We start from the raw sequence: 64,360 nt of genomic DNA on the forward strand, positions 1-64,360 counted from the left end.
TCTACATGACGTTTTTTCTAAGTCTAGAAATGCATGTTTGCTTAATTACTTGCAACTTGAAAGGTCTTGGTTTTAGTCATAGTCTTACGGTCTAGTAGTGTACAAGGAAATCATTTTTAGATGTTACTTTATGATAGAATCAAATGTAAAGTTCCCTGATTTTTTGGGTAACAAAGAATTTTAACATCTTGGATTTACCGGAGTAGTTGGGATCTCTACATTAAGCTAAAGATGTTTCCATCATGTTAGTTAAAGATACTTCCATCATGTTAGTTCGTAGTCTCTGTCACGATCGATGAATAATTCCAAGGTCAATCGAGCCAAAGTCTTGCCTAGAAGCCTGGAGTTTAATGCTGTTTAGAATGTTCAATCAAATGGCGTCTATTCTTATCTTCTAAGCAAAAAGCTTTCAGACTATACATCCATGGACATGGATATCCTTTCTTTCAGTGCTTGTTTCCTCATCATCTTCTCAAAAGCTTCCAACGCACTCGACAAGATTTCTCCTACTGAACCACTCATTGATGGCAAGACCTTGGTCTCTAGTGATGGAAGCTTTATATTGGGTTTCTTCACTCCGGGGAGTTCTAAGAATCGTTACTTGGGAATTTGGTACAATAACATCCCCATGCAAACTGTGGTTTGGGTTGCAAACAGGATAAACCCGATAAATGACACCACTGGCTTGCTGAGGATAGAAACCACTGGCAGAGTCGTGCTTCTAGGTCAGAACCAAACAACTGTTTGGTCAACTAATTCCACAAAAGCAGCTCAGAATCCGATTCTGCAGCTCCTGGATTCAGGCAATCTTGTTGTTAGAAATGGAAACGATGGTAATTTAGAGAACTACTTTTGGCAAAGCTTTGATCATCCAACTGATACAATGTTACCCGGGATGAAGATTGGTTGGGACCTGAGAACTGGTTTAAATCGAAGACTAGTAGCATGGAAGAACTCAGATGATCCATCTCTTGGGGACCTTACTTATGGGGTGGAGCTCCAAGGCAATCCAGAAATGGTGCTGCGGAAAGGCTCAGAAAAGTACCATCGCAGTGGCCTATGGAATGGCGATGGATTTAGTGGCGCGACAAATCACAGATCAAATCCGGTCTATGATTACAACTTTGTCTGGAATGAGGAGGAGGTGTACTACACATATTACCTCAAAAATAAATTGGTGAAGTCAAGGTTAGTTTTGAACCAAACTGAAAAGTTAAGACAGCGGTACACATGGAACCTAGAAACTCAAACTTGGGATTGGTATTCCAACTTGCCAAGCGATTATTGTGACAGATATGGACTTTGTGGTGCAAATGGGAACTGCGATAATTCCACGCTTCCAGCTTGCCGATGTTTGAAAGCGTTCAGGCCCAAATCGCTTGAAAGATGGAACTCCTTAGACTGGTCTGAAGGGTGTATACACAATAAGCCATTAAACTGCCAAAGCGGAGATGGATTTATTAGAATTGAGAGGGTGAAAACGCCAGATGCCTCACATTCTTGGGTGAGCAAAAGTATGAATCTCGAGGAATGCAAGGCGAGGTGCTTGCAGAACTGTTCTTGTATGGCATACACTAATGCAGATATTAGAGGAGGAGGTAGCGGCTGCGCCATGTGGTTTGGTGATCTAATTGATATTAAACAATTTCCATCAGCTGGCCAGGATCTTTACATCAGAGTCTCTGCTTCAGAAGCAGGTATCAGTTTAAAATCGCAACATATTCTTGTTACAGCTTGTGATCAGGGGCGGAGCCTCAAACAGTTTGACCTCCCAGAATTTTAAAATTTTTTTATATTGTAAAATTTTTTAAAATTTTTTAATATATTCTCTTCATGGTCTTTAAATAATTTTTTATTTAATAATTAATACAAATAAAAAATAATAAAAAATATCCCACATGCTTTATTTAATTTTAAACTTTTTTATTTTTTAAATTTATATTATTATTTTTATTTATATTTTTTATATTATTTGCTTATATGTTCTAAATTTTTATAGATTTGTTTTTTCAAATTTCTACAAACCATCAACCATATTCTTTTCCTTTTTTTTTTTTGTTATGTCATATGTAAGTTTTATCTTCTACTTATTATATTTGACTTTTTTTTTACTATGTGAATTTTATTTTTCATTATTTTAATTTTTAAAAGATTAATAATTTATATATAATATTTTAAATATAAGTTGTAGTGATGCACTGTTGCTTAAAATTTTATTAATATATCATTTTTTGATTAATCTTAATTATGTAAGAGGAAATTATCTTGAGTATATATGTTTTATTTGCTTTACGTTTTATATTTAGTTAAAAAAAATTTTCTTGAATATATAGTTTTTGAATAATCTAATTATATAAGAGGAAATTATTAATCTTATATATCGCATTTAATTATTTATATTTTATGCATTATAGTTTTATATTTAATATTATAAGTTTAAATAGAAATAAAAAAAGAATATTGGATGTTGATGGTATTAATTATTTTTTCAAGTTTGATTAAAGTATAAGTAAGTTGAAAACAATTGACAAATTCTTTAAAAGAAAATATATAAATCGTCCAAATGATCCTTCTACACTTGAGCCATCAAGCCTTAATACTTCAACTCATGAATAAAAGCCATATGAATCAAAATGTCCAATACTCAATCTTAAAAAAATAGATTTTTTTAGTATATAAAATTTAATTGATGAATTTGAATTTAGAAAATATAATCGAGCACAACTTTTTAAAAACTATTATAAGTCTTTCTTTTCTTGATTTACATGTTATATAAAATTATTTTTTTTATTATCAATTTTTTGATTATTGATTAAATTCAAAATATTAGTTTTAAAAATTTTTAACTTTTATTTGTCCTGTTTCTAAACCCTTAACAAAAATTGATTAACTCCGCCCCTACTTGTGATAATTTCTTTTGAAAATTGTATAATTTTATTTGTGCTCCTTCATCAATATTGATCATCAGAACTGAACAACAAGCCTAAGGCGAAGCTGGCTGTGATAATTGCAACACCAATTTCTTTGTTCTTGGGGATTCTTGTAGTCATTTATTACATCCGGAGAAGAAGGAGAAAATTAGAAGGTAACATCGACTATGGTCCTCATGAAGCGGGGGAAAGTTGGTATTTGATACCAATACCGAAATCATTTTTGCTCACAGCAGCGCTATCAAATCCCTGCCCTGTTTTCAAGAAAACAGTAATTCTGACATTTGCCATTTCACTTATATTCCTTATCAAATTTGATAATAGATGGTTTTCAATTTTGTTTTATGATCTGACAAAAGAGGGAGTCCATCAACAATCGGTTGGATATTTTTTGTTTTAGTGTTCAGAAGAAGCATACAGCCTTTTTTCTTCTATCTAAATCTATCAATATGCATAAGAAAGCATATTTCTATGTTGAATGCTAGCCTATTTTCACTACTGTTTCAGATGAAGCTGAAGAAAGGGATGAAATGGATCAAATGAACCAAGGCCAGAGTGAAGATATGGACCTTGCTGTATTCCAGCTAGGTACGATAGCCAGAGCTACTGATAATTTTTGTCTTGATAACAAGCTAGGTGAAGGAGGTTTTGGACCTGTTTAGAAGGTAAAGTTGACAGCATATTACTGAAGTGATCTCAAGTACAGAGAATTCATTTTTATTGAAAGCTCATCAAAATGTTCTTATTCTCCAGGGCACACTTGCAAATGGACAAGAAATTGCTGTGAAAAGACTTTCAAAGAGTTCCGGACAAGGATTGAACGAGTTTAAAACTGAAGTAAAGTTGATTGCCAAACTTCAGCATCGGAATCTTGTAAGGCTTCTTGGGTGCTGCATTCATGGAGAGGAGAAAATGCTGGTTTATGAATACATGCCTAACGGAAGTCTTGACTCATTTATTTTTGGTCAGCAACCTTTCAATTCTATATTTTCTGCTCTCGGCTTGTGAAATAGTTTTCTTTTGCTGTTTCAAAAAGTCAAATAGATACAGAATTAACATGAATGCAGTATTTGACAGATCAAAGAAGATGCAAAGTATTAGATTGGCCCAAGCGTTTCCAAATTATCTGTGGGATTGCTAGGGGACTACTCTACCTTCATCAAGATTCCAGATTAAGGATTATTCATAGAGATCTGAAAGCTAGTAATGTTCTGCTTGATAGTGAGATGAACCCAAAAATTTCAGATTTTGGCACGGCCAGAACTTTTGGAGGAGACCAGACTGAAGCCAATACAAACAGAGTGGTTGGAACTTAGTAAGTCTACTTTTTCTGCAAATTTGATCTATAGATCCCCATGAAAATACATACTTTTATCTGACAATGTCCTGCAGCGGTTATATGGCACCAGAATATGCTATCGATGGCCTGTTTTCAGTAAAATCAGATGTGTTTAGCTTTGGCATACTGTTGTTGGAGATGATAAGTGGAAGAAAGAATAGAGGATTCTATCATCAAAAGCAAAGTGGCAACCTTATTGAACGTGTAAGCCTTTTTGTCATTATCTTTTGTTACTTATCTTCAACTGACAAATTGTAGAAATTTCTCTAATAAAAGAGAAAAATAAACTACGAAGAAAGTGAATCTCAGAAAAGGTAAAAAACAGGCTAGCAAAAATAATGAGGAAAACCAGAAGTTAGGAAGAGAAGCACCCACCCATTTTTCATATTTCATATATAAAGAAAGTAGCAAACAAAACCGACCACACAATTCGGTATTGGAGAATGAAATGCTGAGGAATAACAGCTAAGCACAGGATGCCAGACTTGGAATTCTGTGTCTTGCAACGGACACTCCAATGGTTCTGAAAAATAGTCAAAATACCAGACAAAAAAAAATTGTGGCCTTTTAGCCTTACACGGACCAAATAAAACGACACAGTAAAATGGCATTTAGCCAAAGTACAAGAAACAATCAAACGACAAGCCTATATTGGTTTCATAAGTCATTAAACCAATAGCTGAAATGTCACCGTATATTTCTCCTTCCTTTTTTCAACAAGTTGTTGCTTTGGCACCCAATTTCTTCTTCTTCTTCTTCTTTACCAGATGGAATTACAGAACTTTTAACACAAATGATAAATGAATTTCATGTTGCTGCAGGCATGGAGATTATGGAAAGAAGGAAGACCTTTGGATCTTGCTGATGATTTCTTAGCAGAGACTGGCAATCTATCACAGGTGTTACGATGCATCCACATTAGCCTTTTATGTGTACAACAGCATCCTGAGGAAAGGCCAAGCATGTCATCCGTGCTTCTGATGTTGGGAAGTGAAAACGAATTGCCGCTGCCTGAACAACCTGGTTTTTGGCATCACAAGAGTCCTTTTGAAGCAGATTCTGCATCCGGTAACTATGGATCATCTTCGATAAACGAAATAAGTCTATCACTATTCCAGGCTCGATAGAGGCTGATATGCTTCATTAAATCTATTATGCTCCAAACTATCAGTAATGATCCCAATCCCATATTTGGGTCATGTGCTTTTAACGCAAATGTTGGCGAGAAATGTTTCAAAAATAAAGAATGCAATCAAGTACAAATAGTTGTGTTCTGTTTATTCCATGGATAGATAGATTGAAGGACCAAACTGCAGCTCCATACAGTTGACATATACAAATTCAATGCAATCTCATCATTTACAAGTTGTTGACTTATCTTGTTTGCTGCTGCATTTATGTAAAATCAAGAGCCACCTAATCTTGTCAGCTTGAAAAATAATAATTGTAATGCATGATGAGCCCATCTTTCCCCTCAACATGAGTGTTAATTAGTGTGATAAATGAATCAACAAACTAATTTCATTGTCTTTATATCATTCTGTGCATAATCAAGCCTTTGTTATCAACAACAAGAAAAGATCATTCATAACTGTGATTCCGCAGTTCCTTTACTTAAATCCAGAAGTGAATTTAGTACCATGAGATTGTAAGCTCTTTTTGGGGCACAAACGAATGAACTTCACATACAAGATTAGTCAAGCTAACTAGCAATTAGATCATTAACAGAGGCTACAGATTCCGTGTTGAAAGAAGCCGACGGGGTCTTCAACAAAGATATGTTGCAGTTTAAGCCTGTAGAGTTTCCATCTTCATCTTTGGTTATGGCTTTACGGGGGCTTCAAAAGGCCCTGGAAGACGTGTTGTTGAGGCTGTCAGGGCGCCGCAAAACAAAAAGAAAAGGGTAGAGCGCGCTGATTGTACGCGACTAACAGCTGATACGAGGTTGGCTTTGTCTTGTTCCAGACAAAGATTGGTGGGCCCAACACGTTTGCAATAATATGATTAAGAAGTGGCACTAGCAAATTTAGGAAGGGGCCTAAATCATCTTTTGTAAATGGTAAAGACATGCTTAATGGGTTTGTAGTGGACTAGCAATTTTCTAGTGGACTTTTAGTGGATCAAGAAATGTCCTGATGGGCTTTCATTGGACAACAAATATTGCTGTAGTGAGTTTGTCAACGATTTCTCTTTTTTTTTTTGTTTTTGGAACGGATTTATTTATATTTTAAAGTCTGTTTGGTAATTACAAAATAATTTATTACAACACCCGATCATTTAAGTTGTTAGTTAGTATATGATCTCCATCTCAAAATGAGTAAGACTCAAATCTCTTTTTTTAAATACAAAAAAAAAACTTATTACGGAAAATTTTTTTCTTGTATAAAATATTTTATAATATTTTTTATTTTTTTGATACACTATTGAAAATATTTTTTATTGTTTAGATCATCTTGTGGAAAAAAATTTCCACCCTCACTCAAATTATAAAAAATTTATAAAAATCCCAATCTCTAACATCTTTATAAGTCTAAAAATATTAATATTTATTAATTGTGTGAAAAATTTAAAACTTAATTTTTAATAATTAAAAAAACCTATTCGCGAACCGCTTATTAAGTCACTAATTTTTCATGACTCATGAGTATATACAAACTTATAACGACATGATAATTACCATAAAATATTTATTTATTCATCTATTTTCTATCCAACATAATGAAAACTCATGAAAATATTATTATTATCATCATCATAGTCATAATTGAAAATGATGGTCAACACTATTTTCAAAAAAGTAATTATCTTTTTAGTAATTAAAGTAACAGTGGGAGTAGTATAGTAGTCATTGGCATGTGAGTGGACCCCTTTGGAGAAAATAGCATAATTAAATAACCGATGGTTGCTGCTTGATGCCCGTATGGAAAGTCATAGTGAAGCTCTCGCTTTCAGCTTGATTTTGTCATCACAATAACGTTTACTTACTGATAACAAGTTAAACAGTATTAAGACATGAAGATGGGCAAATCACGTTCCGATGTTCATTCACTCTGTATTTTTGTCCGTTTTTTTAAATTTCTTTTTAGATTTGCCGGCATGACGTCATAAATATAAATAAAACGAAATTATATAATATATGTAGGGTATTATTTTAATTATTTTTGGTAGAAGGATTTCATAAATTTTGGCCTACAAAAGTCGATGTAAAGCATTGTGAATATTATTATATTAGATTCATTAAGTTATTATTAGGAGTAGATCCATAGGTTCCTTCTAGCACCTAATCTGTGGCAAAATAGGAATAGAAGTCTGGCAGCTAATAATAATTTAATTAATTTAAAAAAAAATTAAAAGAGAGAAAAAGAACCGCTCATGGATTCATTCAAGCTTCAAAACGACGCCGTACAAGCTATTCACATTTTCTTTGGAGAAAGATTAGCACTAGGAACTTCATAGAATCTCTCTCTGTCTCTTTGCATGCAAAAATCCAAAAAAGTTTGCTTTTTTTTTTTTTTTTCCTTAATTTAAAGAAATGGAAGTAATAAAAAAGGAAAAGTGAACAGCGGGATCTCTCCTGGTGTAGGTCCATTTGCATCAGCAGTTCAGCATTGACACCCACTTCACCTTTTTTATTTCACAAAATAATTAAAGAACCAATCTTTCTTTTGTTCTCATTTCCGTTTTCCACTTTGGGATTTTCAAACGCATTGAAAATCGGTTATTTTTTTTGCTGGAAAAAGAGATCTGATGTAACTGTGAACGTGGGTTCTTCAAGATTCGGTTCCTCTGTCTTTTGCTTCCATTTTCTCTTCCTTTCTTTCTTTGCTTTTTGTTTTGGTCCAAGGAAAAGAGCAAATATTGAACATTTATTGCAGAAAGACAGTTCAGAGTTCAGACAGAGAAGACGCATTGAATGTTTTGACACGCAAAAAGCAGTTGAATATCAGCCCTCTCTGTACTGTCTCTTAAAGGTTTTGGTTTTCTTGGTTTGTAAGGGTAGTTTTAATAATTCAGCGTGTAGTACCTGGATCAGGCTTTATTTTTTCATAAAAGAAAAGCTGAGGAAACGCCACCTAACACCGCGTGTTTGGCGTTTCCTCAGACTCAATACTCATACACAACAGAAAAGCTCTTACCTTGATTTATGCTAAAACTTGGGTTTTGTCTGAAAACTTGAAACAGGAATTTTTTTCCTGTTTAGTGTGTTTTTGTTGGTTTAAGTTCAAATGACAAGTACCTTTTCTTTTTTTGGCTTTTATCCTAGTTCTTGATTGAAGTGTTCATATGCTGTAGTTTAAGAGCGAGCTGAAAGGGTTGAAGATTTGGTGGGATAAGTTTGAAGACTTGGAAAATTGTGTCTTGTTCTTGAAGTTAAAAGATCATAGTTTGTTGGTTTCATGTTAATGTTATTTGAGATTAGTTTAGTGTTAGATGAGTGTTGCAGTAGATGTTTTTAAAGATTTGGGGAAGTAAGTTTTTAAGACAGGAAAATTTTGTGTCTTGTTCTTGAAGTCGAAGATCATAGTTTGTTGGTCTTTCCTGTTTATTGTTATGTAGGATTAGTGTAGTTTAAGGTGGAGTTGCAGTAGTGTTTGAGAGATTTTTGTGTGGGGGATTAAACTTTGAAAGAAAGATTTCAGAGGGTTGTGAATAGAGTTTTTAAAAATGGAGGAAAGTGTGGACAATGAAAAAGAAATGAGATCACTGGCATTAACGCCAACATGGTCTGTTGCTACTGTTTTGACAATCTTTGTTGCTGTTTCTTTGATTGTGGAGCGCTCAATTCATCGCCTAAGCCATGTGAGTAGCTGGTTTTTAGCTTCCAATTTTTGTTTTGTTTTTAAATCATGTTTGTTGCTTTTGTTAAAAGAGATGTATTATGCGATTATGACTATTAGAGAAAGATATTCAAAAGACTTTGGTAATGATATGTTTATATCTACTAATAGTTATTTTCGACAATGAAATTCTGTTTGGTTCAACATTGTTAATTTATTTATTCTATGACTAATTGTGTTGCTGGTAGCTGATAATCGGCCTTTAAGTGGTGAATTTGTTATTAATGGACAAAGCTCTGTAGTAGTTTCTTTGATTTGCTACCCAGTTCACTGCAAAAGCCATGTGTTTGTGGTGTCTATCTTGTACCTTTGGATATTTCTGTTCTTGTTACATTTGTTGACAGATGTGTACATTTGATTTGTTATTTTTGTTTTTAAATCATGTTTACTACCTTTGATAACACCTTATGAATTTTCTATTGCTTTGTTTCAGTGGTTAAGGAAAACCAATCGAAAACCTCTGCTTGCAGCTGTGGAGAAGATGAAAGAAGGTATTTCCATATATTTCTACCTGCAGCCTAGTGAAACGCCTGTATTTTCTGATTTGGTGTGGACTAAGAATTTTTCTTAAACAAACTTCTATTACCTTTCTTTTTGTATGTCATATTTATCATTGCTTTATTTTGTACTTTTGGACTTCCTTTTACAGAGTTAATGCTGCTTGGATTTATATCGCTCCTTCTAACAGCAACCTCTAGCACAATAGCCAATATTTGCATTCCATCAAAGTTCTATGATAGCACCTTTGCTCCATGCACCAGGTCTGAGATTGATGAAGAGCTTGAGGATGGTTCTTCGAAGGAGCGTAAGCTTACAATGGTTTCTGGTTTTCACTTATTCAGGAGAATGTTGAATGGCATGAATCAGAATACCTGCAAAGAGGCATGTGACTAATCCATATCTTGACTGCAGATTCTGCTATTGTCAGTTTAATTTGTTCATTTTTCCTTTGGCTATAATCATATTCTCTAAATATTTAATTATACATATAAGTACTTAATACTTACACGATGTTCCAGCTTGAAATTATTCTGTTCTGCAGGGTCATGAACCATTTGTCTCTTATGAAGGTCTTGAGCAGTTGCATCGCTTCATCTTTGTCATGGCAATCACACATGTATCTTACAGTTGCTTAACAATGTTGCTGGCAATTGTGAAGGTTGGGCCTTTTATTGTAATAAAGTAACTCCAACTTAAAAGTTTACAAATATTGTTCTTGTTGTCTGGCTGTTGTAGTAATCATAGGTTCTTTGGGTACTTGACATCTTTCTTCCTAGCAAAAATATTTTGCATTTCACAATGCAAAATTTTTTATTCCAAGTTGCTGATCAAATGCAATATTTGACAAGGATTGTACATACTAGGATTGTTATGTAAAGTATGTTTAGGCAATTGATTGGAGAAAAGCTGTCTCTTCATTTTTTTGTCTTTGGGGGACTATCATGCAAATATGGCCAATGATACTCCCCGGGGTTGAGTTTGTAATATTATTATTGGTCTGTTGATAACAGTAGAAGGTGATTACCTAAAGCCATGGTTAATGATTCCAACATATGAGAACACTGAAGGAAAAGGAAATTATGCAATATTGATATAGCTGGTAAACAATCTTAAGCAGTCTATTGCACAGATGAGAATGATTTATTGCTGTAAAAAAACTGTAAACTCTGAACTAGTTATATTTCAGAAATGTTTTACTTCTGATGAAGGCATGAAGCTGGAACTATGTTGCTGTTATTTGCTTACATTTTGAATTGTAAATATTTGGTAGATTCATAGTTGGAGAGCATGGGAGGATGAAGCTCAAATGGATCGACATGATTTACTAAATGGTAAGTTCAAACAGTCTACTATTGGTAGTTTCAGATAACAGTTGTCTCTGTTCATTTATGTTGATTAATGTTTTCTGACGGAGAACTTATGCAGTAACTATACAGTTGCACGTTTATTAAATTCCTGATGATGTGCTTTACTGATTAGTTTGATTTCTTGATGTGTGTGATCAATTGTGCTTTAAGTCATGTAACAGTTTTTACAAATCCCTTTTAGATATTACATGATGATTTCAGTTTACTTTTGACAGAAAGAGCACGAGAGTCGATACTGCGAAGGCAAACAACATTTGTCAAAAACCACACATCAAACCCCTTGACCAAAAATAGTCTTCTTATCTGGGTGGTAGGTAGAGAACATTTTCTTCTTGCTTTCTTTACAATGAGAGTTGTTGCTCTATTAGATTGTGATGCATTTTTATTTCTTATAATTTGCATGATAATCCTGCAATTCTTTTGTGCTACACATGCACTAGGGTTTGCCACTTTTTTTTTTTGGCGGTATTCTTCTCTAATGAAACTATTACTTATCATGGAAAAAGAAAGAACATATAGTGTACATGGAGGGAGTATGAGAGAGATTTTCCCTAGTGCAGAATTCATTCTCACTGCAACTGGAAGTCGATCACATTAGTAAATTGCCTTAAGCACGATAGAATAGTTTTAAGTTTTCTTCCCCATTTCTTCTTCTTCTTTCAAAGTTCCCCCGTGTCCTTTGAATAAGCAGTTCCTCCCCTTTTTCTCCTTCAGTTTGATTATTAAGAACTTTTTAATTAAGGTTTTGGAAAGGCATTATTTCTTTAAAACTTCAGCTGCACTTAAAGAAGAGAAGCTTTTCTGTTATAAGTTCTTATTTTCAATTTGCAGATATGTTTCTTCCGGCAATTTGGGCGTTCAGTGGTTCGTGCAGACTATCTGACACTCCGCAAGGGCTTCATAATGGTATGTGTTATTGGTAATCTTATTTATGAAGTATTCTGTATTCCTATTGGATTCAAGGGATTGCTTTTCTGACAGAAAATTCCTTGAGTTTTTGATGTAATCGCAATTCATTCTTTGTCCATGATAAGATTTCTATTTAACTGTGGTGTTAATTTTGAAGATAAACTAAAATTAATTCATATGTGCCATGAATAATTGCATAGCATTTGTGCTAGTCTGCAAATCTTATTGGCCTGAAAATTCAAATATTTTACTATATAAGAAATTTAAATGTACAGCCAAAAGTTGGTCATCTCTTATGGATGTTCTTGTCTTTGTTGCAATAAATCTGGACGGGGGATGCTTGTGGATTGGGGTGTAAATGAGTTAAGCAACTTGTGATCTAGTCGGGCTTGACTTGATGAAGACTCAAGTTCGACTCATTCAATGTTGAGCAGAGCTCAAGCTTGAACTTGAGCTACTTGAGTAATGAGTCGAGCTGAGTTCAAGTTTTGTAATACTTGACTTGAGTGGCTTGCAAGCCTTAAGCTTTTGATTTTTTAATATTTATACGTATTTATATAAAATATAATATTTATTTACATATTTTTAAGTATTATTTGAGTTTTTATTTGGAAGCCAAGTTCGAGCTTGAGCTCAGGCAACTCTATTATTTTTTGAGCTGAGCTCGAGCACAAAAATATAAAGCTCAGCTGAGCTCGAGCCAGGCACTGTATCAGCTTAGCTTGAGCTCGAGCACAAAAATTCCCCTACTTTTGGACCATGAAAAAATACTACCATTACTTTTTAAAACATGTTTACTGCTATTACTATTGTATTTGTTTGCTTTTCTCTTTGACTGGCATGATGAAGGGTAATGGGTACCTATTGGTTTTGTGCTTCTATCTCATTATTAACATTTACCATACTGAAAAACTTGGTTCCTTTTGTTCTTCCATTTCTTTTTCTTCTTGTATGCTGAGGAAAATTTAGATGTGAATACCTCTTGATGCTAAACTTCTGGTTGGTTTTGAAACAATTGCAGCATATGAATATTTATGCCTTTTGTTTTCCTACTCATGGCAGAATCACAACCTGATATCAAGCTATGATTTTCACAGCTATATGATTCGCTCTATGGAGGAAGAATTTCAAAAGATAGTTGGTGTTAGGCAAGTAATGTTTTCATATGATATTTTCTGATTATGTTCTCTGTCAAATTGCCACAAAAGTTTGTTATTGCTAGCACATAATTTATATAATGTTATCTTTTCTTCTCTATTGATGGATTCATGGGGTCATATATCAACCACAATGGCATATCTTTTAGTGTGATTGAATTATGAACATTTATTGGTTTATCTAAGGTGTTCAGCAACTGAAATTTACTAATTACATCATTTGCGTTATTGCTTACTCTTGTCAAATATTTATTCCATATAGAACTAATTTAAGATAAAAAGGACTGAAATATTTCTCATACAGGTTGTCTCTCTGAAATATACATATCTCACATTCATGCGGGTATCTATTTCTGCCAGTGTGTGTGTTCATTATGCATGAAAAAAAAAGCAAGAAAGTTGGTAGTTAAACCTCTTTATAGCAATATTAAGTATAAACTCAATAGCACATGTCTATAAATTTCTTCTCAGGCCCAGGCTAGCTGCTAATAACTGATATAGTTGGATTATGACCTAAAACTGGATGTATCCTGTAGAGTAAAATCTTGAAGGCAATCTTGACTGAATGGTTAAGATGTGTATCAAGACCTAAAACTGGATTTTGCAAAATCTGAAAGGTTTTTTTTTTAAAAAAAAAAAAAATTGGGGAAGGGGGATTCTATCTGAAAGGTTAATGTAATAACTCATTTCATTTTAACCATGAAATGGATCAATAACATTAAATGAGCAGCACTGCAGTACGAATTCTACCTGCTTCCTCACCCTTATCATTTGTTTTTTTGCTCTTTCTGTGGTGTGGTAATCATAATTCACTGGAATTGTACTGTCAATTGGTTTATACTTTATTTGGGTGATTACTTCTTGGGTGTCATTGTGGATATCATGGTTGAGTTGATTTTGGGATTGCTAAAGTTCAGTTTGTTTAATCTCCTGCAGTGGTCCGCTTTGGGGATTTGTTGTTGCCTTCATGCTGTTCAATGTGAAAGGTGTGTGCAGTTAATATGAATTGAATTATAAATATTATGTTTTTGCTACCTAGCTGTACTTTTACCATGAGTATGCATTTCATGGTTGTTACCCTCAAGTGAGGATTTTGGCTGGTTGTTTAGAGCACAACAGACTATGTAGGAATGACAGTGCTCAGCTTGTTGCCTATTTGAACAGTGTGTTATCATATTGTGGCAGTTTTGCCAACTCACTGGATTAATGATTCATAGGCCTTTTTCCTTCTTACAGGGTCTAATCTGTATTTCTGGATAGCAATCATTCCGATTACTGTAAGTCTGTTGCCCTTGCCTTGCTTTGTATTACCTTGGTGTTCACCACCATGATGGATACCCTTGACTAGAATTTCTAAGGGTGCTTGCATACACTGACAAATGAACACTTGAAGAGCCAACTAGTGTTGTACTGATAGAAAATGTAGCTATTGTGATTTTTAGGAATATTCCTTTGTATACATTTTGTTAGATGGACTCCTAATATTTCATATTATTCTGATAATGTTCATAACTTCATATGTAGCTTGTTCTTCTTGTGGGTGCAAAGCTACAGCATGTCATCGCAACCTTGGCACTGGAGAATGCTAGCATAACAGGCTGTTATACTGGAGCAAAGCTGAGGCCTCGAGATGAACTTTTCTGGTTTAACAAGCCAGAATGGTTGTTGTCCCTTATCCATTTTATTCTGTTCCAGGTTGTTATTTAGGGCAATGCAGTCAAGTTGAAGATTTTTGTACATTCAGACTCTTAACTGCCTGCCACAAGAAGAAAAGCTATTTACAACTTCCTTTTTCATAGAACTAATGTTCTTGTCTCATTTCTCTGCAGAATGCATTTGAACTGGCTTCATTTTTTTGGTTCTGGGTACTTCCTCTTTCCTGACTGGATTATTATCTAATAACACTGCTGAGGATGATATTAAGTTGAACATTAAGCAATCTAAAATTGCCTTCAAACTTCATTTCTGTCATTCTCCTGGGCTTCTGTGCTCTATTTTTTTGACATCGGTTGTGTACTCATTGTGATTTCACAGTCTTTGAACATGTATAAAAAGCCCTCAATAAAACAGGAAATTGAAGAGGAAATATAAATATAAAAAACAAACTTTGAGTTTATGGGCGGGGATGTACGAGTTTGGCATGTTAATAACTGTCTGTTACTATCTTTGCAGTGGCAGTTTGGCTATAATTCATGCTTCATCCGGAACCATACTCTTGTTTATATAAGACTTATTTTGGGGTATGAATACATTTTAGTTAGTCTTGATTTTATTATGCAAATTTCATCAATTATGGATCCTTAAGTATTTGTCCTTATCTTATAGGTTTGCTGGGCAGTTTCTCTGTAGCTACATCACTCTGCCACTCTATGCTCTGGTTACTCAGGTAATATAATTATTTATTAACATCTCTTTCTCTTGGGGAAAAGTAATAGAACCAAATTGCAGCATGACCAAGGAATTACCGGTATGTAGAGGATTAGTTGCTAAAAAAGTTGTGCTGTCTACTGTAATTCATGATTAGTAGCATATGCAGGTCTGATGAGTCTTCAAACTTCAGCCATGAATTTAACATTCTGACCTTAACCATAAATAATTGCTGTTGAACATATGCTTATGTTCAGGGGTGGAGCTACATATGCTATTGGAGTGTTGAATATAACTCCTCACCCCCCCTCCCCCCCCATCCCCCCTTCTTTTCTTTGTCTTTTTTTTTTGTATGTATCTCTTTTCAAGCAATTGGCTTTAATCCTATGTCATGCTTTCTTATACTTTTGCCCAACTGGATGCTGTTATTATTGCAACCATTGCAACTGAGGTACTGCCAGTTTCAAATGATTCCATAACCTCAGAGTTTATCACTTGAAGGAATAAATTTATGTCGTCCAAATTCTTGAGCATTCTGAATTAAATTTTTTTCCCCTTTCTTAGGAAGTTCTTAGAAAAGCTTGCATAGGGCAAAGTTATGTTTTTCCCTTAGAACTTCGATCAGTTACCTCCTACCAAGGAAGCAGCTGTCAAGTAACTGCTTAAAGTAGACTCTTATACTAAATTTTATGGTAATATTATTTACCTTGATGTGCAAAGTGAATTGTTTCAGTGGACAAAACTATTAGCAAGAGGTGCTTGTGTCTGAATTCATTAGAAATGGTTTCTGGCAGCACTTACTAAAGTTTCGCTCCTCCCTTCAGATGGGAACAAACTACAAGGCAGCACTAATTCCACAAAGGATAAGGGAGACAATCCACGGATGGGGTAAGGCAGCAAGGAGAAGGAGGAGGCATGGGCTTTTCCCTGATGATTCAACCATACACACAGACACAAGCACTGTAATGTCGCTTGAGGAAGAAGAGCACCAATTCATTGATATTAATGAAGCTGGCAATGGTACACACACTGAGATAGAGTTGCAACCACCGGCCAATGTCACAGCCAGTCCTTCCCCAGTTGCTAATGAAACTTCGAGTAGGGTTGGTACACCTCTACTTAGACCATCTGCTACTATTTCGTCATCAACTATGTCTAGTCTTCAGAAGGAAGATTTCCTAAGATCATCTTCTATGCCTGTTAGAAGAGAATGACACCAGTACAGCAATTGTGTAGTGTTACTTGTAGGCATACGGAAAAAAGACAAACAAAGTGTATACTATTACTGAATTAGGCTTTGCATGGTTTTTAAAATGTATGAGGAAATTATATGGAAAGTGCTTGAATTATATTCCTTACAGGCACGCAATTTCTTCACATTCCCCTCTGTTTAAAATACTCGTAGGTTCGCAGATTGTACCATGTTGTAAGTTGTAGCTACAAATTTATAAAACAAGGAAACCGATACGTGGGGTATATAGTACTTGATTCTCTCACTTTCTGATTGTCAATTTGCATAGATAATATATTGGAATGAGCTTGCACTGTATTTCCTTACATCCCAAATACATGAACATATGTTACTATGTTTGGCAGGAGAGAGAAGGAAAGAAAGTGCGAGGAAAATAGTCTAAAAGTTCCCAGTTACCACTATGTTTTATCCTTTCTTCCTCCAATGACATGGTGTAAAATTTAGATGCCTACATAGATCAAAATAAGAATAAAAGGCTTTAATATGTTGCAAAAAAGTTACCAAAAATTATTTGAGTTTTAATTGTTCTTATTCTATTGAGTCAGCTCGGTTATATTGTAGACCTTTCAAACATCAAGAGCAATATAGAGAAAGAAAATGAAATATTTATTCTGAACTTCACCTGAAGCTCGTGATTCTTATTAGACAAGACACAGATCAGTTCTACTCATTCATGGCTTACTGCTATTGGCTACATCTGGTGGATAGGGCTCACTAACTATGTTGATAGCCTCTTGTGTCTCTTTGGCAGCTCCATTTTTGGATCCTTTTGGTATTTTATGGCCACAGCCAGGATATATTACATGTGGACACTTTACAGTCCCATTATTACATCTTGGATCACAGCATGGATCACAGGGGATCCCAATGTCACTTCCTGTACCAACCCCATCACCAGACCCGTATCCAGTTCCCTCACTTCCAACACCTGTCCCGGATCCGGATCCAATTCCACTTGATCCACCTCCTGATCCACTTGTAGCTCCAACTCCATACGAACCATACACACTTCCACTTCCACTTCCTGCACCAGAGCCTCCCTTTGACCCACTTCCACTGCCATAGCCAACACCAAGTCCTTCCACATTAGGATTTTTCACTGCTCCGTAGTGAAGAGTGTCCACAGTTTTGTAGTCATCAGTGGCTTGATCCAAGAGGAACCTATGAGCCAAACTGAAGCTTAAGGACAGAAAGACAGACAGAACTATGCATGCAGATTTTAGTGTTGAGGCCATTTTGCAAATTTTTGGTCTTTCCCGTGCTCCAAAATGAAGGCTAATGATTACCTTTTATAGAGTAAAAATGCCCAATGGAAGAGAGAAGAAGCAGAATTGCGTGCAAAAAATGCTAACTGCCTACGGGGGTTGTTCTTCGAACCCGTGATCATGGACCTTGCATGAGCAGCGATTTACGTGCTTATCCTGCAAAACCGATCCCTCACCATTCAACAAGCAGGATAGAAGGGAGCAAAAACTAAATGGAGAGCGAAAGTAAAGAAAACAACCCTTTCCTGAATTCAACGTATCACCTGTTGTTTCATTTCAGGATCACGAGATATGCTCAACTGTAGCCTTAACTAATGCTTTGAGATTTTCATTGATGGTTTGGTGAGTGGGTGATTTGAATCTGCAACTTCCTCTTGATGTTTATTAGTATTAATTTAAATCTTGGACACAGTGATTATGGGAGACTTAAGATAAACATAATGTAGTAATTCAGAGTTATGATGAGTAAAGGCTAGAGTAACACTACTCGTTACTGGGCTGCGTAAAACCATGTTTTCAAAGAAGAAAATGTCTGTAGAGTGTAGACTGACTCTGCGTATGAACAGGACAAGCTCTATGTTATATTCTGGTGGTTGGGAACAGGGAAGCGAATGAAAACCTTATCCATTTTTGCAGCTTTGATTCAATAGTTAGACTTAGATCACAGGGTTAAACCTCCACCATTTTTAAAACCCGATTCCTTTCATTTTGTTTAAACGCTTAAGTATGAACCAAGGTGGCTGTGCATTCTATCCTCAAGAGTTAGTCTTCAAGAGTTTCTCACAATTCTATGTAATATCAAGACGAACAAGATTGAGAGCACATGACTAAGGGGCAGGTGACCTTTTCTCGTTCATATTCCAAGCAGACATTTATCATCGGTTTCAGAACATTTTCATCTGTTTAAAATTGAGAACAATCTTCACTGAATGGTTAAGATGTGTATCAAGCCTTTTGATTTTGCATTATCTGAAAGGTTTATGGAATAACTCATTTCATTTTAACCATGGAATGGATCAATAACTTTAAATGAGCAGCAGTGCAGTACAAATTCTATCTGCTTCCTCACCCTTGTCATTTTCTTTTTTCTCTTTCTGTGGTGTGGTAATCATAATTCATTAAGATTGTACCGTCGATTGGTTTATACTTTATTTGTCTTTACTACTTGGTGTCATTGTGGATTTCATGGTTGAGTTGATCTTTGGATTGCAAGAGTTCTCTTTGTTGTTGCCTTCATGCTGTTCAACGTGAAAGGTATGTGTGTTTAATGTGAACTGAAATTGATTTATTATGTTTGTGCTACTCGGCTGTACTTTTATCATTGAGTATGCATTTCATGGTTGTTACCCTCAAGTGAGGTTTTTTGTTGGTTGTTTAGAGCACAACAGACTATATAGGAATGGCAGTGCTCATCTTGTTGCCTATCTGAACAGTGTGTGATCATATCATGGCAGTTTTGCCACTCACTGGATTTATGATTCATAGGCTTTTTCCCCTTCTTACAGGTTCTAATCTGTATTTCTGGATAGCAATCATTCCCATTACTCTTAACTTTTTGCCCTCGCCTTGCTTTGTAATGCTTTGGTGTTCACCACTATGATGAATACCCTTGACTAGAATTTCCAATGGTGCTTGCATATACACTGACAAAAGAACACTTGACGAGCCAACTAGAGTCGTATTGACAGAAAATGTAGCTATTGTGATTTCTAGGAATGTTCCTTTGTATAAATTTTGTTAGATGACCTCCTAATATTTCATGTTATTCTGATACTGTTCATAACTTCATCTGCAGCTTGTCCTTGTCGGTGCAAAGCTGCAGCATGTCGTTGCAACCTTGGCACTGGAGAATGCTAGCATAACTGGCTATTTCCTTACGTCCCAAATACATGACCATATGTTACTATGTTTGGCAGGAGAGAAAGAAGGAAAGAAAGTGGAAGGAAATTACTCTAAAAGTTACCACTTACCACAATGTTTTATCCTTTCTTCCTCCAATAACATAGTCTAAAAGTTAGATGCCTACATAGATCAAAATAAGAATAAAAAGCTTTAATATGTTGCAAAAAGGTTACCAAAGATTATTTGAGTTTTAATTGTTCTTATTCTATCAAGCCAGCACGGTTAGATTGTAAACCTTTCAAACATCCTGAGCAATATAGAGAAAGAAAATGAAATATTTATTCTGAACTTCATCTGAAGCTCATGATTCTTATTAGACAAGACACAGATCAGTTTTACTCATTCATGGCTTACTACCATGGGCTACATCTAGTGGATAGGGCTCACTAACTATGTTGATAGCCTCTTGTGTCTCTTTGACAGTTCCATTTTTGGATCGTTTTAGTATTCCATGGCCACAGCGAGAATCTATTACTTGTGGACAATTTATAGTCCCATTATTACATCTTGGATCACAGCATGGATCACAGGTGACCCCAATGTCACCTCCTGAACCACCCCCAGTTCCCTCAATTCCAACTCCTGTCCCGGATCCGGATCCAATTCCACTTGATCCACCCCCTGACCAACTTGCAGCTCCAACTCCATGCGAGCCATACCCACTCCCACTCCCACTTCCACTTCCTGCACCAGAGCCTCCCTTTGACCCACTTCCACTGCCATAGCCAACACCAAGTCCTTGCACGTTAGGATTTGTCACTGCTCCGTGGTGAAGAGTGTCCAAATTTTTGTAGTCATCAGTGGCTTGATCCAAGAGGAACCTATGAGCCAAACTGAAGCTAAAGGACAACAAGACAGACAGAACTATGCATGCAGATTTTAGTGTTGAGGCCATTTTGCAAGCTTTTGGTCTTTCCCGTTCTCCAAAATGAAGGCTAATCATTACCTTTTATAGAGTAAAAATGCCCAATGGGAAGTGCATGCAAAAAATGCTAACTGCCTTCGGGCGGCCGGGGGGGGGGGGGGCGGCGGTGGGGGGGTGTGTGGCGGGTGGGGAGAGTGGTTTGTTCTTCGAATCCGGGATCATGGACCTTGCATGAGCAGCGATTTACGTGCCTTTCCTGCAAAACTTATCCCTCACCATTCAACAAGTAGGATAGAAGGAAGCAAAAAAGAAATGAAGAACCAATGTTAAGAAAACAACCCTTTCATACAGCTGAAGCCTCCTCATCAGCTCCTGAATTTAATGCATCCCTTGTTATCAGGATCATGAGATACTTGACTGTGGCCTTAAATAATGCTCTGAGATTTTCATTAATAGTTTGGTGAGTGGGTGATTTGAATGTGAAACTTCCTCTTGATTTTATCAGTACTAATTTGAATCTTGGACACAGTGATTATGGGAGATTTATGTAGTAATTCTGAGTTCTTCAATTGTTTTTACGTCTCGTTTGCTGTTGCTCTCCATGCTTTCGAGGAAGAAAAGTCTGTAGGGTGCAGACTGACTCTGCATATGAGCAGGACAAGCTTGATGTTATATTCTGGAAGTGGGGGACAGGGAAGCGGATGAAAACCTGCTCCATTTTTGCAGCTTTGATTCGATGGCTAGACTTAGACCATAGGGTTATATCTCCATCATTCATAAAACCCGATTCCTTTCATTTTGTTTAAACACTTAAACGTATGAATCAAGGTGGTTGTGCATTCTAACCATAGTGTTGTGAAATCTGAACAGGTCCCAGTTGAATCTGTAGTCAGGTAACATCTAAATATGGTGTCTTAGTCTTCATCTCAAGCAATCAACTGCTTGCTTAAATGCTATAAACATTCAATTAGACTTGTTATTTCGCCTCTAGGAGGAAAACACCTTCATGCAAGGCAGACAAAATTATGGCATTTACTAATGGTTTGGGGGGTTAAGAACATGCCCAAAGGGGTAAGACTAGGAAATATGCTCATTTCACAAGTGATCATTTCTCATTCATATTCCAAGTAGACATTCATCATCGGTTTCAGAACATTTTCATCTGTTTAAACTCGAGAACAAACAAATTATTACCATAGGAGACAAAATCCCTCCATTCCAAACATCAGAAACCTTCTACACAAAAGGGAGGACCCCATAGAAAATGTTGGGGAAGCTCTTTAACTAGTTTGTGTTACAAAGTAATTTATGAACATCTAAGCATGCCAACATTCAAACTTGCTCGCCGCTTCCTTCTGATTCAATGGCCTTTAAACTTTCAGCCATCATTTTGTCTCTGTTCTGTTTTTGTCTTTCCACAGCAACCATATACAGGCCTACACAAGAAATGGTTGTGAACTATCAGATGAGCTAGAAAAGAAAAATAACGTGTATGATTCAAGAGCATAAAGAATTCAGTAAATAGTGGTTCAGCAATCATATAAATTATGTCAAGCAATAAACCCAACATCAAGTGTCTACATTACATACCGATTGCACTTCCAATTGCACAAACCCAGAGAATCCTCATAGACCACTTATCTCCAATAACTCCTCGGGTACCCATAGCTGCAAATACCCATTGAACTACTTAGTATGAAATCAATCTAGATACCAAATATTATTGCCAACAAAGTCAAATGCAAAGTAAAGATTCAGAGGGGAAAAAAAACACACTTGGTTTTAACTTTATGGTTAAACTCTTCATGTAGTCTCTTTTTCTACCAAATTCATTTTATATCATGATTTGCGCTCTCAAAGAAAATCAGTAACTATTACCACTTTAGTTGCTGAATCATTTGATACGAGACCTTTTTAATTGCATGATAAGTGATACCACTTGACATATGGCCTTTATTTGCATAATAAGATAAAATAGGTGACCAAGCTTGTTAGATTTGAAATCTATTCTGCAAGATGAGATGGTCAGAGCTCAAATTTACTATTTCTTTTGATACATGGAGCTTTTATACATATTTAATAACACAATATGCACTCATTTCTATGCTCAAAATGGAAGAGGCCATATGAACTTTAAATTTATACTAATTTCAGTTAACCAAAGCTACTATCAATAAGATAGTTGCACTTAGAATCTGCATACAGTAATGTTCATTATATCATCAATGAACTATGCCTGTGAAACATTAGAAAAATCTGATAACTCATATGCAAAAGAAGGGGCAAAAATATATGGTGCACTAGCAGTGAGAAATTCCACAAAATCCCTCTCAAAGCCAGGAGAGACCATTTTAACGGTTCAAAAGAAGTTTGAAATTGAAGTAAGCCGCTAGAAGGCATTATGTTTCTGATAGGATTTGACAAAGGTGAAAAGTGTTACACTTCAATCTTCTCTATAATTTGAAATCAGTTAATCCGAATTCTTAGTCTCAACAAATTTAGCACTGAAAAAATGTAATGTGGATTGTTTCTTCATATGTTACAGGCTCCAGAAACTAACTCAAATTAGAAAGATGGTACTAGATTTTAAAAGCAACATGCTTGGATTCAAACTTGTATAGAGTCTAATGAGTACCAGCGCATATAAAAGCAACCGAGTGCTTTTGTCAACTTTAACAAAACAAAGAACAAAGCATCTACACCTTTCACAACTAGCTGGAATACCAATCAACATTCATGAGCACTTTGAGGAAACCGATATAAATGAAAGGAAACAAGATCTTAGAACTCCATATTCTACACTACTGTGGTTCCACATACCAAACAAAAAACCCGCAAAAAGAAAATGCCTTTCAAGTCAAGCACCTAAGCTTTCCTGGGTCTACATGGTTACAATCTAATAACATTCACAGCTCTATTTCTTTTTCTAATATTAAATTCTGCTTTCAGGAACTGACTGCATTTCAATGATACTCATTTCTTCCCCTTTCTTGGAAATGGAAGTGCAAAGATATGAACTTATAACTACAGTTTCAATACATTAAAAACCAAAGCGTTTTTAGCTAGAAATATCAGAGTAGAAAATAAACCAAAACCCAAAATCCAAGTTCCAAAAACACAAAGTAGAATTCATGTATCTGACCAGTTAAACTAAACAACAATTATAAGCTATCAAGAAAAAAAAACCCAGAAAAAGTATCAATTAATGTAAATAAAGAGAGAAAGAAAAGAGATTACCTTTAAAGAAGCTAAGCTGGAAAATGCAAGATTTTTTTGCTAAAGGTGTGGAATTTTGCTTTTGGGTGTTGCTTTAGGGCTTTACAGCGAGTGAAAGGGGCTGAAAGAGGGTTTATGGAGCGTGTTCGCAACGCTCTTTAACATCGCGTGGTAACTCTATCTCTCACCCGACAAGACAGAATGCAACCGCCATGGTTTTGCATTTTTCTCTGAATTATTTTATTTATTTAATGACGTCAGCATTCAAACTATATAAATATCCCCCTTCACAGCTTAACCTGGGGAAGGAAAAGCTAAAAAGGAAACTCCTTTCAAGTAAGCCAATACCTCTTTGAATTCTCTTTTCTCTCATGCATTTTATTTACTTAATCGTAGTAATTATTAATCTCTCAATCCTTCATTAAATGACTTAAAAGAACTTGATTAATCACTGCTTTACCTCAATGACCAACTTTAATTTCCTCTTTATTTCCTTGCATTGTGAGTTTCGATCGTCTGTTTGGTTGCTGAGAAACCTGTGGACCATAAAATGCAGAACGAAAGTGAAACTCTTTTGATCTTTTACGGTTTTTTTTTTTATGTCATTTAATGTCACGCATTGTTTCTGTACGTGGGTTTTTGTAGTCATTTCTTTTGCATGATAGTTGGATTTGTTGTATTCTTCAGTCATCTGTTTTGTTACTGGGAAAGTGGAAAGAAAATTGACAGAAAAGAAAAGTAATTTCCTTGGTTTTCTTTTTGTGTTATCGTTTATGATTAATATGTTTAATGGGGTATCATATAAAGTACATTACTTTTTCAAAGTTACAATTTATTTTGATTTTTCATGTCTAAGACTTGCTGCTTTAGTAAGAAAACAGAGGTAAAGGAAAAGAATGAATTCTGATTTAAAAATTTTTTCTTGCAAACTGGAAAATGGAACAAGTTTACATTACTACATATGTGGCAAAGTTTGACATTGTGATTGGCGATTGCTATAAAATATGGTTTGGCTTTGCTTTTAAGGATCAAATTCAGCAACTGCAATCAAATGCAATTCCAATCGCAATGCCAAACAGAAATGATATTCTTAGAATGGTTTTTGGTTATTTCCTGATTACTGGTGGGTTGATGCTTGAAATGAAAGTCATTTGAATGTCTCTAGAACCATAAATAAATTAATAATCAAAGAAATTTGTATATTGTTTGTTGTTTGTAATTTATACCATAGCTACCTAATTTGCTAGACCCCTTTTTGAATTGCATCCTGGATCATGCGACCCCAATTGTGGTGCATATGCAGTCCAGAACGTGGAAAGAGATGAGCTGTCGTTTCAACTTTCAAACTCTTAAGGTTCAATTGTCTGCTACATTAAGTTTTTTTTATGATTTTAATTCAATGAAACAAATCAGATAGTAAAGGAATATTGTGGATTTCAAAACTTGAGAAGGGGTTGCAAATCTGGAAAGTGTATCATTACTTTTATTGAGTTTAGCTCATCAGCTAAATTAGCCATTTTCTTCTCTTTTTTTTGAGTATTTCTTTCTCAACCGTTATTTTCTTTGAATTAACATACTATGTTTATATAGTTTTGTATGTATGTCTCTTAAATCATCTGAGCAAATGTTTCTTTATGTTTCAGAACCCTAAGTAATGGTCCTATAAAGCCTACCACTCATACCGCATACTGATTAAAGTGCCGCATCCCATTCCCGCACCTGTTCTTCAAACCCTAGTGCACTCCAAATCTGTTTGCCTTGATTTATACTCCATTGTTTTGGTCTTCCTCCAATATCCTGGCTGTTTACCAAAATTTTTATGTTTTCCTTTTCCCCTCTTTTGTGAAGGATATATAAAAATGAAAGGAACTGTATTTGCTGCACAGCCTGATGAAGAGGCTCTCAAAAAGCTGCTTGATGTATTTGGTTCTCAGTTTTCTCTTGAGGACATAGCTTCTGCTTATTACGAGTCAAAAGGGAATGTCAATGTTACGGGTGAAATTCTTTGTGCAAGAAATGATGGAAGGACCTTAAGTGCTAGGGCTAATACATTTGAAAATAAGTCAGCGGGATGGGAAAGTGTAAGTGCAGTGTCTTCAGAATATACATCCAGCAATCCCAGCACTGGTGCATTAAAGTCGAAAAAATCTTCTGTATCAATGGGCAGTGTTACAGGGGTGATAGGAAAAAACTTTGTCAAACCAGGGCCATCAAGATTGGACTCTCCTGTGACTACCAAACCTGTGAAAATAGATTCAAAGAAATTTCCAGTCTCTGTGATATGGAGTGAAGAAGGTTCAGCAAGTAGGACAACAAGGAATGGCACCACACATGGTGATCTGAAGGAATTTCTGTTCAAGATGCTAGAAGATGGTTTTCAACTTGACAACTCTGTAATTGAAGAAGTACTTGGTAACTCTGCTACCTCCCTTTAGCCATTTGAGTTGTTTACTGCTCCTGTCATGCAAGTTGCAATACTGTCTGAAAGTTTAGTGACAGTATGCTTCCAGGTGTGTTTATTATCTTTCAATGGAGATATAAGTGTATGAAATATCATTTTGGATCTTATTAGATTTTTCTGTCTTGGTATAACTGCTTTGACATTATAAGTAACCGTATGATGAAATGAATTAATAAAGTGGAACGAATACAGACAAAGGAGAGTATCTTATGTTATTTTGAATTTCTGTTGTCTCAAGTATTTTTAGCTCGCCACTTAAATTATCCTTGGCATGAAATTTTATGTTATTTGGCATGTGTTTTTTTCTTCATTCATTATATCTTGTAGATCTTGCAGTGTATCAGTAATTTGTTCCTTTTATTTTATGTCTGATTGTGTGAGTTTATCCCAGGCCTTTTCTACCTCATTGCTTGCTTTTACCTTTGCTAGGATGCCATCTCTTCATGCCCTGGTCTTCACTTTTTCAGTTTTCCAATTTGTTATTGCTAGTTTTTAGCTTCAAATTTATGCAGTCAGTTTAAGATAAAAATTTTTCTTTATTTGTGTACATGAGATTGTAACTATAAAGTTATATAGTTTCTATTGTTGCTGCTTATTTAAGTTCATAAGATGCTTAATCCAGCCTTTCATTTGGTTTGCAGATTGTTGTGGTTATGATGTGGAAAAGGTGAAGTGCTTATATCCTTTGAGTTACAAGAGCATTCATAATGTTTATTTCATTTTCTCTTGTTTTAAAGAATGTATTCTTTTGTAATTCACAAATATATTTAGAGATTACCTTGGACCATAGTTCTGCATGTATTGTTTCTAAGGGACTAGAGTTTGCAATGATCATGTCTTAAACACTCAATGTTGGTTGTGCTCATTAAGAACAAAAGAAGCAAAGAAAAAAGTCAGCATCATTCATACAGTTTAAAAATGATAGATTACAATAAAAAGTGCTTTATAAGTTACCTTATGTAATTATTTGTGAAGACTTTGAGAAACTTCTTTCTTTATGGAAAAGGGAAAAAAAGCAAGATTTCATTTTACTGATTTCTGACATATCAGTCTAGATATGTGTTCATAATGATGGGTACAACAGTCAACTGAAAATTAGACACCTAATGTAAATTAACAAGCTTGTGTTATCATAGGATACTCTAAATAATTTTCTTCAGGAGCTACTTTACTACAAATAGATTGCTTTTGAAGACATTTTGAAGAAAGAGAAAAACATTTAATGTTTTCTCAATTCGGCCTGTATGTTGTATATCATACTCAATCCATTTTGTCTTCTTCTTTTTAATGGCATCCTTTATCTGTTGATATATGATATTTAATTAATTTAGCATCCTAACCTAGCTCAATGATATCAATTTGTTTTATTGATCATGTAGAGCATGGACAAACTGCTTGACTTGTCAGCTTCGACTCTAGAAAAGTCTGATGATGTTATTGCTATAGCTGCTGATAAGGTGAGCCCAAGTTTAGCACATGTCAATACCTAGTATTTTTTTATAGTATCTAGTAAAACATAACTTGTTTAAAAAAATTATCGAGTAAAAAATACTATTAAACTCTGAAATTCAGATAATTCTACTGGTTCTTCTTTTTTATGGTCTAATTGCGCAATTGTTCATATTGACATGATGTGTGTGTCTTGTATGTCGTTAAGTCCTCCAGTTTACAGGAATATTAACTGTTAGCAAGTTACATGTTCTTTACTCATCTCTCATCATAATTCATGCAACAGTTTACAGGGAAATGTCCAGATGACCAATTAGTTTTAGTCCAAGACAAACCGCAATGCAAAGAATTTGGTCGCAGGTGTGTTTTCCAATTTCCTTTTTTATTAGTGACGTTGCTACATCTTATTTTGCTGAAACAAAGGTGTTCTTTAGGAAAGGCTACCATAGATTCTTTCTTATTTTTCATCACTATTAAGCAATGCTATTCTTCTTTGCACCCCTTACAGCAAAGAAGCTACATCTATGATAAGAAAGCCGACAAGATCTCCAAGAAGAAACAAAGATAGACTCGCTCTGGAGAAAGAAATCTTAGAATCATTATTCAGTGTTCCTGAGAGATCTGAGGAAGCATCAAAAAGAACTCGTTTAGTTAGGGTGGTGAGGAGATCAAGGGCATTTGGTGAATTGGTGACTGAACCTCTCAAGGACACAGATACCAGTCTCACAACTAATGCTGTGGACCTGCAGAAAATTTCGAAAGATGGTATAAAATTTAAACTATGCTTTTGTTAGATTGATTATTTTATCTCCAAGGTTCTCATGAACAATGAATAAAGTAAAGGGGTTATGGCTTCAAATTTAGGAGGTTATAAGTGAATTCACTTTGTGGCCTTACCATGACTAGGAGTTGATTGATACTGGTTCTAATTAGCAATGCTGCACTTCTGTCACCAAATTTCATTTGTTATTTGACTATAGACTCACGTACCGAATAAGGAAACAAAACTGTGCATACAAAATTTCTGGAATAAGCATAAATAATCTGCCCACAAATTGTTGTTAGTTTTTCTTACAACATAAAGACCGGGTCTGACTATGTGCTGTGGTACACTTTTGGCTGCATGATTGACATACATACATCTGATAACCAGTCCATCATATCCAATGGCCTAGAGCTACTCTTGTATTTCAAGATGATTTGTGATATAATATGAACCCAACTTTGATGTTAAAAACCATTCAAAGTTGCGGCCTAATTATACTTTTTATATTGTCTGATTTTATGTCATATGTTTATCGTTTCTGTTATTTCTGTGGCAACTTTTTCTAAAATCATAGACTTCTTGTGCTTGGTTTCTTCTGCAGTGGAAGATGGACATGATGACGATGAGAATAGCTATGATATGTTACGTCAAGCTGTGAAGGAGTATTGGATCACAATGAAGGAGTACTGTAAAGCTGTAAGTTGTTTAATCTGCAAAAATTTTGGAAGCTGTACTTGATGAATATTTTGTACAAACCATTCATAGAACTACTTGTAGAAGAGCAAGTCAAAAGTTGGTGAGATTGGTGATGATCATTATGTTGTTTTAATTCTAAAGAGATATGCTGGGGTCATCTAATAAGTTTTCCAAGTTTTTGGTTTGGTAGCATCTCAAGAACTTGCTTTTCCTGGCATTCATCTTTGTTCTGCACTTTTTGCAGCATTACAGTGCAGATATTTTATGCTTGTGTTGGATGCTCTTTTTAATTGGAATGGCTGATTGGTACTAACAGTCTTGATTAACTCCAGGCTATTGAGGCATTTGCTGAGGGTGATAAGGCACGAGCAAGCAAACTCATGGAGCTGGTATGATTTAGATCTTTTGCCTTTTCTTTTTAATATCATGTTCAACACTTAATCAACTGAAAATGAGAAGGCATTATAATTATATAAATGCCAGCCCTTGAAAAATTTCTTTCCCCCATATGAATTAGGATGTTCATGCACCTTTGCATGTCTGGTGAATGGAGTCAATTTTTCTTTTGCATGTTTAATGAAAAAATTTGATTGATTTAAAAATGCATGTGTGAAATACAAGCACCTATTACATCATTGAGGCAAGTCTGCTGAGTATCCAACTTAAACAAGTTTTTAAAGCAATGATATCTTTCCAGTAGATATAACTGTTGATTTTTTTTTGGTGGACGTCTAGGTTCATTTTTTTAACAAAAAGGCCCGAGAGGCAGATGAAAGATCTGCTGAAAAGATTCTTGAAACCAGGTTGGTGCATGTTGAATTCTTAGTTCTGTTGCATAATTGCTGTCTGTTGCTTCAGAAAATGGTGTCACAAGTTTGAATTCAGTTGCAGAGATGATGAAGTTTTACCTCTTGACTTGCGTAACTTTGAGCCCAAGGACGCTGTTAATCTTCTCAGAGTGCATTTAACTTCTGTTTCTGGCATCCCTTGTAGGTTACAGTTTTCCTCTAATTTTAGTCTATGTATTAAATAAACTACCATGACTTCTTATTTACTCATCTTGCCAGCTATCAAGTATCTGAAGGTCATAGTGGGAACCATTGAAGAAGATACTAAAAAAGGGGCTCGAAAACGACTGGTATGACTGTATTTGTTTTTTTTCTTTTTGGAAATCAATTTTCTATTTTTTATTGAAGATATTTAGATACAGAGGACCATTACAAAAATCACCCAAGATAGAAACTGCCAACTCCTACTAAGCTTTAACCCTAAAACAAGACACCCCAATCTTATATTAGTTTCTTGAGAAACAGGCTTAATGCTTGATGCAAGCTCAAGACAAAGGCCTAATGTAGTAACTGGTATGACTGTATTATTATCTCAATCAACTTTGGACATGGTCAAGCAATTAAGGAAGTCTTATATCATTGCAAGTTAGCTTTTGATTAATCTTCTGATAGGTATTGCAAATGAGCTCCTTGTAACGATCTATTTTATGTTTTTTCTTTTATTTACTTTAAGCTATGAGTTAAGAAATTAGCACTTAAAATTTCTTTTGCAGGTTAAGAAACAGCTTGAGAAGGAATCAATTAAATGGAATGAGGAGGATAATGGTCGAATATTTTCAATTCGAGTCGATGTAATCAACCCAAAGCACCTGAGCTTTGCAAAGAATAAGGATCTGATGAACATGTGATCCTCCTAAACAGAAAGGCTGAATCATTTCAAGGTTTTTGGTAAAACAGACTCAGCCATAGCAGTCATCTACAAAAAGGGGAAATTGAACAGCTTAGACAAAACATGGCAATTCTTTTTCTTTTTTTCCATTCGAAATCTGAAAGAAAGTGTGCATGTTTGAGTTTTCTCCTTCTCTTTTTCCTTCTTTTTCTTATAAACATGGTGGTAGAATGTCATGCAGCTGCAATATTGGAAATTTGTTCTAATACAATTGGCATTGATACATAAGCAAATGTTCTTCAAGTTTAGAAACCGAGGTTGCTGATCACAAACTGCTGGATGCTGCAACTTTGAGAAAATCTCCCCTTCCTGTCATTTTTCATAAAACAGAATACAGAAAATCCTGAGTTATACGGATTCAGCTATGATAGTTATATTAATACCTTACACCTTTTTCTATAATTATGTTTCAATATACATAGAATTGAGGATTAGAGCCCTGCTATTGATGTAGTAGCAAGACAGGAACAACAATCCAGCCTCATTGGTTGAAAAATGCTGGACTCCTTGGGGAGGAAGAATTTCTCATATGCCTTTTTCTCTCCCTGAGTAGTAGTCAGATCCAATCTGTGCAAAGCACATGGTGAATCTATCAGTCTAAATGACGGTGGTTTGACAATCTCTTCCCATGGCTGCTACTGGATGGCACCTTTGAATTTTGGCAGCATTTTTCTGGAATAAAGGTTAGCCTATACATAAAAAGTAAAGATGCCACTGAGGGATGGTGTCCCTCTTTGGCTCCTTTTAATGATGCTGCTTTATAAAGTTTGACTTGTTAGCACCCACATGGCCACCACAGAAATGAGTGAGTTTGAAAAGAAATTTCCCTCTTCCCTTTCCCCAAAGGAAATTGAGAATAAATTATCAGCCCAAGAACCTCTGCTGTTTATGACAAAATTTGTCATAATATCTATATTTTACATCTCTCTCATTTCAAGTAGAAAATTCTGACTTTTACATTACATTCATCGATGGTGCAGTTGAACCCTGTGGCCCTATTTCGTAAAGAAAAAAAAGGAGCAAAGATTGGATTCCAATGCATCCACCGACCCATGGATATCATCCTGACACATTAAAGAGAAGCAGATATATTCCTCAGGACCAAAAATTTTCACGTTCATGATCATCAACTATATACAGGAAAGGATCAAAACATTTTATGCAGAAAGAAACCAGAAATGAAACGATAATGAAAATGTAAAAGCACTATAATATATTAAGGATTCATGAATTCTATGGAACATTATACATGGAATAAGATCATTGGGTAAGTCTCTGCATCTCATTTTGGTCATTGAGAGTTTCAATGAGAAGGGGAGGTGCATATTGGGCTGTCCCTTGGTGCTCTTCCGAATCCTGGCAGAATGAAAGAATTATGGTATCGATTGACATCTCCACCACAGCAAAGAAGAGAGTTGCAACTACATAACCAAGAGCCCAACAAACCTGCAAAAACATAATGTAAGCAGGAATTTTAAACACTAGTCCTCATATTTCGCTTTGTGGGACTGTTTGCATACTTATGGTGCAAGCATGTGTAAATTTCAATCTCTCACCTGTCCTATCTTGTCCTTTATCTCTAAGTATGCATTTTTAAGAAGATTTGGCAAAAAGATATATCCCGAAAAATGTCACCTAACTGAACTAAGAATCAGAATGTAAACAATTTTTACTCTATCAAATATTCTTCCAAATGCTCCAAGTCTCTGATCCAAAGCCAAGGAAATTATATGCCTCGAACTTTTCTTGCCTCATTAGGCAATACGTAATGCAAGACATCTCGAAAGTGGAAATCGATGTGTATGGAAAAGTCACTTCAGGGGGCAGCATTTCATTCTTGCATCAAACTTAAGAGGTTATGGACATGCATTTCATGCTTGATGACAGGCTTTTCACTTTTTAACTCTATGCACTGGCATGAAACATGAAGAAAACAAGACCTAAACAGTAGCAGTCTTAATTCCTTGATTAGTTCTTGCTTTACTGTCCATTACCCATTACCTTGTCTTAAGTAAAATTGCAATTGTTTTTTCTTCAATTATTTATGTGAAGCAACTGAAGGTTGGATTTAAATGATCACAAAAAATTTACAACAATAACATACCAGCACAGGAAGCAGCGGGGAGGATATTTTGTTATGACCAGAGCTATACTTGTGGGTATCCAACATGAGGAAACCAAAAACAGCACTTGAAAGGCTGACACACAACTTCCCAAGAAATAGGATAACATCTCCGATAACATTCACCCTCCCGATTCGAAGGATGTTGTTCATGATCAATTCTGTTGCAATTGCAGACGCCCTACAGAAGCTTTTCCCTGTTATAGCAATCTGAAAGAGCAATAAATTAATATTTAGGATAAAGTTCAGAGATACAATAAAAATAAAAATTCACTAAAAACTTGTCAAATAGATTCTTAATAAGGTATAAGTGCAACCTGATGATAAGTCCTACACATAGTTCTCCAATGTATGGAAAAAAATGAGATCACGACATTGGCAGTTACAACAACAAAATTGATAAGAAGGATTACAGAAAGCAAATCTAGATTTCGTTCTGCATTCTATTCCCTTTTTTCTGTCCTTGTAGAATATCTGTTAAGGTAGATGGATGTAAAGAAAAATGTACAAACTTTTGCAAATTTATGGACATTTTTATTTTTCTCAAAACTATTTCTGGAAAATTACCATTATATAAGCATTGCGATTGACTGATTTGATTGTCCACTCAACACATCTCCAACATCCTTGGGAAGTGTGATATCCCATCTTTCCAAACCAACTATCTGGTGTAGTGCCAGCAACTTTGAGTTTACGACGAATTGACTCAAGAATGAAACGAATTGATTCCACAAAGGACACAAACAATGAGCCAAGGGCCATGGAACCAAGGCTGTATCGCATAAGCCGCTTCATAGACGCAAAAACAGGAAGAAATGGGATCTCTGGCTGCAAAAGTGAACCACAGTAATAATAAGGGAAAGAATAAATCATTGGGAATAAATTCCTCCAAAATGAAACATAGAAGAAAACGAGACAGAAAAATTCTTAAGTAAACAGTCATGGATACCTATAAAACTATACAATGTCTTAGAAGCTTACCGATGTTTCACCACGAGCCCAATAGTAAGAGGCAACAGAACCCGCAATCACAGTTGAAGAGCATGCTATAAAAAATTGTGTAGCCCAGTAGCACCCAAACAGGTGGAAAAAGATGGCAACAGCAATATGAGGGGTGTAATGGATGCTATAACCACAGCAACGATCACAATTCACCTTTTTCGACACAAGATCATAAGCACAGCAGTTGGAATTACAGTTGTTCTGGACAACCTGACCTGAACTGAACAGATGCAGGGCAGCTGATATCCAGAACATGTAAAAAATTGCAAGAACTGCATATGGCATGATTGGAAAAATGATCAGTGCTTGAACTTCTCCTATGACCTTTGCAGCAACCTGTATACAGTTTGAAGCATAAATTATTTTGTCCTTTCGATAGTATGGAACCAAAATTACCATTATAACAAAAAAAATCCAAAAACCAAAGAACTGCATTATTGACCAAGCAAAAGTGACAAGCAAAAATATGCAGTGGTACCCCTAAAATAAGAAAATACATGATTAGAAGGAGCTTTCTCTTGTCTATTCTGATACACCATTGGTAATGGCAGAACTTTGCATTCGGGAAAATTTTCTGATTCTAGAATAGGGGTTCCCATGCTGCCTATTGCTCAATCTCACAGTAATATCTAGCTGGTGCTGTACAAGTGCTAACCTAGATTAATACTTGACATCTAGGAAGACACAAAATGTATATTGGCACTTCCTACCTCCAGACAAGTTATTGCAAGTCAAAAAGAGCTTAACATCTAGAAAGAAACAAAATTGGAATTAAAGCATCATGAACTAAGCAATTGAATCATTTGCCTGCTCCTCGATGCAGAAAGCACTATTTTTCCTTATCCGTTCTTTTTAAAGCCAAGTGAAATTATCCATTGCTTTCAATGGAAAGCAATGGCTCCTCACCACATATGATAATTAGATCATACTTACCTTGAGGACCGATGTTGCCATTAGGATGCGGCGAACAATTGCAATTGATGTTAGGATGGAAACAACCATAACAAATGTCATAAGAATGGCAACAGCACGGAGATGATTTAGTTCCTGAAATCAGCAAATGTTTAGCACGTAACATATATAAATATACCTGTTATTAAAAAAGCTTCCTAACATGAACAAAGACAAAAACAATAACGCACCCGTCCAAAAACATGTATGTATGGGTCGTGCTCACCAATGATAGGGGAGATGGCATCATTCCCAATCCATCCAGCTAAAAAGCAAGAAGGACAAGATTAATATAGCATTTATTGAAACTAGTAGCTCTCCTTGCATTTAAATACATACTAGAAAGGAATTAGACCATTTGTAGTATGAGTTCCAAGTTTATGGCATCCATAAAGAATACTAAGACGTAAGAGGTATACTTCTAACCTTTTAAGTAGTAAAACATCGTAACTGTGATTATGAGAATGTTAAAGAGGGCAACTGTGAACCAAGGCATTGCAGCAACAAAATGGCGAATCATTAACAGCCATATTACTGACAGAAACAGTGGCAGCAGCCCTCCACAAACTATCAATACTGGCCATGACTTTCCAATGTCAGCCATGTAACGCTGCAATAATACATGAAATTAACTTCAAATTGTAGAATATCCATATTCATTTTCCACAAAGTTGGATAAAGACACTTTTCAAAAGGTATGAGCTATGAAATTGCTTGACATAATGTAAATGAAATGAGGAACCACATTGAGGCCGGCTTCACGCAAAAACCAATCAGTCGAAAGAACCTAGAAGAACATACCAAGACAAAATACAGAAATGTAATAACAAACTTTATTATACAGGCAAAGGAGAGTAATCATACTGTGTATTTACACATCTCAAGAAGTTTACAGTTCAAACCTCAGCCCCCCTTTCACCCCAACTCAGAAAAGCAAGGCAAGAAGTTGATATAGGCAAGATAGTTAAGAAACATCCTTGATAAGCAAAAAAGCATTGCAAGAGAGTTTCTAACCTTTAAGACAGACGACCGAGAATTGATGAAGCTGTGAATGGATTTATCTATTACAATATCTTCATTGATATTCACTCCTCCCATCTGTTGCCAATGGCGCAAAGATGTGTTTGATGCACGAGCAATGAATTGGCAGCTCCAGTAAACTGGAACAGCATACATAATACAATTCATAAGATGGTAAAAGGAAGCATATGTATGAGTTGACAAAATAAATATTAAACCATTAAACAAGCATTTCTCATTCACCCACCATTTACACTTGGAAATATAACTGGGTAACATGGACCTTGAAGTTGAAGAGAAGCATTTCTCATTTCTGGTGTAAGGAATTCAAAATAATCATAATTTCTATCGATCCAGTCATCCTTTGAGAGGCGGATATCCCCCTCCGGATAATCACAGACCCAATTGAGAGAATCTTCTGATGGAATAGGGCAATCCAACAAGCATATACTCCGAGCATTAGACAATTTGAATTGGCTGTCCTTCACACCACTTTGATAAACCTGATTTGGATTCAACCAATACTTGAGCTCCAACTGACGAAGGCTAGGATCTGCATGCTCATCACCACATAAATTCCCTTTGTAGTCCAGCCCGTATGTAAGCCTGATATGCCATCAAACATCAAACAAATTATCAAAATCACAAAACAGAAAATAGAAAAAGTAGAATAAAAAACATAGAGTAAGAAAGCAGAAAAAGTAAAACTAAATTAAGCTACAATACATAGATGAATAGGAAAGAGCACCATTTAGAAGATAGTGCCCCAAAGAAATGGAAAGAACTGTATTTTCCCCAAAATATCAGCGATTTTCATAGGTTCCAAGGTCAGGAGGTGTTTCCTAGATCTGAACGAATAGATCTGCAACTGACTCTAACATTTATAAAAAAATGAGGTGCTGATGGCCAAACTCAGGTTTGTCACCTTCAAAATAGCTGAAACTCAAACATAGGTACTAGTATTGTCCAATAGAAATTCCTGAGTATCAAGAAATGCCACTGGATTACAGATTGATCATCTCTAGCTTAGCTAAGTCCTTGCAACTCTCATTTTTAATCTTGTTTTACAAATAGATCAGTTAACTTGTAATTATTAACTACTACGAGCAACTACGATGCAAAATTCTAAAGTATGTGCTTATATTCCATAGACACTGCCTCTTTTCTGTGTAAAAAATAAACAAATCCAGTCAAACAAGTCTGAACTTAGTAATTACTGACAACTTGAAACCTGAAATTAGATACTAGTATCATCTCAAAAACATAATTGAAGAACATGTTTTTAGTGTTAGACAATTGGCAGCTGGCAAGTATAACCTCTATAAAATTGTGCAACCATTGTTCCAACCAAGAATTTCCAATTATCTAGAAAGGCCATTACAAGCTAAGATGGAAAATGACACAATCCACAGTAGTTATTTTTCCTAACTTAAGCTATAAACATAAAACTAGAATAGGTGAATGGTCGTAAACATCTAAATGGAGTCACAGATTGTTCCAGACTAATTTCAGGTCCAATTTTCACAAGTGTCTGACTTCAAAAGCCTCATATTTCCAAAATGACAGTGCCTTGAGTCTTCGTGTAACTTGGGAGTAATCCCAATAGGTGTCAGCCAGCCCTCAGCTTCTCACACATGGAATTACTTCACGTTTGATCGAACCTAATAGAGAAAGAAAATCCCTATGTGTTCCTGCCATTTTCTATCAGAATCCTCAATTCTCTTAGCAACCAAATAAAAGAAACAAGAAAAAAAACTGACTGAAAATGCAATAATTTTTACTATGTAATAATCAAAAAACATACTCACACAGTAAGCAAAAAATGTAGCTTGACAGAAAATAAAAAGACCCTTTAGAGTTAAAACTATTAAGGAAACCAAACCAAGGATTCCATTTAAGAGATAAACAAAACATACCATAAAAATGACCCCAAAAATACAATCCTTACCAAAATAAAAGATACCCATTTTGAGATTCAACAAGAATGTTAAGTGGGTAAAGCTAAAAAAGGAAGCCAAAAAAAAAAAAAAAAAAAAGGAAAGCTTACCTTAATGGGTTTCCTTGGTTAAACCCAAAGCTAGAGTTAACAATCATAGCAACCCAAAATGCTATAAAAATGATAAGAAAAGCAACATCTCTACATTTCCTATTGTGCTTAATGATCCCTCCAATTTGTGTAGTTCCATCACTTGATGGGTACCTTCCTATTACTGCCCCCAAAGGACCCCTCATTTTTTTTTTCTCTTAGAATTAGACAAAAGTTTTAGAATGTGAAGGAAGACAAGTTGCAGAGATAGTGAGAGAGAGAGAGAGAGAGGGAGAAAAGGGGGAAGCTTTTTGGAGAGTAGAGTGGAAGGTTAGGAAGTGTAGAAGTAGAGAAGAAAGGGTTTTAGATTTGGAGTATTTTTCAATTTTTTTTTTGGATGGTTTTGATTTTAAGACAAAGATTTGTTACCTTTAATTAAGAAATTTAGTCGTTGTCTTAAAAGAATCCATGTCTGGTCGTGGCTTAGATTTGGACAGTTGTTTGTTGGCTTGGCTTCGGATTCTTTATTTATTTAGCTTAATGTAAAGCACATGCTTTGATTAATTACAATAATAATCAGGTTACATAGAGATTGAGTTGTAGGAAGTTGTTGCTATGAGCCGTTTAAGCCAAATGGCCAAAGACTACAGTCCTCTAACAAAACAAGCCATTATGGAACTATTTATTTAATTAAACTTGTTTTATTCTTTATTCAAATAAATAATAAATTAATAAATATATACTTAATATAAAAATATCTTTCCGCCGCTTCCATTGAAAAGGACACTACTCCGAATCATATCAGTGGTCTTTTCTGTCTACATATTCCCTACTCAAAACCGTTGATCTTCTTGCAAAAGTGCTTTTGGTTCACATTTCAACATCCATCCAACGGTAGAGAATCACCTCCTAATTTTCCTTCTTTTCCTCCTTTGTGGGGTAGATGGGAACTTAATAGATTTACATTGGTTTGTTTAATTATTTATTAATGTGGTTTTTAATTTTTTTTACCACCTCAGTTTGAAGTCAAGCTCAAGAGCATTAGAGTAACTTGGGATGGATTCTAGTGTCCCGAGAGAACATGGACCCTCTTGGGGCACATACAGTGTCTGGAAAACATTAAACACTGGAACTGTGACAGTTAAACCCTCAACCATGTCCAGTGTCACTTGCAGGCCTTTTACAAGGAATCTTAACCCGACGGCTCTTCATCTGTTTTCCAGCTAGAAAAGATGATTATGATGATTTGGACAATGGCAAGAGGTAGAATGTTTCTGTCACTGGACTTCAGCTGCTTAGGGGTATCTCTAATGCTTAAGTTCCATAGCCTATGTAACCATTCTATGAAGGTTAGCTTGCTCTGCTTTTTATGTATTCTTATCTTATTATGATTTTTTCATCTTTCTCATTCAAATATGGAGATATTTCATTTGAAAGAATGAATGATGCTTTCTTGAGATATACAAATTGAACTTTGATTTATAAACCTGGAGTGATCCTCAATCATGTTGAACCCAAAGGTTCCTCTAATGAGGAAGGCTCTCTACAAAAGTCTCGGCATGAATAGCTCTACATCATGTCTTCAATAGATTTTGACTAATGTTTTCTCTGTTATGTAGGTTTTCTCCCTTGTAAATCGTTCTGATCTGCCTGTGTTTTGTAATATGACTCAGCTGAGGCTGGGATGAAATGAATACTGTAGTCTTCCGCTGCCAAAGTTGCTTGAGAAATTGCCTAGTCTAGCAGTTCTTGTCCTTGGGAAGATCAGTTATGTTGCAGTGAGAAACTTCTTTGTTTCGTTGGTCTGGACGATGAGAACTACACGGTGCATCACGTTTGATATGAGTGCCATTGCAGTGTAGCCATTCTTTGCTTCTGTTTTGAACTTGTCAGGAAACTGCACAATTGAATACCAGGGACCTTGAGAAATTCACATGGGAGGCACCACAGCATGTTCCTGAATGTTTCTTACATCATCCTAAAGCAATTCAAATTCGGAGATTCAACAGACAAGCAAATGCAACGAAGTTCACAAACTATTTGGAAGAGAATGGCAATGTTTCTAGAAATTTATTGATTCTAGAATCCATAAGCACTAACTCAATATACGTACAGCAAAGATTTTAAATAGAACTTGTTCTGATAACCTAAATAACAATTTAGCCTTATAAATGTAATGGAGAGTGGAAATTAATTACCTAGCAGGTTGCAAAGAACGAAGAATCAGTCATTGCTGAGCACAAATTGGTGGAGTGAGTCAAGAAAAGATCCATGTACATGACTCTTTTCCCATGCTTTAAAGATTATACTCCACAAGAGTTTGTTCCAGTAAATCATCAGGCATGATTCCATTCATGAACATTTGTTCGCATAACAGCATGGCCTCCAATAATCTTCCAACTTTGCAATAACCACGAATCAGAATCGTAAATGCAACTACATCAGGCAACAAATGTATATCTAGAGCACAATGGAATGCAAGTGATGCTTCTGCCATTAATCCTCGTTTGCAAAAGCCGTCAATAAGGATGCTATAACTGACAATATTTGGACAGATTTTGTTTTGAAGCATCTCTTCGTGAAGGTCAGTTGCAGACCTCATATCTTGGGATTTGAAGTAGCCATCAATTAGACAACTGTATGTTACAACATTGGGTTCAGGACCCTTCTCCAACATTTTGGAAAACATCAACATGGCATCATCCATTCTACCCTCCTTGCAGAAAGCATCAATCAATATGGTAAAAGTAATTGAATTGGGTCCAAACAGGGCACCGTTCAGCTGTTTAAAAAGGCTAATTGCCTCATCCAATCTTTTCAAAGAGCAGTAACCACATATCATTGTGTTGTATGTTATAATATCAGGTTTTGGCCCTTTCTCAACAAGTTTCCTGAACAGCCCTGATGCCTTTTCTAGAAGACATTCCTTGAAAAACATATTGAGGAGAACATTATATATCGCAATATCAGGAACTACTCCATTCCTTTGCATCAGCTTGAAAATCTGCAATCCAGAAGTTAAATTTTTGTGTTTGCAGTATCCAGCTATGATGGTACAGTATGTTATAGCATCTCCAGGGAAACCCCTCTTAAGCATTTGAAAAAATATTAAAAGTGCTACATCCAATTTTCCTTGCTTAGAAATCTCTCTGATAAGCACAGTGTGGGTCACCATATCTTGTTTTATGTTATACATCCCCATTAAAGTAGACACCTTCACAGCATTCCTTAACTGTTTCAACCTACAATAACCATCCATCAAGGAGTTGAAAGTAAAGATATTGGGTTTTAGACCCCTGCTTACACAGTTAAAGAAAAGCATGAGAGCACTTGTCATCATCCCTTCTTTGCAAAGGCCATTTATTAACGCACTGTAAACAACGACATCAGGTTGATGGCCATTCTTTACCATATCATCAAATAAATAAAACCCATCCCTCAAATTTCCCAGCTTGCAAAAGCCATCAATGAGACTACTATAGGTTACAATGGATGGCTCAAAACCCCGTTTGATAATTTGACCAAATACACCACAAGCTTCAAGCATCCTACCATTCCCATACAGCCCATTTATGAGAATGCTGTAACTAACCACATTAGGTGATAAACCTTCCTCCAACATTCTCTTATAAACCTGAACCACTCTTCCCAAATCCCCTACCTTCCCAAATGCATCCATAATCAAGCTGAAAATAACTACATCCAACTTGACACCTTGATCTAATGCCACAGAGAGAAGCTTCCCTCCCTCATCCAATCTCCCTGCCTTGAAAAAACCATCAATAAGAATAGCATACATAATTAAATCTGGTAATATGTTCCTCTCTATCATAGCATTGTAAAGCTCAAAGGCTTTATCTAATTTTCCATCCTTGCAATACATGTTAATCAATGTGCTAAAGGTCACCACATTTGGCAATGGACCAAGACTTAGTATCATATCAAACAACTTAGAAGCAATTCCTATTTCCTTATTTACTAAAAGACTGTTCAAAATCTTGTTGCATGCAACGATGTCAACCCCTAAACCTCTCTCAATCACCCCTTTATGAAAATTCAATGCCTTGTCAACCTTCCCCTTCTTCAAAAACCCTTCCATTACAATCCCATAAACACAAATATCCCGTGTTCTAAACAGTCTACACAATTCACCATAGTTATCAACAAGTATGTCAATACGATTCGCATTAACCAAAGAATACAACATCCTATACACCAAATTAGGCGACACGTAAACAGCGCATCTAGACATTTTCACAAACAAACAAAAACTCATATCCACCATCCCTTTCTTGCAGTAACTTTCCAACAAAAACCCAAAAACAACATTCGGGTTGGAGTCAAAATCCTTGATTCCTTCATTAAAAGCTTCAAAAACATCGATATTCGTACCAAAAAGGACCATCATTTCATCGAACACCTGAGCTGCGGCACCAAACACTCGGTGGCGAAGCAAGAGGGAAATGAGTGCACAGTAGGAGGGTACACCGTGGGGTAACTTTAAGAAACGTTGGGTCCATCGAAAAAAGTTAAGGGCCGAACTGGGTTTGGATTGGAGGGTTAAAAGTATGGGTTTAACGTGAGATGGTTGGAGTTTTGAGAGTAAAGTTGGGTTCAAGTCGATAGAATGTTTCTGGTGAAGAAAAGCCGGAGAAATTTGGTCTATTAAGGCTTTAGTTGAGTAGGAAGAAAAGGGTTTCTTTAGAAGCTTCGAAAACAACATTTGCTGGGAAGTTCCATTTGGTTTAGTTCAGTTCTGCTGTTTCTGATACTGAGTTTGGTACTTTGGTTGCTCTGTTTTCGCCTTCCAGTTGAAGCTTCATGGCTTTTAACGGTGTAAAAAGTATTATCCGAATTTGTCCCCCTTTGTTTGAAGGGTAGACTTGGAATTTCCGCCATGCTATGGGTTAAGCAACTACTTTGCTTAATCCAGGTTTAATGGGTTCTCTTCTGCTGAGTAAAGAGTTCAGTGGTAAATCAATCAAGGCCGGTAAAATTTAGTTCTTTGCTTTGACCATGGTGAGTTGGTTTACATGAGAGCGTAGAAAATGTTTTAGGAGTAACAATTAGAATAATAAAACAATAGTAATTGCAATCCCATATAAAGCTAATCCACTTACAATGTTGGAGTAACAATTAGAATAATAAAACAATAGCATCATCTTACAATGTTGGAGTCATATTAAAGAGCTTGAACGTGGCATAGAAGCAGTCTTTTCTGACAAGTAGGTCCATAGCTTTGTTGCCTTTCCTAAGCATAAGCCAGTTCAAAAGGAACCTGCAGTCATCAATTGGGATACTCTGTAAGGAAGCAACAACATGAACAATCAAGGGTTTACTTCTACTTAACTATCTAATTATGAGGAATGAGTGTTTTCCCACTGACTCCTCCAAGGATCATGAAGGTGGAACTTAAAGAGGAAATGCAAATGGATTAACAAAGGCAAGTGGTTCTTTTAGAAATCAATTGTTCCATTTGCTATTTGACAGAAAAACCAAGGCAACATTTTTTAGCTGAAAATGAAATGCTAACAGCCTACATTTCAACCTCAAGTTATCATATCAGACAATTTTATTGTAAGAACTACAATTGAAAAAAGGGGTAGAAAATCAGGACTTAACTGTATCCTTGAGACAAAGATTTCAGTTGAATTGAAGTTGACATGCCTTGGAGCCCCTTGGGAACATTAATAATTTCCTGAGCATATCAAACTTTGAATCCGAAGGAGGATCACTGATACCATTAGTACAGATTTCCATCATCTTCAGAACTCGAGCATTCTTCAAAATGAATTTTACCACTCTCAGCTGATATGTTAGACCTTCAAACCCTCTAAAATAGACCAATGTTAGGGGAGACAGCAAACATTTAGGAACACTTTTTGGGGGTCTCCAGCAGCATTCATGTCCAAGTCCACGGCAATTGGCATTCTGGTGAGGAAAGAACAACCAAAAAAGAATTCACTAGACCAATGATTAGAAGAAAAAATGACCAGTTTTATCGATTTTTTAGGTAAATTTGACCCACCTTAGTAAGAACAAGAACTTCTAAATTGTGGGAATTTTCAAGGAAACGTGATGCCACACTCCATCCACCACAACCAATACTTAGTTCCAATCGGACCAGATTAAGAAACAATGGAAAAGTTTTGCAAGAACCCAATGTCTGTGAGAGGAGACAATTAAAACAAGAGAAACCTTTGAGCATTGACGATACAGTAACTATAAATTGTCACTTGTCAGCACATCCTACTTACCAAAGATGTATACCAATCCCAGTTGATGGAAAGACACTTGACATTGGAGAGAGCTTTGACAAGTGGAATGTGGCGATTTCAAGAAATGAAACTGTTACATTTGCTTCAACCAAGCTGGAGACATTCTCAATATCATATTCCAGGGGCAGGTTGTCTTGGAGATTTAGGTACTCAAGAATTGGGGCATTTATCTTAAGTTTGTGTGCTCCACGTCCAGTGGAGAAGCTTATGGACAAAGTCTTCAATGTAGAAATAGAAATATTTAAAGCCAGTGCATTATCACCATCAAATTTTTGAACAAGCAATTCTTGAAGAACAGGACAACCAGCAAAAAGCCTGGAAACAGATACATCACTTGCGTACTTAATCAAGGCAAGATGCAAAACCTTGAGACTTGGCAAAGAAACTGTTCCAGGAACATCAAGCACAATGCCATGAGTCAGTTTCAAAATATGTAGTGTTTTTGCTGTGAAAAGGGCACATGGCAACTTCAACAAGGGGGAAAACTCATGGATTGTGATGTCTAATTCTTGTATCCCTCTCGCAGCTGCAGCCCAAAGCCAAGTGTTAACACTCGAGGGAGGGTAAACACGATGGAATTTGAGACGAAACTTGTCTAAAGAAGCCACTTTGTTAAGGATTAAAACTTCAGTGACAAATCGGATAAAATCAGTTCTAAGTTTCCCATTACTTTTGCAAAAGAGTGAGTCCTCAAGATCAAGAACAGGAACTGAAGTCCAAAGCCAAAGCCATCTTTTCGATAGAATGGAAGTGGCCATTGCTTCTTTTGTTGGAAGAAATGATAATATGTGTTGAAGTAGAACATCTGGCAATTGGCTAATTCTGTCAAGGAAGGTCTCTTGATCAGATAGTTTTTGACACTTTGAGCTAACATTGCTTTCTTGACATGCAGAGTTTGCCATGGATAATGATAACTGCGGGAAATGAATGGAGAGACAGGGAATGGAAGTGTGAGATTGAGGAGGAAGAAAAAGAAAGATATATGTATGGAGGGAAAGGGGATGGTTCCAGACTATTTCCCAGTACTGTACTCATATTCTCATGCACTTGGCATGGAGAAATTATGAACTAGTCTTGTATAACCAATTAAAAAGCTGACACTTATCAAACTTTTCATGTCAATGTAAATAAAATTACACCAATTGAAATAATAATTATACAAAATAAATAAATACCCAAAGTTGCAATTATTCCATATGCTTGTATGAGGATAACTTTTGGTCTGATTCTTGTATATTAATGAAAAGCTGTTCCTGATTATATTTGTTTGGCCATCTTAAAGGCTCAAAGCTCATATCCAAATTTACTTAAATCATTTTAAACTCTTCTTTATGTTGTACATTTCATTGGGATGAGCTGAAATTGGTTGCTCAAATCCTCAATTCAAGCTTGAAAGGAAGAATAAATTCTTAAAAAAGTTTTTAAATTATTTAAAAAAATTTAAATCAATGTTATTTTTTTATTATGTCTAATTAAGTTTTTGTATTTTTATTTTAAATTAAATAAGCTTTTATGATTAATAGTTGATTAACTATTATTAATCAAAATACCACTTGTCATTTTATATCAAATGATGCTAATGTGGCATGCATGTTGACATGTCATGATGGATGATAATGTGATATGCACTAATATATCCTAATGACATAATTATGTGACATTTTCATCCTTTCACATTATAAACATGTTAAAATATAAAATATAACAAAAGGACAATTGAATGCTACTTGCAGTCAAAAGCTAACATAAAATAATCATAAAAATATGACTACTTTCAAATACATATTTCTCTTTATTTCCTTGGCATAAAAGGAACTTCATAAAATATTGTAAAAAACTTATCCATGGATTGATCAAGAAATGAGTCTTCAAGCTGAAGAACAAGGAGCTTTAGTTAAGTTGGTAAACTCCATTTGCATGACTGACTCAGCCTTCCACTTCCATTGTTGCCTCCTGGTTTTACTGGCCTTTCTTTCTTGCCTTAGCAAGAAGGTAAAGAAGGGAGTGTGTTAATTTGCTTTCCTATTTGGACAAAAAGCAAAAGTTTATTGAAGTCAACCTTTCTTTTGACTTAATTGCATAATGAAAACCTCTTTTTAACTTATGGATGTTCATGTCATCATTAAAATACTTTTCTAGCTTTTATTTTGAAAAATAAATTAATTTTGTTAAAAATATTTTACTTTTTTATTGTATCGTCAATACATTACATTCGCGTAATTGCATTGAAATCAAACATTTTTTTTTTCAAAATTGAAAAGAAAACACAATTCCAACACTATTTGACCTAAAAAACCCATCACCAATATGTATAATGTACAAGATTTCTTCCAAGAATGAGACCAAAAGGAAAAGGTTGATGCGAAAGGGCAATGCAATGGAGAGCTTTCTCACCATACTGGACCCCTCATTTTCCACCAGACCTCTTTACTGTATTGCAACTTGACATGTCTTGGAGCCCCATTGGAACTCTGACAATCTGTTCCGAACAAAGGACTTCGAGTCCTGAGACATACCAAGGGTACAAATTTGCATGATCTTCAAGACTTTAGCATTCTTTAAAATATATTCTACTGCTTGCATTTCACTTCGTAGACCTTGAAATACTTTGAAAGACGCTGTTGTTAGACGTGATGACACACATGTTGGAACATGCTCTGGCTCTGTCCATCGACTATCAATTGTTGAGTTATTCTGGGTAAGCACAAACACACATACAAATTATAAGCAGCAAGTTAGCAAACATAAAATAACTTTTTTTCGATAAATTACCCGATTGATCGTCTTAATTTTTATTGAATAAAATCGAATCGGATAATTTTTTCTTAATTTTATGATATACTATTATTGAACTCACCTCAACAACAAGAGTTTGTAGGTTATGAGAAAGGGTAAGCAAGTGTGACAGTACATCCCAGCCAGGCAAACCAATTAATATCTCCAACTGGACCAAATTAAGAAACAAGGGATAAGCATAGCCATGGGGCACCTGTAAGAGAAGATATGCAATAATAAATACTACAGAACAGTCTCTGTTTTATTCTTCTTGTCACAATCTGACTTGTCTAACATAATTATTAGTTCTAATTTGTTATTGATTTTTAAAACCCAAATCGATATTTTTTTATTGGAAAAACGAATCAAATTGTGACAATTAACAGCATTTTGTAAGAAATAGATAGAACTAGTACAATTTTTACATCATTGGAAACACATCTTACCGGTTCAGAATAGCTATATGAAGCTAAGGAAAGAAGCTTGACATTGTAGAGCACTCTGATAAGCTGGTTTAGGCTAATCCCATAATTAATATGAATATTTGCTTCAACTAAGCTAGATAAATTTCCAATGAAAGAGACTTGGTGGTAACTTTCTTCGAGTTCCAAGTACTCAAGAACTGGGGCGTTTATCTCTAGTTTGTATTCAGCATAGCGAAGATTAATGGACAAACTCTTCAAAGTTGATGAGCAGAGTTTGATATCAAGTGTATTTTCATGGTAATCTGTTTTCAGAAGCAGTGTCTCAAGAACAAAGCAACCAGAAAAGAGCTTGCCCAGGGATTCATCATTGGCGATGTTGACATACAAAAGATGCAAGGTTTTGAGGCTTGGGAAAGAGACTGATGACTCACCAGGAATATCAATAAGAACCCCACCACTGAGTTTCAAGAACCTGAGTTTCTCTGCCTGGAAAAACCGACAGGGCAGCCTCAAGAATCTATATTTCGGAGTCGTGGAGATGGAGATATCGATTTCTCGGACACCTTTGTTGATAGCAGAGCAAACCCAGTTGTTAAAACATTTGGGTTCATAAATCGGACGGCAGTCGAGACGAAACTTGTGCAAAGAAGCAGCTTCGTTAAGCAGCAAAACCCTGGAGACGAATTGCTTGAACTTGACCCTGGTTTGTCGTCTGGTTTCGCAACGGGTTGAGTCCTCAACATGGAGAACTGGTAGTTTAGTCCAAAAGGGATACCATCTCTTGGAGAGAATGGAAGTGGCAACGGCATCTTTGGTCGGCAGAAAGGATAATATGTGTTCTATCAAGTGATCTGGCAATTGACTGATCCTATCTAAGCAGCTTTCGGGTGATCGTTGGTGTTTCGAGTTTGGGTCAGCTGAGTTTTCAGCCATCATCGATCAAACTGGCGAAATCAAGGTTTCTTGAATTCCGGAGAGTTTCCAGGAAGGGGAAAGTGATAGGGAAAGAATCAAATTTCAATATATACTATTCCATAAAGTAATCATAATGGGGGCTTGACGTAGTCAAATAGTAACTGACCCACAATAACATTCCATGATTCTGGTAACATAAGATCAATCTTTCATTGTAACTTTCTCACAAGATTGAACCCACCGATCATTTTTATTTATTAGTTTTACTGGAGGGCCCTTTTAAAAGCTCCAATTTCTTACAACTCTCTCATTGTTGTTGTGCAAAGCTCACTTACAACTCATTTAAAGGGCTTATACACAAACCAAACTACACTAATGCTGGCAATAGCATGAAATCTCATAGCTATAGATTCGATAAAATACTTTTTTGGATACTAAAGATGATCAAAAACAAGCTACTCCAATGCAAAATTCAATGAGAGGGAGAGCAGAAGGTACTTAAAAAACTGTTAACCCAGTAATGGATACAACTTTACTCAATCTGATAAGAATAGAAGGAAATTCTTTCTCCTGATACTATGCTCTCCTGGGCAGTAATTACAAAGCTTATAACTGATGAGATCCCCATGCATCTTACACGGCCAATGTGGAATGCATGATTTCTGAGTAGTTGAAACCCATATAGGTTATCCTTCTTACATAGCAACATCTGGATCCAGCCTTTTTTGTATGGCAGCTGCAGCCTGTAAAGATAAAACAGCAATATTACATCAATTATTACGATGAAATTATTCAAAATTTGCACAGATAAGACAAAACCCAGAGATCTTCCTCACCTCAAAGTTGCCAATTTTGTACTGGTAAGCCATCTCTTCCCGTAGCTGAGCTTGTTCTTTCATTGCTTGTGCCTGCAAATTCAGATAAGGAGGTGAGAAAACCTAACTTGGTCTTGAGTTTAACAGATTAGCAAAAGAGTAACTATGCTTAGAAGGCCAAGGAAGAGCTGACCATTCCACTCTGCATAGCACACTTCAAAGCTTCAACCTGTTCTTCCTTCTGCTTTTCACGGGCTATAAGCATTTCTTGCCTGAAAATACAGAATTGAATTATGAGCCAACCCCAAGAACATAATTGCATGCAATATTAATGACCTAATCATTGTTAACAATTTCAAATTTCACATTCCAATTGTCAAACCATGGAACTAAAGAGAACAAGGAATTCAATAATTATTTTCTCCAAAGAGACAGAAATTAACCTTGAAGCAAAGATATACTACAGTAATGTAGGACCACTAAGCAGATATTACAAACAATTTTTGATAGGAACCTTTATGCTCTATAAATCAAATCGACCTAATTACAATAGAGTCTTACCAACACTTGTCCTTGTTTAGGTTCAATAACATCCTCATCATCTTATTGGACATAATTATTCAATGTCATACATTATAGCATCTTAAGTAATTTCTCAGATAGATACTTAAATTTTGAATTTGCATGCTGTACAAGAGCATAGAATTTGACAGTCTCTTAGAGTGATTAAGGGGTGTGTAAATAAACAGCCTCATAAAATTACAGATGCAAGATCAGTAAGTTGACAGAACCATATAATATTGAAATTGCATTTAAGAAACCATCCCAATTACAGATTGAAGAAGTTTAATTTAATGATGCATCTAACAACCGAGCTAACAGATACAGCAAATGGCAATTTTTAAGCCATTATACCGATGAATTGCAAATCTAACTACAAGAATTGAGATTAAGACATATATGAATGCATAGGTGATCAAACATAAGTCCAATTCAAATATAGCTATATTCAAGAAAATGCAATAAAACTAGGTTACCAGCTACTTCCAATATCAATATGGTATAAATGATGCAGTGAGCGTTACAACATACCGGCGCTGTTCTTCATCATTAAATACAGTACGCTCTGAATCGAGGACCCTTTTAATACCCTTTTTCTTTTCCTTCTCCATTTTATGCTTGTAATAAGTGTCAAGGTCATAATATCTGCAACAACCAATAATGAAGGTATTATTGTCACGGGCAATACTGCAATGTACTGATGCTCCTATAAACAACAGCTGAAACATGCCCAAAGATTGGAGGGGAAAAAGGCCTATAACCATCATGAACAGGAACAGAACAATACGCAGCACATTAGACCAGCAAAAATTGACTCCTTAAGTAATGAAATGGTCTACTTTACTATTGTTGCACAGGGCAAGTCATGTACCTAAGTAGACAAAGGAACACAAAAGAAGAAAGACCTAAAGCCTGCCCATGTCCTTTTTATTTCAATAAGAATTTATTAACACATATTCTTGTTAAAACAAGAATCTATATCATTAACTATAGACAGCCTTACTTTTTGGAAGGAAAGGTGGCCGTGTTGTGATCCTCCATAAATCTGCAAAAATGAAACAAATTTTAGATTTGCAAATCAGATTTAAATATAAAAGAGTTACATTTTTATACATAATTATAAGAAGACCATAAGAAGAGAACCATATACAGATTGATGTACATACTCTTTAAACAACTGCTTCTCTTCCCAGTTGGGCAAACTTTCCAAGTTAATCTGTGCAGAGAGATCATATATATAGTTATAAACAAACTCCAAACCATCAATAAAAGGAGAACTGATTGATAAAGAACATGTATATTTCTCTCACTACCATGAAAGATGTATTCAGCAAATTCAACAAATGAATAAAGTATCAAAATGCTAGGGAATAATACCAAAAATGATGCAACCAAATACCTGTTTCACTTCTGCTAACCATGCCGTGAACTCAGGTCGCTTGTTCCTACATAGTACAGAAACAGTAATTACAATAAGAAAAGGAAAAGGTTCCAACTGTCACATTCATCAGACATTTTCAATCTACATAACCTTGGAATCAGCATTTCTTTTAACATAAAGAACAACCTTGGCAACTGGAATATGGCATTCTACAAGGAATATATCAAGCATTGCAATAAAAGGAACAACTTTCATATTCATTTCCCTCCCAGTTTCAGATATGTAAATTTGTCTCATTCCCAACAATTTTTAACAAGAACAAAAAAGTTGAATGAACATTACCACATGTCAGTTTCTCTGATAAGTCCATATTTACCCCAAGAATTAGTAACTGCACCTTTCTTCCCTCTCTCCAACTTCTCCTTCTTTTTCTTTTCTTTCCTTTCCTTCTCTTTTCTCTTCTTCCTTTTCCTCTCGTCTCTCTCTTTTTCTTTCCTTCTCCTCTTCTTTTCCTTCTCTTTCCTCCTCCTTTTCCTCTCCCTCTCTTCTCTCTCTCTCCTCTTCCTCTTCCTCCTCCTCTCCTCCTCCGAATCCGAATACTCTGATTCCGAATCCGAATACTCCGACTCGGATTCGGATTCAGAATCCGAATACGAGTCCTCGTCTTCACTGCTACTGCTGCTGTATCGTTTTCGTGATTTGCTTGGTTTTTTCCCTCTGTCGCTTTTGCGGTGGTCTTTGGGCTTCGTCTTTTCGGGTTCAGGTTCGGATGTAGATTTCGGATTAGATGGTGTTTCTGTTTCTTCGTCGTAGTTTTCTGGGAGAGAACCGTCTCGAGCTTTGCCCATGCTTTCGGGTTTTTTGAGTTTTTGAGGTGAGGGGAGGGAAGAAGATGAGGGCTTTAGTAGTTTGGGGTCGACCGTGTCAAGGCCTCGAGAAGGGGAAAGGTAAAGGGGGTGTGCTTGGCTGCAGGGAACAGAAAATGGAAATTGAGAATGGGTTGGGCTAACCTCATGCAACCCACTTTTGAATCCTCCCAGTGGGCTTGACTAGTACCATTTTAGTTAAAGGCAATTATCAATAACCATGATTTTGTTTTGTTTTTTTATATGAATCTTGAATTGTTCCATGGCAGTTGCTTGTGTTAGCATCCAGTAGTGAACAGTTTGGTAGCTGCTCCAGGAGCTTTAGGCTCTTTGATGCATTGCCTTTGTTAGTTTATCTCGATCCAGCTAAAAAATGGTTATATGCTTTTATAATGAGGAATGGTACATGGCAACTTGATCAGTTTTCAGCTTGTCTCGTGATGTTTCTTAAATTCATCGTTGTGCTTCTTCATTGTCATGCAACTCCATGACCGTCTTGTACAATGGATGCTCATCAAGTGCAGCTGCTCATATCAAATATAGCACAAATGGAAAGTGAATGAACATAGTAATGAAACAGGACAGCGCCTGAAATCACTTAATCGAATGTAACTATAACATTAGGATACTTATTGTTCGCATACTAGATCCTTGGAATATATTTTGGATATATTGCCTTCACAGTGAAACTGGATCATTCAACCAGAAAACACAGAATATTTGATCCTATACATGTCCTAATCTGTCTTCCCTCCCCCCACCCCCGACCTATTGGCATGAACAAATAAGCCAACTTGCTCCCTGGGGAAGGGTAAAATGATCTTTCCAAAACTTACAATGTAGCAAGTTCAGGTCTTGAGAGCTAAAAGATTCTGTACCATCCACAACCAATACTTCAAGTGCCTCTAATTGCAACTCCACCAGTGACTTGAGGGTGGCTTAACGGGCCAGTATAGTGGATGCTGCCATATTAAAAACCGTTTTAAGAGTTTTGCCGTCGAAGGCTAAGGATCTTCATTGTTTCCTCATCTTCATCTATTTTGTAATCCTTCATGCACTGCAAAAGCCCCTCTACTTCTTTGCCATTTCTGATGTATGCCTTCAAGAGGGCATGGTACATTTCTCTATTCGGTGGAACCTTCGTTATCAATAATTTCACAAAAGCTTCTGCATCTTCAACTTCTCCATTCTCACCGAGCCAACTCAATATGCTAGAAATCAAACTTGCTTTTGGCCTCCAGTCTCTATTTTGTGCCTGTGCAGCTAGAGCTTCCTTAAAGCACTCAAAAGCCCTCTCCATATTGTTCTTATTCAAATATCCTGCCGCAATAATGGACCAACTATTCGGAGTTGCAGTCTTCCTTCTCTTGATTATATCCTGTAGCTTTGCTTCAGCCTTTTCAATTAAACCTTTCTGACAATATCCAATAAGAAGTACATTTGGCACTCGGAAATCAAAAGTCTTACAACACAACTCCCACTCCTCAAGCAACTTTTCAGTTTCTTCAAGCTCACCAAGCTTCACCAATGAACCCAGCATTGTTATGTAGTCTCTGTTGATTTGCTTCCTACATTTGGCCTTTTGAAGATCCCACAACCTTTTCATTTCATCTTTGTTTCCCAAACTAGCATAGAATGAAATCAAATGGCTGTAACCTACTGCATCTTTACCTACGTTCTTCTCACATTTCTTCAGATAATAAAGTGCCTTCTCTTTAAGACCTGCTTTTATGTAGTGGTTTGCCACTGTAGAATAAGTAACCCAATCCATTTTGAGGTGCCGATGGCTTTTCATTTCTTGTAGAACTTTCTCCATGCTGTTAATATCAGCTCTTGCCCCATAAGAATTGATGCAAATTCTGTAGCTGAACTTGTCAGGGGAGACACCATTCCTCTTCATCTCTAACAATACATCAGGGACTTTTTCAAGCTGACCTGTGTTTGTGTAAAGGCACATTAGGTCATTGTAGTTGAGAGGAGAGGAAAGAAAACCCATCTCCCTCATCTTCTTCATAAGGGAAAGGGACTCATCAAGAAGGCCTTCTCGAACATAGCAATTTAAAAGAGCACCATAAGTCTTGACAGTTTTTTCTTGGTCTCTCATGCTACTAAAGAAGCTCTTTGCCGACATAAGCCCGTGAACTCTACCAATTAGATCCAACTGCACCGCACAGTCACTCGATGAAAATTCAAGGTCACTGTTACTCATCCATTTGCAAACCTGCTCTGCCAAGAACCCAACATAAACATACAAGAAACATACAAACTTGAAACTACAGGCAGACCATTTGGTAATAGGACAGAGGACTTTCTACTTTACTGCATCCATGTACGGAAATCAATTGTTGCAAGAACAAAAGAAAGACATTTGCAGCGTCTAAACATAAACACATTTGCACATCTACGGCTAAAGACCAAACTATTTTTTTTGTAAATCTCGGTGCTGAAGTTATAACTTTCAGTACTTTCCTAATTATGACGGTAGTCCCAACTCCCGAAGCTAGAGGGATTGCAAAAGCTAGCAACTTACAAGTATTGAAGTTGATTTAAATCAGAGTTGGAGTCACTGATTAGTTTGAGGATTTAGATAGTGTCATTGGTTATTTCTTCTTTAATTATCTGCTGCTTACAGCTTAAGAACAGCTTCAATAAATTCCAATTCCACTTCTCCATTGCAGTCCAAAGCAAGTTGTAGCCCTTAGTAAATGTTCAGATCAATTCCTACCAATTAAGGTTTCCTAAGAAAATGCCAACACTATAATCATGAGTTTTAATCTACTCTGTCTTAAAACCCCAACTTAACGAAACCTCACTAAACTTAATCACTTGTCCATTAAAGAACAAAAACAAGACATTTTTTTTCCTAACTATTCTCAACAACAAAAAACAAGCTTAATTGACCTCAAATCAATATTTTTCAACGAGAAAACAGCGGAAAACAAAATACCCACATTTTCTTTTCCTCCCTTTTCATTATATTTGCAATCAACCCCCATTTTCCAACCAAAACATAAGCTATGCACCAGAAAAATCTCATTCAGTGACTCAAATCAATCAACTCCCTTTACCTCCAAGGCATGACTATAACGCCTACGAGCACGTAGGTCACGAATGATACGCTGCAGCTGCAATTCATTGACATGTCTTCCTTCTTGAACCCACTGTTGAAGAACCGGATCTACACCGCATCTTAGGTCTCCTACCGCATTGATTCTTGAATAAAGGTTGTTACTTTTTACTGTATTTGGTGTGAAACAATATGATTTTGTTCTTGCCAGGATTACATTTGCTGTTAAAGCGTTGGTCTTCTTGTTGCTGTTTAAGATTGCGAGGAAGGTTCCTGCTGCCATTGAAGCAAAGGCTTAGGCGGCAGAGCCTTGGTGCTGAAATTGATTGACCAAATACAGTTGATAGGATGGAATGGGCCTGTAAATTAACGTGAGCTTTTGTGTCCAAAAGTTCTGCACTATAAATAAATTATAGATAAGTGTTTTATGATTGAGTTCAGGGTAAGACACCAACCCTTTTAAGTTTTAGCTAAAATTTTAAGTGAGTTTATTAATTTTTGAAATAAATAATTTTTTTAAAAAATAAATAATATTAATAAAATAAAAAATAAAAATATTTTAATAATTTAAAATAATTATTATATTTAAAAAATTGGTGCTCCCTAAGAAAAGGGGATCAGTGCTCCTAACAGAAAGGAGCACCAAGTGCTCCCTTAGGGAGCCTCGATCGAGCTCCCCTTGGGGAGCACCGATGCTCTCTTTGGGAGTCTGATCTTGGGAAGCCTCTATACTCTTCATCTTGGGAGGTTTTTTTTTTTAATTAAAAAAAAAATTTATTATATAATAGTAATTTTAAAAATTAATTAAGAGTAAAATTATCATTTTACCTTATCACGTCAACAAGTTGATAAAAATATTAATATTGACTAATATTATTCAACAAAAAATATTTTTAATAACTAATTAATTATTATGTTAATGATAACCTTTTGTTTTAATGGAAATTTTGTAATAAATAACATGGAAAGCTAACCATTGTGCTTTCATATTTGCTGCTTTAATGTCACAAATAAAAAAACGCTTGTGGTTTAAGATTCAGCAAATTAATTAATAAACTGTAAATACTTAATACTATTTAACCTGAAATCTCATTAAAACATTTTTTAATACATCTTACTCCTTCCTCATGGTTATCCTATAAATAAACACTTTTCGGACAAACTAATCCTTGCAGTAGTACTAAAATATTCTGCCAACCAAAACGAGAGATATCAATTTTTCCTTGAGTTGCAATGGCAAGTTTTAATGTTTATGTTGTTTTTGGAGTTTTGGTTATTATGGCAAGCGGAGCAGTCATGGCTCGTGATATTGATCCCATCAAGGCAAATAATTGTGAAACTAAGATGACGTTGCATTGTGTTATTGAAGTTTTCACAAGTATTTTCAAAATCGGAATTGTTACGGATAATTGTTGCGTTGAGCTCATAGGACTTGGTCAAATTTGCCATGATGCATTAATCAAGAAAACACTTCAAAATCTTCTCTTTAAGAATAATGATACATCGATGATCTTATCAAGAGGTGCACAAGTATGGAATAAGTGTGCTTTAGTTAACAAAGATGTTTCGCCTTCTCCTTCTCCTTATTAAGAAGGTCGAAAATCTAGTTTTAACAATAAATTTTAAACATATTACCTTTGTCATTTGTGATGTATCCCATGGTATCAAAGAAATCATTATCCTAAACTTTTGATTCTAATGCATTTGTTGGGCTTTCATGATTTGGAGTGAAAAATCTTCAAAGAGTTAAGTGTATCAAGAATTGGACTCTACCATACTGATGATATATAACAAAAAGTCTATTAGTTTTAAATGTTGTATTTAAAAGAAATTAAATAAAAATAAATTTTTATTAATGTAATAATACCTTGAATTGGATTCAGGTTTGAAAAATCTTGTCCACTGCTAAACCCAATATTTCACATTGCCTATTTTCATTACTATGTTAATTATTGAATGCCAGTCCCAAGTATTTCTTTCATGGTAGAGATCCACAATACATTATTTAAACCATCGGGTCTTAAATTTAGGACGTTGACCACCACAAACGGCGAACCCCCCCACCATTGCCACCGCCGCTCGCTCTTCAGTTCTCTGCTAACGCAACGTACCTCAGAAAACAATCCCTTTTCTTTCTCTCCACTGTGTCCTTCAGCCGCCGCAAGTCAGTCCACCGGTTTCTTTATCGTTCGCCATTTACAAGGTAATGAAGTGATTCTTTTGTTTCTATCTAGGATTTTTTTTTTCCTTTTCGTTTCAGGCATTTTAGACTTTTGAGGTAAAAAATTATTTTGTTTGCTAAATTCATGAAAATTAGATGAATCTAGTACAGTTTTATTCGAATTTAGGGATATAAAATTATCAACTTCCGTGTAATTTTTCATGAAAAAGTTGTGAATAATGTCTTTGCTTTAGGTTTTGTATCCTCGATGAAAATTAACATGTGCAATTGTCAATGTAATTGGGGTTATAATGATGATTAGAGCTGTAGAATGTGATGACATGTGATCCTTTTGATTGAAATTATGAATTTTAATTTCATTCTCATGACAGAAAGTGTGATCATATCTATGGGAATTTTGTTATGTCGATGACTAGTGTTTTGATCATGGATCATATGTCGGTTTAATTAATAGTAAGGATTTGGACTGATGTTAGTATAAAAGCTTCTTTCAGGTGATTGGAGCAACAATTGTGAGCGAATTGAAGTTCATCTTGCTTGACTAGGGATCTATAAACCTTAGTTCGTGTTTCCATTATGATGACAGATTCAAGTGAGCCCCAGGATCCAGGAAAAGAACCACAGCAATCTGAAACAGAACCTCAGCAGTCTGAAGGTACAAATTGTTCCTTTCTTTATTTTTGAAGGTATGTGTGGTTATTTTTCCTGAATAGGTATAGCTAACTCTTTGATTTTTCAGTCTGCAATTTCTTTAGGAAGCCAACAGGGGAAAAAACATAAGGAAAAGGACAATAAATGAAGATGAAGATGAAGGCTCCAGAGATGAAACATCTCTGTTGCATATCCATAAAAAGACTGTGAAGCCCGATAATAAGTTACACTTTTCAACTGGACCCTCCAAGAGTGCTGCTGCCACTGAATCAACTATAGAATCTGGCAAACCGGTATTCCTATTTGAGTCTTCAAAGGAAATTCAAGTTCAAAATGATAGCAGAGCAACTGCAACCTTAGAAACTGAGACTGAGTTAACAAAAGATGCTCGAGCTACATGTGAGAAAATTTTTAAAGGAATGCATGGCTATGTGGATGGGTTTCGAAGGGAGCAAACAGTTGCCATTGGGAAAGCTGGTAGGTCACATGGACCTCGGAGGGATTTGGCGCACATCAGGGTGTCTGCAAGATTTGATTATCAGAAGGACATCTGTAAAGACTACAAAAGTACTGGTTACTGTGGTTACGGAGATTCATGTAAGTTTGTGCATGATCGAGGAGATTACAAGTCTGGGTGGCAGTTAGAGAAGGAGTGGAAAGCAGAAGACAAAGCAAGGAAGAGAGCCTATGTGATATAAACAATTAAGTTTTCTGAGAGACTATCCATCTCTGGCAGATAAACCCTCAGCCCTGGACACATTCCAGTGTGGAATATTCAGTGAAGAAATGCTTTCACATATACCTTGTTAGCAACGTCTTGTTTGCAGCTGTAAATGAGTCCTAGTTCTCAAATTCACAATTTGAAACTCTTTTTGTTTTCTTTGTCTATTATCCTATTAATATTCATACATGGATGTTTTCCTTTTTAAGAAATGGAAATACAGATGTTTGGAACTCATTGAATGCGCACATAACTTTATTTCATTGTTTTTATTCTTTCACAACATATGTAAGTAAAAATTTATATCCCCAAACCAAAAGACTAGTAAAAGAGTAAAAAACAAAAGATTAGTAAAAGAGAGAAAAATCTATGTAAAAAAATATAAAAGAAAATTTTTCCATTTTTACCTTCTTCATTGCTGCAGTAGAAAGTGCATTTGTCAAGCCATTTGAACTCATAATATATAATAATACTATCAATTGTTTTTTTTTTTTGGGATATATAAGGATTATATATAGTAACAAACATAAAGAATAAGATTAAAACTAGTTGTAATTTATTAACATATCCTGCGGAAAAAAAATTGCTACTTATCCATGGAGGATAGGATAGACCCACCCCAGCTTGTAGAGGCACCAATGAAATCTTTTTTTTTTTTCTTGAAATTTTATTTGGCTATCCATCCGTGGAGAAAAAAAAAATTACTACCTTTCTGTTTTCTATGTTTGTGATGTGTTATACATTTTAGAGTTATTGTCGAAAGTTTTACTATCTTCTTTTTCAAGCAAAACATCGTGACTTCATCGAAAGTTCTCAATCTAGAACGGAATCTTTCAAAATTTCGAGTCTAAAAGAGGAAGCAATGTAAAATTGTTTCACATTTTAAAGATATTTCAACTTCAATAGTATTCATTTCAAATTCAATAGCATTTATGAATATATCTCTCATCAGGTACATACATGCCTCTTTTTGTTTTCTGTATTTGTGATGTGTTATAGATTTTGGAGTTAACGTCCAAAGCTCTACTATCTTCTTTTTCAAGCAAAACATCAAGACTTCATCGAAAGTTCTCAACCTAGAACATAAGCTCTTAAAATTCTGCATCTAGAAGTGGAAGCAATGTATAGCATTCATTTCAACTTCAAAGGCATTTATAAATATTTCACCTGATCAAGTTCACTTCATCTTCAAGAGCATTTATAAGTATTTCACCTGACCAAGTACATACACGCCCCTTTCTGTTTTTTATATTTGTGATGTGTTATAGATTTTAGAATTATTGTCGAAAGCTTTACTATCATCTTTTTCGAGCAAAACATTGGGCCTTTAATGAAAGTTCTCAACCTAGAAAATAATCTCTTCAAATTCTACATCTAAAAGTGGAAGCAACGTAGGATTGCTGCAAATCTTAAAGATATTTCAGTTTCCATAGCATTTATAAGTATCTCACCTGATCAAGTACTAATGGGCATAAACTCTCAATTATATTTGTTTCTTAAGAATTCTAATGAATGCATTAAATTAAGAAGGAGAAAAAGAGACTTTTCTATATGGAGAATGAGCAAATAGACGAAGAAAACATAGCCTAATAAAAATTAGATTATGCATCTAATCTACACAATTTTAATGGAACTAGTAAATACTATTATGAACAATTTTAATCGAACTAGTAAATACTATTGTTAACAAAAATTATATACACAATTTTAATTGAACTAGTAAATACTATTGTGAACAAAAATTTTGTGACAATTTGTTAGCAAATTAAGGAATAAAGAAGAATTCAAAAATGGAGAATGAGCAAATAGACAAAGAAAAGATAGGATTTTCCTAATGGGATTTCCTAAGCTTAAGTTGCTTTGATAATGCAAGAAATTAACATTTAAGATTTTGCAAGATGATGTAAGTTTAGATAGGATTGGGGATTTAAATGTTCAATATTATCATGTAATTGCTGCCTGATTGCTTGCAATGTGCTTTAATCTAATAAATAAGGACTTCTTTTGAAATTTTACCTTTTTTTTTTATAAGCCATTAGTTATTTCATCGACTAAATGAGGTTACTTAAATTTGTAGCATTCCATAGGGAAACGGAATTTGATCCAAATATAACCACCCCATACAAAACCTGCTAGAATCATCTCTTTACGAAGTGCAGGGAACCCACCCTACACAAAATCAGCTTTCAGCCTCGTTTTGAAATTGTACTTGAATATCATTTCTTTTTATAAATATCATTTTTCTATAATTTTTCAACTTGTAAAAAACTTAAAATTTTAAATTGAAAATCTTGAACTCGAATATTGAAAAAAGCTAATCTTGAGATTGGAGATTGAAAAAGGAAAAAGATTTATAAAACGAAAGATGACCATCTCTTGTTATATAATCCAACATTGTTTATTTGTATGTGTCCAAAAAAGTATAGATAAATAACTAATTAATTATTATGTTAATGATAACCTCTCGTTTTAATAGAAAAATTTTGTAATAATAACATGGAAACCTAACCACCGCGCTTTCATCTTTGTTGCTTTAATGTCACAAATAAAGAAACGCTTATGATTTAAAATTTAGCAAATTAATTCATAAACTGAAAAACTTAATGCTATTAAACCTGAAATCTCATTAAAACATTTTTGAATACATCTTACTCTCTCCTCCGTCACGTTTATCCTATAAATAAACATTTTCCATGCAAACTAATTCTTGCAGTAGTACCAAAGTATTCTGCCAACCAAAAAGAGAGACAACAATTACTCCTTGAGTCGTAATGGCAAGTTTCAATGTTTATGTTGTTTTTGGAGTTTTGACTATCATGGCAAGTGGAGCGGTGATGGCTTATAATGTTGATCCCATCAAGGCATATAATTGTGAAACTAAGATGACATTGCATTGTGTCATTGAAGTTTTTCAAAGTATATTCAAGACCGGAATTGTTACGGATAATTGTTGCATTGAGCTTATAGGACTTGGTCAATTTTGCCATGATGTATTAATCAAGAAAACTCTTCAAAATCCTCTATTTAAGAATAATGATACATCAGTGATCATATCAAGGGGTGCACAAGTATGGAATAAGTGCACTTTAGTTAACAAAGATGTTTCGCCCTCTCCTTCTCCTTATTAAGGAGATCGAAAATCAAGTTTTATCAATAAATATTAAAAAAATATTACCTTTGTCATTTGTAGTGTATCTCATGGTATTAAAGAAATCATCATCCTAAACATTTGATTCCAATGCATTTGTTGGGTTTTTTGGGATTTGGAATGAGAAATCTTCAAAGAGCGGAGACATTAATGTTGCATAACAAAATGTTTTAATAAATAATAACAAAATGTTAAAATTGTAATGCCTTTGTATTGCAGCTTTTTTTTCTTGTGCTTTTTGGCTGCGTTGAGGTATTGCTGTGTGCTTATAATGCTTCATATGGTGCCTTTCATGTTTTTGGGGTTGTTTCAGAAGTGTTTCATATATACTGATTTTTTTTATAGGGGCAATTATGTCACAAAAAGGTTTGTGTTGTGTAAAGTTTTGATTATGATGTTTCTTTGGTATTATTGCTAAAGAGGGCATTGTCACACCAATGTGACGTCTAGTGTCCTTGTATTAGACTTGAATCGATACTTATGTATTTTAATTTGAATTTCAAATTAAATTGCAACTTCATTTTTCAATACTAACTTTTGTTATGAAATGTGGATTTGAATTTTGAGTCGAGATGAGAAAGAGATTATTTATGATGATTTTTATTTATTTTATCGATGGAAAAATCGATGGAATTCCATAGATAATTAATTACTTCATCATCGATAAAATTTCATAGGTAAATTTAATAGTTTTCGATGGATTTGATACTAGTTTGACCATTTTTTTCTTTCTCATTGAAATTTTCCATTGGAAATTTCAAAGTTTTATTGATGAAATTTTTTAATTTTTCAACCATCGGCATTGCTTATTACGTTTTCAGCCACGAAGGTTTTGATGAACTTTTTCTTGGGAATTTTTTGTTGGAAAAAGTTGTTTTTATAGCGTTAAAATTGGATTAATTATTATAAAATGGTCTTACTCTAATTTAATTTCAAAATTTATAAAAATGACCTTGAAAAAAAATGGGGTGTCTACAAATATTATTTTATATCAAGATTTGAATAAAAATAGTGTTGTATGTATGGCAATTTGATTTTTTTTCCTACAGAAAATATTGTTGGAAACAACAAGTTTCTTCGTAGTATTAAAATATTTAGTGACCTATAAAAATTGGTCTTAAATTAATTTAATTTCAAAATTTACAAAATGATCCGGAATAAAGTGGATCGTCTACAAATATTATGTTATATCAATATTTGAATAAAAGTGCTAAGATATGTATGTATATTTTTGAAATACTTTTTGTATTTATGAACATCATCATTTACCCAAAACTATATTCACAAAAAAAAAAAAAATTTACTTTTCATTATCATGGCATAAACAAGCAAACTGATGATTAAAATGAAATTGATTTGCTTTTATCCAGAAAAGAACAAAAATGAAAGTATGTTATTTCTTTAGAATTTTTATTAATAAAATAAATTATTAAACTTCTCAAGGAGAAGGAGTGGGCGAAATATCCTCGTCAACTAAAGTACACTTATTTCATACTTGAGCCACTTTTAATAAAATCACTGACGTATCATTCTTTTTAAATAGAGGATTTTGAAAAGTTTTTTTTCACCAATGCATTATGACAAAGTTGATTGAGTCCTATAAGTTCATGACAACAATTATAAAAAATGGTTCTAATCTTGAATATACTAGCAAAAACCTCAATAAGACAATGCGTTGTCATCTAAGTTTCACAATTGCTTGATTTGATCAGATCAACATCACGAGCCATGATCGCTCCACTTGTCATAATCACCAAAACACCAAAAGCAATATAAACGTTGAAACTTGCCATTACAGTCAAGGAATATGAACTTCTCTTGTTTTGATAGTTGGTAGAATGCTTTTGTATTGCTGCAAGAACTTATTTGTGACAATTTGTTAGCAAATAAAGGAATAAAGAAGAATTCAAAAGATGGAGAATGAGCAAATAGGCGAAGAAAAGATAGGATTTTCCTAATGTGATTTCCTAAGCTTAAGTTGCTTTGATAATACAAGAAATTAACATTTAAGATTTTGCAAGATGATGTAAGTTTAGATAGGATTTTGGGATTTAAATGTTCAATATTATCATGTAATTGCTGCCTGATTGCTTGCAATGTGCTCTAATCTAATAAATAAAGAATTGTTTTGAAATTGTACCTTTTTTTTATAAGCCATTAGTTATTTCATTGGCTAAATGAGGTTACTTAAATTTGTAGCATTCCATAGGGAAACAGAATTTGACCCAAATATAACCACCCTATACAAAACCTGCCAGAATCCTCTCTTTACCAAGTGCAAGGAACCAACCTTATACAAAATCAGCTTTCAGCCTCGTTTTGAAATTGTACTTGAATATCATTTCTTTTTTATAAATATCATTTTGCTATAATTTTTCAACTTGTTAAGAACTTAAAATTTTAAATTAAAAATCTTGGACTTGAACATTGAAAAAAG

At 35.2% G+C, this 64,360-nt stretch overlaps 10 protein-coding genes and 2 pseudogenes across 15 annotated transcripts; 4 read left to right on the forward strand and 8 right to left on the reverse strand.

The window, feature by feature from the left end:
- LOC18593902 lies at positions 378-5,646 on the forward strand (annotated as a pseudogene).
- On the forward strand, positions 7,831-16,904 carry LOC18593903 (MLO-like protein 11). Its single transcript, XM_018125214.1, has 15 exons — positions 7,831-9,069; positions 9,541-9,598; positions 9,757-9,989; positions 10,150-10,266; positions 10,879-10,939; positions 11,191-11,285; positions 11,807-11,881; positions 12,947-13,032; positions 13,978-14,027; positions 14,278-14,318; positions 14,566-14,736; positions 14,871-14,906; positions 15,214-15,281; positions 15,367-15,427; positions 16,233-16,904. The coding sequence occupies exons 1-15, from the start codon at positions 8,935-8,937 to the stop codon at positions 16,620-16,622; spliced, it is 1,677 nt and encodes a 558-aa protein (XP_017980703.1). The 5' UTR covers positions 7,831-8,934; the 3' UTR covers positions 16,623-16,904.
- LOC18593905 (glycine-rich cell wall structural protein 1.8) lies at positions 20,171-20,722 on the reverse strand. Its single transcript, XM_018124228.1, has one exon. The coding sequence runs from the start codon at positions 20,720-20,722 to the stop codon at positions 20,171-20,173; it is 552 nt and encodes a 183-aa protein (XP_017979717.1).
- LOC18593906 lies at positions 21,780-24,058 on the reverse strand. 2 transcript variants are annotated; one of them, XM_007021327.2, is made up of 3 exons: positions 23,930-24,058; positions 22,283-22,360; positions 21,780-22,128 (listed from the first exon to the last, which is right to left on the reverse strand). In XM_007021327.2, exons 2-3 carry the CDS (start codon positions 22,356-22,358, stop codon positions 22,025-22,027), a joined length of 180 nt encoding a protein of 59 aa, XP_007021389.1. In that variant the 5' UTR covers positions 22,359-22,360; positions 23,930-24,058; the 3' UTR covers positions 21,780-22,024. The 2 variants fall into 2 exon arrangements, with proteins under 2 accessions (XP_007021389.1, XP_017980245.1); XM_018124756.1 differs by lacking the exon at positions 23,930-24,058 and adding an exon at positions 22,571-22,718.
- Positions 24,145-31,260, forward strand: LOC18593907 (putative nuclear RNA export factor SDE5). 2 transcript variants are annotated; one of them, XM_007021328.2, is made up of 12 exons: positions 24,145-24,244; positions 25,757-26,320; positions 27,011-27,036; positions 27,749-27,826; positions 28,105-28,178; positions 28,327-28,583; positions 29,186-29,280; positions 29,613-29,669; positions 30,016-30,083; positions 30,166-30,269; positions 30,348-30,418; positions 30,842-31,260. In XM_007021328.2, the coding sequence occupies exons 1-12, from the start codon at positions 24,160-24,162 to the stop codon at positions 30,974-30,976; spliced, it is 1,614 nt and encodes a 537-aa protein (XP_007021390.2). In that variant the 5' UTR covers positions 24,145-24,159; the 3' UTR covers positions 30,977-31,260. The 2 variants fall into 2 exon arrangements, with proteins under 2 accessions (XP_007021390.2, XP_017980244.1); XM_018124755.1 differs by having other exon boundaries at positions 30,172-30,269.
- LOC18593908 (choline transporter-like protein 2) lies at positions 32,083-38,538 on the reverse strand. The gene is made up of 10 exons (XM_007021331.2): positions 38,160-38,538; positions 36,360-36,718; positions 36,107-36,252; positions 35,519-35,702; positions 35,284-35,357; positions 35,075-35,188; positions 34,121-34,477; positions 33,707-33,967; positions 33,122-33,349; positions 32,083-32,463 (listed from the first exon to the last, which is right to left on the reverse strand). The coding sequence occupies exons 1-10, from the start codon at positions 38,342-38,344 to the stop codon at positions 32,278-32,280; spliced, it is 2,094 nt and encodes a 697-aa protein (XP_007021393.1). The 5' UTR covers positions 38,345-38,538; the 3' UTR covers positions 32,083-32,277.
- LOC18593909 (putative pentatricopeptide repeat-containing protein At1g31840) lies at positions 39,598-42,961 on the reverse strand. Of its 2 annotated transcripts, none has more exons than XM_007021333.2 (2): positions 40,337-42,961; positions 39,598-40,035 (listed from the first exon to the last, which is right to left on the reverse strand). In XM_007021333.2, the coding sequence occupies exon 1, from the start codon at positions 42,859-42,861 to the stop codon at positions 40,435-40,437; it is 2,427 nt and encodes an 808-aa protein (XP_007021395.2). In that variant the 5' UTR covers positions 42,862-42,961; the 3' UTR covers positions 39,598-40,035; positions 40,337-40,434. The 2 variants fall into 2 exon arrangements, with proteins under 2 accessions (XP_007021395.2, XP_007021394.2); XM_007021332.2 differs by having other exon boundaries at positions 39,598-40,116.
- Positions 43,782-45,318, reverse strand: LOC18593910 (F-box/FBD/LRR-repeat protein At4g26340). The gene is given in 4 exon segments (XM_007021334.2): positions 43,782-44,069; positions 44,167-44,304; positions 44,396-44,475; positions 44,478-45,318. Coding segments are annotated over 4 exon segments (1,347 nt in total).
- Positions 46,698-48,809, reverse strand: LOC18593911 (F-box/FBD/LRR-repeat protein At4g26340). Of its 2 annotated transcripts, none has more exons than XM_007021336.2 (3): positions 47,638-48,809; positions 47,274-47,360; positions 46,698-47,110 (listed from the first exon to the last, which is right to left on the reverse strand). In XM_007021336.2, exons 1-3 carry the CDS (start codon positions 48,550-48,552, stop codon positions 46,844-46,846), a joined length of 1,269 nt encoding a protein of 422 aa, XP_007021398.2. In that variant the 5' UTR covers positions 48,553-48,809; the 3' UTR covers positions 46,698-46,843. The 2 variants fall into 2 exon arrangements, with proteins under 2 accessions (XP_007021398.2, XP_017980216.1); XM_018124727.1 differs by having other exon boundaries at positions 47,274-47,405.
- LOC18593912 (vicilin-like seed storage protein At2g18540) lies at positions 48,905-52,327 on the reverse strand. The gene is made up of 8 exons (XM_018124728.1): positions 51,631-52,327; positions 51,307-51,352; positions 51,074-51,123; positions 50,911-50,952; positions 50,439-50,552; positions 49,540-49,618; positions 49,368-49,439; positions 48,905-49,274 (listed from the first exon to the last, which is right to left on the reverse strand). The coding sequence occupies exons 1-8, from the start codon at positions 52,134-52,136 to the stop codon at positions 49,227-49,229; spliced, it is 957 nt and encodes a 318-aa protein (XP_017980217.1). The 5' UTR covers positions 52,137-52,327; the 3' UTR covers positions 48,905-49,226.
- On the reverse strand, positions 52,727-55,612 carry LOC18593913 (pentatricopeptide repeat-containing protein At4g21705, mitochondrial). 2 transcript variants are annotated; one of them, XM_007021338.2, is made up of 2 exons: positions 55,223-55,612; positions 52,727-54,375 (listed from the first exon to the last, which is right to left on the reverse strand). In XM_007021338.2, exons 1-2 carry the CDS (start codon positions 55,502-55,504, stop codon positions 53,137-53,139), a joined length of 1,521 nt encoding a protein of 506 aa, XP_007021400.2. In that variant the 5' UTR covers positions 55,505-55,612; the 3' UTR covers positions 52,727-53,136. The 2 variants fall into 2 exon arrangements, with proteins under 2 accessions (XP_007021400.2, XP_017980215.1); XM_018124726.1 differs by having other exon boundaries at positions 52,727-54,380; positions 55,223-55,290.
- On the forward strand, positions 57,135-59,012 carry LOC18593914 (annotated as a pseudogene).

Source organism: Theobroma cacao, chromosome 7, assembly GCF_000208745.1.
Source record: "Theobroma cacao cultivar B97-61/B2 chromosome 7, Criollo_cocoa_genome_V2, whole genome shotgun sequence".
NCBI classification, from domain to species: Eukaryota; Viridiplantae; Streptophyta; class Magnoliopsida; order Malvales; family Malvaceae; genus Theobroma; species Theobroma cacao.

Coding starts and splice junctions, on each gene's coding strand:
- LOC18593903 (XM_018125214.1), top strand. CDS start 8,935: ATGGAGGAAAGTGTGGACAATGAAAAAGAAATGAGATCACTGGCATTA. Junction 13,033..13,977: donor CAAAAGATAGTTGGTGTTAG/GCAAGTAATGTT, acceptor AATCTCCTGCAG/TGGTCCGCTTTGGGGATTTG. Junction 15,282..15,366: donor TATATAAGACTTATTTTGGG/GTATGAATACAT, acceptor CTTATCTTATAG/GTTTGCTGGGCAGTTTCTCT.
- LOC18593911 (XM_018124727.1), bottom strand. CDS start 48,552: ATGATGGCTGAAAACTCAGCTGACCCAAACTCGAAACACCAACGATCA. Junction 47,406..47,637: donor CATATAGCTATTCTGAACCG/GTAAGATGTGTT, acceptor CTTCTCTTACAG/GTGCCCCATGGCTATGCTTA. Junction 47,111..47,273: donor TACAAACTCTTGTTGTTGAG/GTGAGTTCAATA, acceptor GTGCTTACCCAG/AATAACTCAACAATTGATAG.
- LOC18593912 (XM_018124728.1), bottom strand. CDS start 52,136: ATGGGCAAAGCTCGAGACGGTTCTCTCCCAGAAAACTACGACGAAGAA. Junction 51,353..51,630: donor ATCAGAGAAACTGACATGTG/GTAATGTTCATT, acceptor TGTACTATGTAG/GAACAAGCGACCTGAGTTCA. Junction 49,275..49,367: donor ACAAAATTGGCAACTTTGAG/GTGAGGAAGATC, acceptor TTATCTTTACAG/GCTGCAGCTGCCATACAAAA.
- LOC18593906 (XM_007021327.2), bottom strand. CDS start 22,358: ATGGGTACCCGAGGAGTTATTGGAGATAAGTGGTCTATGAGGATTCTC. Junction 22,129..22,282: donor TGCAATTGGAAGTGCAATCG/GTATGTAATGTA, acceptor TTTCTTGTGTAG/GCCTGTATATGGTTGCTGTG.
- LOC18593908 (XM_007021331.2), bottom strand. CDS start 38,344: ATGAGGGGTCCTTTGGGGGCAGTAATAGGAAGGTACCCATCAAGTGAT. Junction 33,968..34,120: donor GGGCTCGTGGTGAAACATCG/GTAAGCTTCTAA, acceptor TCACTTTTGCAG/CCAGAGATCCCATTTCTTCC. Junction 32,464..33,121: donor CCCCGCTGCTTCCTGTGCTG/GTATGTTATTGT, acceptor ATGTTTTTGCAG/GTTTGTTGGGCTCTTGGTTA.
- LOC18593905 (XM_018124228.1), bottom strand. CDS start 20,722: ATGGCCTCAACACTAAAATCTGCATGCATAGTTCTGTCTGTCTTGTTG.
- LOC18593909 (XM_007021333.2), bottom strand. CDS start 42,861: ATGTTGTTTTCGAAGCTTCTAAAGAAACCCTTTTCTTCCTACTCAACT.
- LOC18593913 (XM_007021338.2), bottom strand. CDS start 55,504: ATGGCAGCAGGAACCTTCCTCGCAATCTTAAACAGCAACAAGAAGACC. Junction 54,376..55,222: donor GTTATAGTCATGCCTTGGAG/GTAAAGGGAGTT, acceptor TTGGCAGAGCAG/GTTTGCAAATGGATGAGTAA.
- LOC18593907 (XM_007021328.2), top strand. CDS start 24,160: ATGACGTCAGCATTCAAACTATATAAATATCCCCCTTCACAGCTTAAC. Junction 28,584..29,185: donor GCAGAAAATTTCGAAAGATG/GTATAAAATTTA, acceptor TTTCTTCTGCAG/TGGAAGATGGACATGATGAC. Junction 30,270..30,347: donor TTCTGTTTCTGGCATCCCTT/GTAGGTTACAGT, acceptor TCATCTTGCCAG/CTATCAAGTATCTGAAGGTC.